This window comes from Amblyomma mixtum, chromosome 7 (genome assembly GCF_055824585.1).
Source record: "Amblyomma mixtum isolate Tamu chromosome 7, ASM5582458v1, whole genome shotgun sequence".
Classification (NCBI taxonomy): domain Eukaryota; kingdom Metazoa; phylum Arthropoda; class Arachnida; order Ixodida; family Ixodidae; genus Amblyomma; species Amblyomma mixtum.
Window position 1 is genome coordinate 103665039 of NC_143018.1, and position 71269 is coordinate 103736307.

Here is a 71269-nt window from a genome sequence, read left to right on the forward strand (position 1 = left end):
ACAGAGCGTTTTGTATAAATAAAGCATAACACTTTGCAAACGCAAAACAAATGTGCAAGAAAGCCTTCATATAGAACTGTAAACTGCAGTTTAACGTCCGCAAGTGGCACATGGGTTATCAGGGACGCCGTAGTTAAGAGCTCCAGGTTAATTTAGACCACCTGGCGTTCTTTTAACGTCCGCTGACATTGTGAAGCACATGAGCATCTCGTGTTTTGCCTCTGCCAAAACGCTGACACAGCAAGTGGGGTCGAACCCGGGTCCTCAGGCTCGGTAACTGAGTGCTTCAACTACTAAGCCAACAAGACGGGTCCTTCGTTTAGAATTGCACAGAAGGAATGAAATGGGGGACACTGTTCAATGGTTCGTCCCTCAAAAGAACTCGTCATGCTGGTTTTCTATTCCAATGGTACTTCTCGTCAAAACAGCATTGCACATGAAAGTGATGAGCCAATTGTGGCCCGTGAAGAATTTATTTGACGAGGTGCAGCAATAGGAAATCTTGAGGCCTCGCTACAGACTTTCGCTATCGTGGAACTTTCTCTGTTCACCAAAAAAAATGACAGTTTATATATTCTTGAGACACCAAACTTTTCACCTAGCTAGACTTAGTTTTGCCCTTTAGTGTCCCTTTTAATACAAAGCAGACATTATGCCAGACTGACGGTGTGCTAATCACAGCTAAGCAACTGGATAAAAGTGCAACCATCCATGAAGTCTCTGATGTAGGTTTTCTCCACTGAAGCGAATTCGAAGTGAGTAGCAATTTTCTTGGAATGATTTCAAAGCAGATATTTCGAATACCTCTGGCACAGTTTTGAAAAAGGTTGAACGGCACTACAGACATTTTCAAAATCACATTTTTTAACATGCAAGACCGTTACATGAAAAAGAAAAGAAAGTGCATTGAAGCTCTGTCACACTCGTTGAAGATTACAGGCGGTCACAGACGGGTATCCAGGCCTGTTTCACATAAAAAACTTGAGCACAGCACGGTAGTGCACACCTGTGCACTACCTACATGGTTTACACAGTTTTACATGGTTTACATTTGTCTTCATGGAGCCCTTACTCCAGTATGTGTCAATGACATATGTCGGTGTGTGTGTGTTCAAGACACGAGTTTTACGTGCGTCTACTCACCGCGATGAGAGTTCCAGCCAGTGCATGTGTGTGTGTCGACATCACCCGTGAAACTCATTGTATTAAGGCGAAAGCCTTTAATACCTCATACTGTCGTTAGCAGACGCGTCGGCAGCCGTGTCAACAGACGTGTCGACAGATTTGTCCGCCTTTCGGCGTCACTGCTTAAAAGGCTCAAGGTTCCAGCATGAATAAAGGCGCATCTAGTGAATGCATGGGCTTCATAAATAAAATAAAAGGAGTAACATCAAGAAAAGGGAAATAAAAATAAAAATAAGAAAATAAACAGAAATAAAAAAAAAATATAAAAATAAGATGTGAAAATAAAAATAAACAATAAAACTAAGAAAAGGAGCAAAAAAAACAAAATATGAAAATAAAAAGTAAATAAAAACAAACAGTGCGCCAGGAAACGCTTTCGCCTTGCAGCACTTTAGAGAGCCAAAGTGCCCCCTGAATTTTTATGATTTCATCAGCCTTCATTCGCACTTCCCTTTTCCTCCTCTTCCCTTTCCCCTCTGTGGAGTAGCAGGCCAGGGCCATGTTGCCACCGGCCGACCTCTCCACCTTTTCCTCATTAAAATTCCTTTCTTTCTCTCGTTGAAGATTAGTCAATGTTCTGCAAAAATGGCCACTGGAGATTCTGGGAGTCGACCTACGTGCAGAGCTGACAATTTGCAGGGCGCGAGACCTATTTGCGGGTTCTTCGACTGCCGGTCTTAATTGCGATTGCGTGGTTGTGTAGATGTCATCCCGGCGGAGGTACATTGAGCCGAAACAGTGTGAAGCAAGCTTCTCAGAAACATTCACTAGAAACGAATACTTAAGAGATTTTGAATGCCAAACATTCGGATAGAATCGAATATGGAATAATTTAATATTCGATCAAATATTCAAAATTATCAAATATTTGCACCTTTCTTGCTTGGGCAAGACTTTACCCAGCATACATGCACTTGAGGCTAAAACAAGTACAAGCACTGCTACAACACGAACAGTGCGTCAGGTGTAAAAGTTGGCACGAGTCAGGTAGAATGCAATACAGTTGACTCTTATAATTCGAACTGGAAGAGGGTGAAAATTTGTTCTAAATATGCAGACAGTTTGAAATAAGATGAGTATTTTTATTATATATGTTGATGCGACTGAAGTGCCAGTTGAAATAAACCAGCAGTTCGAATTAAGCAAGTTTTAATCAGTGAAACTGCACTGAGCAAGCAAGATGCACACCACTGTGGTGCGAGTTAATGTTAAAAAATTCTTAAACAGCTTTAAAATGTATACATTACAATGGTATAAAAATTATGAAAATTTACACAAGGTGCATCCGAGAGAGAGAATAAAGTCAACTCTAATCCCACAAAAACACAGTGGGCTAACAGATAAAACAAAAAGGCACCTAACACTGGCACCCAAATACAAAAACGAATGTGATGTGACATTAGCGCCCATAGGAACCCAAGAAGTTCCTGGCACCATGATGTTTATAAATTAATCACCTCTGCTTTTCCATTCTCAACTAGTATCTGCTTCCTTTTATGTACTAATGATGAGCATCACCTTTAAATGGTCTCCTTAGAAGGCCTCAGCAAAAAGAAGCCAAGTTAATAATGACTGTCCTACAACCGAACCATCACTGTCACCCAGGCAGTTCAGGCACTAGGAGTTCTGTAAACCACTTGCCCATCACCGTCAGGCAGTCCATGTCACAAGAAGGGATCTAACGAGTTCAGCTCATACTTGGTCCCGCAGGAAGCATTCTTTCAAGAGCAGTATTTGTTCACAGCTGCGTTAATTCGTCGCATTGCTCGACGCTTCCAAAACGTGCGGCTATCTCGCGAACGATGAACTAGGCCCATCCGCAAGCTCCGTGAAAGAGGGCTGCTCATTACCGCCGTCCTCCGTCATCAGACTATCCTCGCTGTCTGGCGTGCGATCCGGCGAGTCCAGCTCGTAGTGGAGCACCTCGTCATCGGAAAGGTGCGATTGTCCCTGCACAAACTTGGCGAACCGCACGGGGTCCTTGAGGCGTGTCACCACCTGCCACGTCCTGCAGTCGGGGCTGCTGCAGTACTCGCGCAGGGCATTCAGCGCCCTGCGCGTCTCGATGTCGCCCTGCAGGATGTACTCCTCCTCCGTCAGCAGCGCCACCTTGGGTCGGCACACCCGAGTCCGCCACCAGGTCCGCAGCTTGGCCTTCCACGGAGAGGGAAAGTTGTAGGTTGTCAACATGATGAGCACGGCGGCACCCATCGCTTCGCGCACTTCGGAGGACGTGACCACTCCGGCCAGTGCCACGAGCTGCAGGGACCACTGAATCAGGTTTAGCGTCCGCGGGTGTGTCGGCGGACCGACGCGATAGCAGATGCCGAAGCTCAAGAGCGCCGTGAACGCAATGTAGCCGGCTATAACGCTCTTGTATTCAGCCAGCACCTGCATTAGCGGCAACAGAGAACAGGTTTAATGGTACGCTCCGTCCTAAAGGCACAGAGCGAACAATGGCAAATATCACAGCAGATAACCACAAGCTGAATCCCCTAGTTCTCAACAGCAAGCTCTAACATCTGGGCACAACGAAATTTCTTTATTGTTTTGCCATCAAAATGTGTATGCCGCAGATGGGTACAAAAGCATGCAATTTCATGTTTCGTAGTACTATTCCATAGCTAATGAAACTCCCCCTAGAGTAACAGGTTCAGCGGGCAAGGTTATGGAAATGAGGGACTCATTACAAAATATATATATATATATATGGGGGGGGGGGGGCAGCAGTAACAGATATGGACAGGTGAAGGGAATCCTATGCTAGATTCAAGTTCCATCTAACTGAACAGCAGTTGAGCCTCCTAACTGCCCATGAGCTGAATGACTGCATGAAACTCAGTACAACCTATTAAAGGACACCTAACTTCTGGGTGCTACATGTTTTGTTCTTTGTAATGATGCGTAAGGTATTGTTATACATGGATTACCATATGATGTTTTCCTACAACTGGTAAAAAATTTATAATTAAAATTCTTTCTCATGTTGTTTCAGTTTCAGCAATCGAACGATGACTGAATAAGTGTGCTTACAGGTCACGCGAGACATGAAAACTGCAATATAATTAATGCCTCGTCGTTTTAAATCACTACAATGCTAAATCCAGCCTGCCTCGAGAGCTGGAATGACAACGAATGTGGAAGCTGCGATTATACTGCAGTTTCTTCATGTCTCACATGACCTATAAGCACAATTTCATGTCACAGTCATTGTTTCACTGTTGAAACCGAAGCAGCATGACAGAAAAATTCGATTAAAAATTATGTAGCAGTCGTCGGTGAATACCACGTGGTGATCAAGGCATAGTAGTGTCTTCTGCATCGTTGCAGAGAAGAAAACAAGCCACCAAATTTAGGTGTCAAGCCATTCCTAGCACATTAATAAATAAGAATGTAGTACCTGTATAGTGTAATGTTTAATTTATATCAATAATTCCATATCGTTGCCAACACTAAGAATGGCAATGAGGATGAAATTGGTTAGTCTATTGGGGTTTAACGTCCCAAAGCGACTCAGAATGCTAAAATTAGTTGGTAAATTGGTTTTTTGGGGAAAGGAAACGGCGCAGTATCTGTCTCACATATCTCGGCGGACACCTGAACCGCGCTGTAAGGAAAGGGAGGAAGGTAGGAGTGAAAGAAGAGGTGCCGTAGTGGAGGTCTCCGGAATAATTTCGACTACCTGGGGATCTTTAACGTGCACTGACATCGCACAGCACACGGGCGCCTCTAGCGTTTCGCCTCCATCGAAACGCGGCCGCCACGGTCGGGTTCGCACCCGGGTACTTCGGCTCGATAGACGAGCGCCTTACCACTGAGCCACCGCGGCGGGTACAGGATGCTCCCACCCGCCCATACGCACCTGGTAGACATTGTACCAGAGCAGCTGAAGCAGATAGAGCACCAGGGACCATCCGAAGACGATGACGGAGTAGCCGGCGACGCGCCGGGGTAGCAGGCGGCCCGCGACGAACACGCCGATAAGCAGGAAGGCGAGCACGCCCACAGCGACGCCGCACGTGTAGAAGACGAGTACGTTGCGGCACAGCGCCGGCACGCCGAAAAAGAGCAGCACCGACGCGGCGAACTGCAGGACGCGCCAGTAGTTGGCCTGGCGCACCACCAGCTCGAAGCGGTAGTCGTCCTCCGACACGAGCCCGAAGCAGTGCGGTCGGAAGGCCGACAGCGAGATGGTCGACTGCCTCCACGGCAGCAACGGCACCCAACTGGCCAGATGAGCGTTGAACTGCGCGCGCACCGACGCCTCGTCGGGCCCCTCGAAGAGCTTGAAGCGCTCGGGCACGTGCCTGAACTCGACGTAGATGGACTTGAAGATCCCCAGGTAGCGGACGGGATCGCCGGGGTAGCAGTAGACGACCATCTCGCTCATTCGGCCGCGGGGCCTGGCGTAGAGGAGGCCCTCGCGTAGCGTCGTCAAGCCGCTGTCGTATAACGTGTCCTGTGTACTGGACGCGTCGTCTCCGAGGGAAACTTCGGCGAACAGGACGAGCAGTACGGCGGCTAGCGGCTGGAGAGAGGTCGACATGGCGGTTTCCGTGCCTGGTAGTCAGGGGTAGGATCGTTCCGCCCACGACCTACAGTAGGTCGTGGTTCCGCCGTTCCAGTGCCGAAGGAAGAGTTCTTATCGCCTGCCTATCGGTCCCCGTAAAAGCGCGTGCCGTAATCCTGCTTCCAGCCCGTAAGCATCGCAACGCCGGCACGCCGGTTTGTTGACACACGCATTGCGAAAGAACTGAGGCTGTTGTTGCTGTTGTGGCTAGGTCAACTACGAATGAACCAGCGAACGTTACAACACATTTGGATTGGATTGGACTATTTATAGCATAGTCACAACCTTTCACCACCAATTGCTATTGTGACGTCAGGTGACGACGAGAAGCTTTCAGCAGTTTCGGTTTTGGTTCCGGTTTTGGTAAGGCAACAGTGCGATTTTGAAGAACATAAGCGCGTGACAGATTTTCAGCGAATAATATGCGCGGGAAGGGACCTGAATCACCTTAAAACGAGTGATATTTTCCTTCGACATTAATATCGCATGCAGATGGTTTTTAAAGTATTGACGGTGACGTTTTACGAGATGTTCGCCGTAAATAGCTGTGCATACTTTCTCTATGGCTGTAAGGGGTAACTCGTAAAAAGGAAAGTTGAAGCGACCCTATCTACTCGCGCTCGCCCGAAACAGATACCCGGATCAAATAAATTATTTCCTTCTTTTAGGGCACTCGTCCACTGAGCCGTAGTACCCGGGCTCTATCCGACCGCGGCGGCCGCGTTTCGATGGAGACGACCACGACCGGAGACGACCACGACGCCTCTTTCTTCCTTCTTTCGCTCCCTCCTTTATCCATTCGCTTACGGCACGGTTCGGGCGTCATTTCTTTTCCCCCAAAACCAATTTTCAATTTTCTTCCTAATACATCGATGTTAAACGGTCCACCACTAGGTCTGTCATCACGTCTACAAACGTGGTCAGTCATCGCGCGCATGGTATACTGTCTTGATCGGCTGACGCTTTTGACAGGGGTATGATGGCTAACAGGGATTCTTTATGGTGCGCACAACTACGAGAAAGCTACGTACGCTAGCATTGTTCGGTGCATTTTCCTCCATGGTTCAGTACAAACTAGGTGTGCGCATGGTGGCACTGACCGACGGTGGGCGTAGTGGGCGTTAAAGTGGGCGTTCCTTGCGTGCTAGTGGCAAGAGTCTGAAGAACACCCATTCCGTATATCTAAGTCCTTTGCGGATGCTGCATCGGAGCTCGTGCACGTAAGTTTGCCGATTTCATAATACTGCTTGCCAAAATTCATAGTCCCACTTCGTGGCAGCTAGCTAGAGTACAAGGAGCGGCGAAGCAGGTACCAGCTCAGAGCTCTGGTTGCTATGACGGATTGACGTGAACTTGGAGGAAGGAAAATTTAGCCTTCCTCCATGGACGTGAACATTAGAGCAAATAAAGATGCGAAAGTTTCGTGCAGTTTTTCATGATTTGCGCGCGAGCTTATTTTTGCAAACAACAACCGAAACTGAGACAGGCGACTCATGACGTTGTCGCACAAAGTCAAGTCGGGGTCAGTCGATAGCCCGCTAAGTGGAGAAAGTGATCTCAATCCGTGTTCCGCGAATGCTTCTTTGCAAAATGCGTAAGCCGTGAAATGTGAGATGCCGCACTTTTTCCCGCCAAAGGCACAAACGGTTCACAAGTGTCAACCATTCGCTTGCGGCTCTCTTCGATAAAGTACTACTTCGCCTAGCCTTCAGTGGGCGCGGTACGGCGGTGCCGCCTTGCGTTGTAAACAAACAGCCAGCTGATTGAAGATCTCTCAGCCAAGCGCACCGCACTGCTGGTAGGCGTTGAAAAGTTGGAAGGAAAAAAGCCCACACATTTTTGTACTTTCCGGAACCTTTCTCGTATCCGCACGAACGTGCGGCCGATCGGCTGCAGTTCCTCAGACCATCGCTGGGCGACGATTTCCATTCCTAGTCAGTGTGCAGTGACACAACACGAAAGAAGATTCACCGTCGGCTCTGTGTTTCCATTGCCGCCCACGGTTTGAGTGATATGCGTGCTCTCTGAACCCCCGGACCTCTGTACGTCACGCCCGTTCCGGGCGAGCCGATCAGCCATGAGCGTGGAGAACCGACCGCCCAACCTCGAGAACCTCGACAACTGCGCGTCCAAGCTGCGTCGCGACGCGGCGGACGTCGCCGAAGAGGAGGAAGCCGACGCCAACGGAGTCGTTCGTGTGGCGGCGTCGGAGGCGTCCGAAGACGCGGCCAGCGCGTCCGTGTCGCCGTTGGCGTCTATCGACGGCGGCGACTCGGACGACGCGGACGACATGCCCGACGCGATGACGGCCTCGTACAGCGAGATCTACCAGGAGGGAGACGACGACGACGACCTGCTGCCGGGCGAGATCTCGGACCTGGCCGAGGTGCAGGACGCCACGCAGGGCATCAACGAACTCGTCGACCAGATCAACCGCGAGGAACGGGAGGGGCCCGTGGCCGGCTTCGCTGCATCTGCGCGCGGCAACTCCAGGTGCGGATGCCGAAGTAGCGGATCACCGCTCGACGTTGTCCGCATGACACGTGCCCGTGCGTGGAAGACCGTTTATTGAAGCTGCCATTTCATTGTTTCTGAGGCCTTCTGCCCTTTCGAGCATCGAAAACTTGCTAGAATGTTGGTTTTGGTTGGTTTATGGGGTTAGCGACTCAGGCTATGAGAGACGCCGTAGTGAAGGGCTCCGGAAATTTCGACCACCTGGGGTTCTTTAACGTGCACTGACATCGCACAGTACACGGGCCTCTTACAATTTCGCCTCCATAGAAATTCAACCGCCGCGGCCGGGATCGAACCCGCGTCTTTCGGGTCAGCAGCCGAGCACCATAACCACTGAGCCACCGCGGCGGCCTTGCTCGAATGTATACAAGCAGGTTCGCTGAGCTGTAAATTGTAGTATTTCGATGGAGGCGAAATTCTAGAGGCCCATTTACTGTGCAATGTCAGTGCACGTTAAAGAACTCCAGGTGGTGGAAATTTCCGGAGCCCTTCACTACGGCGTCTCTCACAGCTTTGGGACGTTAACGCACCCATCAACTCTGTATTTTGTAGTATCTCATTTTGTTTTTCCTCACTTCGTGTCCTATGTCACCATGAAGTTGTCACCAATAGCAAAAGTTGAAAAGGGAACAAAAAAATTGCCGACAGTTGCGTTACTTCCTAATGTGAAATTTGAGCGCAGCTCATCAGCTGTTTCAGCTTTTCGATAGACTGAGGCAAAGAATTCGAGCAAGACATGTATGTACAATTACAGACAACTTGTTATTTTTCACTCATATTCCTTCTTCAAGAAACACTCCACTAACAGTTCTTGATTGTCACAAGGGAAGCTTTGTGGTCGGAGAAGTAGATGGATGTATGCTCAACTTGCTGCACCAATGCCTGATACTCAAAGACGAGGTCTATGCAAGTATTTCGCGAGGCTGTCACAGCCGTGGGAGGCGTTACGAGTGAGAAGAACGGGATGTTCTCCCGTATAAGTTGTTAGAAATTCCTCTTTCTCTTTATATCTGCATTAATGTCCCCACACTGCCACACTGGCAGGTGGCGGTTAACAGTTGATCACGAGAGTTCGCTCACCGTTATCAGGGCTAACACATGCAGCCCACATCTCTCTCTCTCATCACCCCACGTACCTATAACCAGGATTCAGGCGTCTGCTGACCCAGGGAGCCATTATGCTCACTTCCTTTCTTTAGAATGATCGGAGTGTAAAACGTTGTCAATGCCAATAAACACAACGAACGCCGACTGCCTATGGTTTCAGCGCCACGTTTCTGGCACAACGTTGTCAATGCCTGTAGCCCACATCTCTCTCTCATCACCCCACGTACCTATAAGCGCGATTCAGGTGTCCGCTGACCCAGGGAGCCATTATGCTCACTTCCTTTCGTTAGAATGATTGGAGTGTAAAGCGTTGTCAACGCCAACGCCAATGAACACAACGAACGTTGACAGCTTATGGCTTCAGCGCCGCGTTTCTGGCACAACGTTGTCAATGCCTGTAGCCCACATCTCTCTCTCATCACCCCACGTACCTATAAGCGCGATTCAGGTGTCCGCTGACCCAGGGAGCCATTATGCTCACTTCCTTTCGTTAGAATGATTGGAGTGTAAAGCGTTGTCAACGCCAACGCCAATGAACACAACGAACGTTGACAGCTTATGGCTTCAGCGCCGCGTTTCTGGCACAACGTTGTCAATGCCTGTAGCCCACATCTCTCTCTCATCACCCCACGTACCTATAAGCGCGATTCAGGTGTCCGCTGACCCAGGGAGCCATTATGCTCACTTCCTTTCGTTAGAATGATTGGAGTGTAAAGCGTTGTCAACGCCAACGCCAATGAACACAACGAACGTTGACAGCTTATGGCTTCAGCGCCGCGTTTCTGGCACAACGTTGTCAATGCCTGTAGCCCACATCTCTCTCTCATCACCCCACGTACCTATAAGCGCGATTCAGGTGTCCGCTGACCCAGGGAGCCATTATGCTCACTTCCTTTCGTTAGAATGATTGGAGTGTAAAGCGTTGTCAACGCCAACGCCAATGAACACAACGAACGTTGACAGCTTATGGCTTCAGCGCCGCGTTTCTGGCACAACGTTGTCAATGCCAAAGCATGCAGCGCACATCTGTCACTACTGCCACATAGTTTAAAGCACGACTGAGGTGTTCACTGTTTCAAGAGGGCAGTTGTGCACCTTCCCTCTGCTTTCCAAGCTCCCGCTTCATTGGTTTCGCAGCTTAAAGCCCGACTAAGCTGTCCACTGCTGGGACGGCGACGCCACGAAATGTAGAAACGGGTGCCAAAGAGCTACGCTCTTAAAGTTGCAGGCTATGCCTATTGGTGATGCTTGGCATTTTGTGCATTGTAGTAATCTTTACGATTGCATTCATTGGACATACCTCTAACCCCTCTACTATTCTACAAAGAAACTGCCCAGTGGGGGCATTTTAGTTTTCAGAAATGCTGCAGCTAATACTGCCCTTGCCAGGCAGAAGCCACCAGTTATGATGGGGTTTGGAAATAAACAAAAAAGGGCAAAAAGGGTGCCACAAGGCCTCTCTATGTGCTTTTATGTGCACGCTTTTAAAAAAAGTGGTAGGGCTTTAATGCAGTTGAACAGGGTAGACGTGTGAAAGCATGTGTTTAGCCTGGTTGGCTCATGGTTTTGCTTTGCTGGGCCGTCGGCACGTCGGGTGACGATGTTAGTTCAATAGTAGTATTAGTTGATGGAGACGACGAAGTGCAATGCACAGCACAAGGGTGCGTTGCAGTTTAACACGAGGCGAAGCGTGCATGGCTGAGGCGATAGCATAGTGCTCTCGTGCTCAGGCCAGAGAAGCTTATCTGTTCGCACTGCCACACGTTCGAAACCCAGTCGCAGCAACATTTATTTTGTTTATTTATTTATTCAAGGTCAGGCTTCAGCGATGAAACAGCGTTTGCAGCTTTGGTCGAGCAGCAGAACTTTCGCTCTAAAGAAAGTTAACCGTAACAGGCAAAGGAAGGATTTAAGATGGTGGTCAAGCTATTTGTTTTTATTTTATTTTATTAACATGATACTGCAGACCTTTTTGGTCCAAGCAGGGTAGACAAAAGCAATATTCAAAGAAGCAATCGAAACGCAAGAGGCGGCCGTGTGCTGTGCGATGTCAGTGCACATTAAAGATCCCCAGGTGGTTGAAATTATTCCGAAGACCTCCACTACTCTTTCTCTCTTTGTTCTTTCACTTCTTCCTTTATCCCTTCCCTTATGGCGTGGTTCAGGTGTCCACTCCCCAAAAACCAATTTACCAATTTACCAAGAAGCAATGGTTACATTACTTTGTACAAATAACACTTCATGCAAATATTTTTAAAAATTTCATCCATGAGAACATATAGATATAAAATATTTTGAACACATCTTCAAAGCCCCTAAAAAGGTCGCATAATCTAAGTACAGCCTTACAGCTTCAAAGAAACGCTATGTGTCCTTGTCAAACTTTCATAGTCTAACAAAAATCTGTTATAATTCAGAGCCCAAAGCTGGGAGCACCACATTATAGTTATAGTTGTTTGAAATTATTCCTTTCTTAGAAACCAGCTCCATCTAAAGGGATTCTTCTAAGCACATTGGCCTGAACAAAGTAATTAGCCACACAGATTTGTTAACATTTACCGTGCTGCCTGGACAGCACATCTAAGCTAGTTAACAGGACATGGCCAAGGGTTATCTCGGGATCTTAATGGTAGGTCAACAGCTCGACATGCAGTTTCATTCATCATATCTTAAAGAGTTGGCACAATTTGCCCAAAGTTAAAGAGAAAAGACAATTACATTTGGGAAACAGGTGCAGAGGCAATACTTAAAGGTCTTGCCTCTGCTTGTGCTTGTGCTCCGCAGTTTTCTTCCCGCATCTTGCATGAACTAGCCGAAATCGAAGCTGTTGAAAATGGCAGCACCATTAAAAAGTTGCATACTTAGTGAACCTTTTGGAAGAGTTTGCTTCTTTCCAATGTGATGTACTTTGCCTGGCACCTTTGTACATAAGAAAGGTGCATGTTGAGCAGATAAAACTTCACGCTGACAGCCATTTGAGAGAGCACGACGACAGACGGAAAAGCAACACCACACAATGCCGAGCTTTATATTGCAAGAAATACTCGTGTGTTGACATTATGGTGACCAGTCAGCCCTGGGAGCATTAAAGACAAAAAGACTGTATCAGTTTTCTGCCATTTTTTTCAGGCCAGAAAGTGTTTATTTCATGTAACCATTGATATTGCACGCATCTGTTGTCGATACTGCTTGCTCATGCTTGTTTTCTTTTTTCTTAAAAAACTTTGAAAGTTTTCCATGTATGTGCGAAATTGAGATTTGGTTTATGGTTTGGCTGTCTGTTAAACTAGTATATTTGTTAAATGCGAACATTTGAGTTTATTGGCTCTTCCTATTGAGATCAGTAGTGCAAACACACAGGACCATTAAGAGATGTTGTCGGGCTAGTTGGCTTGATACTTGTAATGCCATGAAAGGTTAAGCGCAAAAAAAGATGACACAAAGACAGAAGACGCGACAGGACGAGCGCAGACACAACAGGATTGCGCTCGCCCTGTCGCGTCTTCTGTCTTTGTGTCATCTTTTTTTGCGCTTAACCTTTCACGACACAGGACCATGATGAGGCGGCAGACATGCAGCATTAACTTATGACAATCTTAATTTGGAAATGTGTATTCAACAAATCATCGTGATAGCCTGACTACGCCCGCTGCATGTCAATGGCCTCTCCCATGGCCTTCCGGTTAATCCTATCCTATGCCAGCTGTGGCCACCTTATCCCTGCAAACTTCTTAATCTCATCCGCCCACCTGACTTCCTGCTGCCCCCTGCTATGTTTTGCTGCTCTTGGAATGCACTCCTTTATGCTTAAAGGACCATAGACAGCTAAATTTTGTTGTATGGTTTCTTCTTTCAAGTGATGTTTTAGACATTACAATACATGGTTCATCACATGGCATTCATCTATGACCTCTAAATAATATACAATTGAATTTCTTATCTCAATCTCATACTGTTTCGGTTTTGCTTTCATCATCTGAACTATGACTGTGACATGTAGTTAGTGTTTAGGTCACGTGAGGCACTAAAAACTGATACATTATCGTTGATACATAGTTTTAATTAAATGCTGTACTTAAGCCAGTCTGCTTCAAGATTTGGAATGACAAAGAACGACGTATTAGCAGTTATATTGCAGTTTTTTTTCATGCGTCACTTGACCCAAGTGTGAACTGCACGTCACAGCCATTGTTCGCCTGATGAAACCGGAACCGAAACAGCATCAAGAAGAAATTCAGTTATAATTTGTTTAGCGGTCGTAGGCGAATACCACGGGGTGATCTTTGTGTACTAATGCCTAAAGCATGTTTGAAAGAAGAAAACACACAAGGAAGATATTTGGTGTCTATACTCCTTTAATGACTATTGGTTATCTTGCAGATAGTTAAAGTGGCATTCAACATACACATAGTTACAGCCATCATGAGTGCAAGTGTTTTTTTTTCTTCTTGCATGACATTTGCACTCTAGGCAGTTGTTGCTACATTCTTATAGGACATTCATGTACAAATAAGACTATTGGAAGTGAGCAGTGCATGTTTTTCGTCTCCCTGCTGTTTTGTGAGTTTATGGTGCTTGTCTCAAGGTGTATGTACGAGCACTCCTGCTTTTCTTGAGAGTAAGCCAAGAGTCATGGCTCATGTCATGCTGTCTTTGTGTCATATGCTGTCTAGGTATAGCACTGCTGTTTCCCATGATGCATTTTCCTTGCGGAGTTATGTGTCATGTTGCTGCTTGATTGGTGCTCTTAGCTGACACCGTTTGAAGTGGTGGCCCTAGGATTTTCTGTGTATATAGTGTAGTGAACCGAAACACAGTCGCTGTTGGTATTTAATCGTGTAAAGCAGATGTCCAAGAAGTGTTCATGGTGTTCACCCATCTGCATGATTGGTGCAGGTAAATAGTGCAGATTGTGTACTTTCAGTGATAGTGCAATTTTTAAGCACTGCCGTTTATTCTTTGAACTCGGAGGTCATTAAGAATGGGCATAAAAGGCCGAGTTTTTCTGGAAGTTCACTGAATATTATCCTTGTTTTTCTTTTTTTGTTTGTGATTTGTAAAAAAAATTATTCCGGCTAGAGATATTTATGACACTGTGATATTCTTCTAGATGGAATTAATTAAATATGGTTGTAGTAAAGTAATGGTAAGGAAGTATGGTGATGCTTGCGTCACCTTAAAAGTGGAATGCGTTAGCTTTAGAAGCAACTTTGCTGCTACATGTTTACACATCTGTATCATTTCTTGCACTGCATGCACAACGTTGTCACTGTCAGTATGTCTTTATTTGCACACACAACCATGCGCTGAGTGAGTCCACCAAGAACTTGTTCCAGCCTGCTTGTTGCGCTCTTTCCTGGTTGCGCGCTCCCCCTTGTTTTTCAGTTTTCAATTTTTGCGCCGTGGTCGTGCGACTTTGTGAAGTCAGCCCCCTCATGACCAGTCAGCAAATTTTGTGACTAACACAAGATGCAAAATCACATGATAAGAAGTGCAATGGGGGCAGGTTATGACCTCATCATTGTCTCAGCCAGTCAGCGACTTTCGTGACTGATAACGTGAAATTGCGTGATGTGAAGCCCAATGCTGTTGTGTTGAAAACCTCTGCCCCTACTGTGCATGACCAGTTAGGGCCTGCTTTGTGCTGCATTCGCAGACCCCAGAGCTTGGGTGTGAGGGCCTCTTCCAAGGCGCACAGCCGCCTCCCATCTGCCATGACGGACAGCCAGGTGACGAGTCCCGGCTCCTCCATGATGAGTGCGGAGGAGGCGTTGGAGGAGTCGCCCCTCCAGCGACAGGCAGGCAGCAGTGGGCTGTCCGAGCTGCAGGGCACACTCACTTACGAGGGCGACATGGTCACCTTTGTGGCAGAGGACCTCCAGGAGAAGATCAAGCTCAGCAGTCCTGTCACCAAGGTGGCAGGTGCGTGTGCGCACAGTGCACTCGGGGGAGGGCCGGTTTTCCGGGATGCCAGGTTGGAATCTTGAGTTTGGGTGCATTTCTGAGTATGCCTGTAGAGTATGCCTGTAGAGCATTCCTGTAGAGTATTCCTGTAGAGTATGCCTGTAGAGTATGCCTGTAGAGTATGCCTGTAGAGTACGCCTGTAGAGTACGCCTGTAGAGTATGCCTGTAGAGTATGCCTGTAGAGTACACCTGTAGAGTATGCCTGTAGAGTATGCCTGTAGAGTAGTCCTGTAGAGTATGCCTGTAGAGTACGCCTGTAGAGTACGCCTGTAGAGTACGCCTGTAGAGTATGCCTGTAGAGTATGCCTGTAGAGTAGTCCTGTAGAGTATGCCTGTAGAGTATGCCTGTAGAGTATTCCTGTAGAGTATTCCTGTAGAGTATTCCTGTAGAGTATGACTAGAGCATGCCTGTAGAGTATGCCTGTAGAGCATGCCTGTAGAGTAGTCCTGTAGAGTACGCCTGTAGAGTACGCCTGTAAAGTAGTCCTGTAGAGTATGCCTGTAGAGTACGCCTGTAGAGTATGCCTGTAGAGTAGTCCTGTAGAGTATGCCTGTAGAGTACGCCTGTAGAGTATGCCTGTAGAGTATTCCTGTAGAGTATTCCTGTAGAGTATTCCTGTAGAGTATGACTGTAGAGCATGCCTGTAGAGTATGCCTGTAGAGCATGCCTGTAGAGCATGCCTGTAGAGTAGTCCTGTAGAGTATGCCTGTAGAGTACGCCTGTAGAGTATGCCTGTAGAGTATTCCTGTAGAGTATTCCTGTAGAGTATGACTGTAGAGCATGCCTGTAGAGTATGCTTGCAGAGTATGCTTGTAGAGTATGCCTGTAGAGTATGCCTGTAGAGTATGCCTGTAGAGTATTCCTGTAGAGTATTCCTGTAGAGTATGCCTGTAGAGTATGCCTGTAGAGCATTAGTGTAGAGCATGCCTGTAGAGTATGCCTCTAGAGTATGCCTGTAGAGTATTCCTGTAGAGTATGCCTGTAAAGTATGCTTGTAGAGTGTGGTGCAATGTCTGGTCACAGTCCTGTGCCGTGTCCTAAGAGGAGAAACTGTAGTGAGCAAAACCGAAAATCTTTCTGCCTCAGTGAAGATCTCAGGCTAATGGTGGAGAAGCTTCCAAGTGATGGAATGAAACTTGTAACCTGTGAAAAATGGACCATATTTGAATATAACTCGTACCACAGCTGCAGATGCCCCTCAAAGGAGGCCGTCCTGCTGATAGCATCGACTGGCTGTCATGATGTTGTGGTTAATTGCTTTGCACTGCACTCAGGTAGGTGCAAGATTAAGCATGGATTAATCAGATTCTCTCGCGTTGTTAATCTTATCCGAGCGTTCTTCTTAAACCGGTTCGTCGTGACGGGAGTCTAATGTGTCTGTGTTGAAAGTTTCACCTCCCTACACAGCGCTCTTCCCTGCCCACCCTGGCTGTATAGAAAGGTTGTTTATATTTTAACTTTTATCTCCACAGAGGTTACCCCAGGGTGTGTGTATGCTGGTTGGCTGAAGTGGAAGAAGTGGTTTTGGGAGTTAATATGCTGTGCGAAGTGTTGGTGCATGTGCAGACAGCAGTGCGATGCACATGTTGCTACGAGTACATGCTAGATGCGACAGTGCTATTCTTGTGGTTGGGGTCCTTTGCGAGGAGAAACAACAGTTACCTAGATTCCGTGGGCTGTGTGACAAACTGAGGAGTTGATAGCAGTCAGTGTAATTGGAAACAGCAGACTTGTTTGATTCTGCAGTAATATCTTGCTCATACGAATCTTACTGGGTTCCGTGTCATCCGAAAATTCGTATCATCAAAACACGACCAAAATTCATGTGCTGAAGCATGGTAAAAGCCTTTGCGGAAATTGTTTACTGACAGCATCCATTTATGGCCGCTCGCCATTACTCACTCATGTGCAATGCGCGACTGGTGATTGTGGTGCTGACGATGTGTGGCATGCGTGCCGCCGCATAATGCTTGTGGCGAGTATTGCACGACTGGTGATCGTGGCTTCAGTGATGGGGTGGCTTCATAACTCAAGGGTGCCATCATGGCTGCTGTGTTTGCATCATCTTTAGGGGTGCGTAATATTGTTTGGAACGCCCAAAATTTTGCACATTATATGCATTGCACTTGCCGGGAAATTTTTAAAATTCTTATCATTCCAAAACTTGTATCAACTGGGTTCATATCACTGAGATTCTGCTGTGCAGTGCTGTGCATCCTTATCATGAAGACTTCTAAAAATCCTCCCGCCTCAACCGCTGGCTTCTCTATGGTGAAAATACGCACTGAGCTTGCGTATTCTGTTAACTTTTGTCTTGTAGCAAGTTTGACAATGGCACTTAGATCAGCCGCGCATGATGCAGACCTTAATTGTCTGCACCGAGACCGACGAACTGAAAGCCATCAGCACCGGGTTGCTGCCGAAGGGCAGTGATGGCGCCATCAAAGGATCCGTGCACCTTGTAAAGCTCACCTCTGCGTCTTTCATGTTGTGCCGCTTTCCTCTTCAGAGAACAGATGATACCCCTGCGGCGTTTTGGCGATGAAATGGCCTTGGCGGCTTTCAGTTCGTCAGTCTCGGCACGTACGATTATGTGTTTGCATCATGTGTGGTTGAACCAGGTAGGTACCGTTGCCAAACTTACTACCAGACAAAAGTTACCACAAGACGCAAGCTCTACGTGCAGTTTCACGGAAAAGGTGCAAGCGGTCGAGAAGGGAGAAGTTTTAAAGGTCTTCATGATGAAGATGCACAATACTGTATGTGCAGATGTTAACCCTTTTTGAAACTCATTTCAGTGAGATGTTACTCCAGTTGACCCTTATTCTGGGTCCAAAGAAATGGTGATTGATTGATGGGAGGAGCTACTGCAGACGTTATGCCTACAAATTCTGTTGCAACTAAACAGCCATGTTTGCTTGTCCTGCGTCAACATCACATCGGGGGTTTGACTCCTGGAACGTGGGTCATGTGCTATGCACCTAAAGTAACAAGGTGTGGTCCGTCCTGTGCAGAGCCGTTCCCGTCGTCGTGCTCGTCCACCCCGAGCCTGTGTCGGCAGCTGTTCGCCCCACACATGGCCCCCGTGGATCCCAACGCCCTGGCCGACCTGGAAGACGAGGCACGCACGGTGGCTGCCTCCGTCGAGACGCTCCTGGAGAGCCTCACCACTGCCATGCACGGGGTGAGACTTTTCTGACCTTGCAGAGGCCGGTTGTTACATCTGCCAGTGGTGCACCGTGATCTGCAGCGGCTGTTCCTGTCCAAGTATTGGGGTGTTTTAATGTCTGCCTATTGTGCCAGGAGCATGGCTGAGTTTAGAGAGCGAGAGCTCACTTTATTAGAGAACACTGATAGCACACTCAACACGTCCACACTTGTGATCACCAAACCCAGCTAGTCCTATGTGAGCAGCACGTTGAGGCTTGTTGCAAGGTGGTGTTCCCCAGATGCAAGCTGTTGGCCTCGTCTTAGTTAATTATATTTAACTGAGGTAGGTTCTGAGGCAGGTCTTCTGTCTGCTGAACGGGACCCTTAAAACTTTCACATTAATGTGGGTGAAGGACAGGGTGGGGTTGATGCATGCATGGACTCGGGTGCTCTGGGTACCAAAAAAGCATAAGGGTACCAAGACTTCCCCAGGACGCACTTTGAGACCCCTTGCTATATACTAGTGTAAACTGTTGTGCCCTCTCCTCTGTGTCCCAGATCTCATCCATGACGGTGGACTGTATGCGCCTATACGAGAGGGGCATCTCCAAGACCTGCGATGTGGCAGACTCCAACATCAAGGTGAGTGCATTGCAATTCTTTTTTCTTTTTGTGGGTGGATGTAGCGAGGCCCACAGTGGCTTCTGAAAGTAGGCTTTGTGTTCAGGCTCGCACGAGTTGCGGCGTTTTTACTCTTGCTCTTCGGCGAACCAGCTGGTGTGTGGGAGACATGACTCCGATCTCCCCATTGTTTCATGCCCTGATAAAAGTTCATTGTATTGAGAGTTGTACTCCTTGCTTATCATGACATTGTTGCCGAGGCTGCGTGTGTGTTGACTGATGTCCACAGATGCGGCATCAGACAAACGTGGGATTTGCTTGGAGTTTTTCAAAAGGGGCGTAGATGTTGCTCGGTGAAGCAAGATAGCCTAAAAGTTTAAAGGATGGTTCATGTGGCCCAGGACATTGAAAGGGAAGAGGGGTGAATCAGGTTGGAATAGCTCTCTGGATCACCTTGTAATGCAGTTGATCCCTCGTACTAAATGACAACTTGCTCCATACCCCTCATGGCTGCAGCACACACTAGCTGAAGGAGATTTAGAAGCTGCACATTGATGGCCAGCCTGCTTTGCTTTATTGCACGCAAATGCTGCACAGGACGGCTCTTGTAAGGACGTGCAGATGGAACTGAAAATCGGTGTTCCACAGTGCAAAGCACGAGAGACGGCACGAACAGAGACACACCGCAAGTGCTTCTGGTGTCTTTGTTGCTCGCATCGTCCCTTGTGTTTCGAGCTGTAGAGTGTCATGGATCACCAAATAGCTTGCACATCTACCCTGGTGAATATAGGCCACTATACTCCGTTTCATACATAGCAGGCAACTCTGCCAAAACTAGTGCGCCTGTTCGCGCAGGCTAAGTTCGCTCGCAAAAAAGTAGTTCACCACACAACCAAAGCAAACACAAACATATTTCGTAGTGACAAATCTTAAGTGCCGTGACTGGCACCCCCTGGACTTCGTTTTGCCTCTTGCCACATTTTCGTTCTGCAACTCGTCGAGATTTCGAGAAGCAAAAAGTACACGTGGCAGTATGATACGCAGTTGGTAGGGCGAATTGCTTCTACTAAATCCGTGCCCAAAAAGTAGTTCACGTTCCGTGAAAATTATGGCTGGAGAGCCTGAACACTGAGCGCCTTATAGCTTCGACCGTGATTTTCAATGCTACTACATCGTTTGATACCGCTCTTTGTATTCGTCCGAACAGTGACCAGAGTTTCGAGAAGAACGAATGATATGTGGCGGAGTAATATAGTTTCGCGGACGCACAACTTCAGCAACCTCCGCAGCGTTGCCTGCCATGTATGAAACATAGTATAGCTGACTGATTTTGAAGAAGTAAGGACTTCTGGAAACTGAATTCGCTAACTTTGGCTGCTCTGTTTGGCGTGCAGCTAGTGGAAGCTAACTTCAGGTGTTGCCGTCAACTGAGCTGCTTTTCAGTTTGTGCAATTCAGTAATGGCGCTTGGGAGAAGTTAAAGGTGCACTGAAGAGGAATATGAACTTGTCTTTTTGCGGTGGAAACTCAATCTAAACGTTCCCAGCATTCCTACAAACTTCGATTTACTGCCCTGTGTGGCCGATTTCCCTAATTAAGTTGGATTAACGTCTGACTCCCGCCTTTCTTTTTTTGAATTCCCCGCATACGGTGGGAGGAGTCGACCAACGCATGGAGTGCCTTTCAGGCAGTCACATGGCGACTTTGCTTTCGCTTTTAGTTTGTTTCTTTTAGGTTTCCGTGAATAAATAGGTCTAATCAGAGACTACATAGCTGCAAATTAGGCCCACGAAAATAAAAATGCGCGTGGACTCTGCTTTCGCCGATCACTACGTATCGCTCCGCCGATGGCAGAGCGGCAGGCTGCCACGGGACTGGCTGAAAGGTTGGTTGACTTCTCTCACCGTTGTGGGGAATTAAAAAAAAAAAGGCGGGAGCCGGGACGTTTAATTCGATTTACATTAGGGAAATCGGCCGCACGGGGCAATAATTTGAAGCTTCCAAGAACGCTTGGAACGTGTGGATCGAGTTCCAGCGATAAAAATACGAGTTCAGATTCCTCTTCTGTGCACCTTTAAGATTATATGTTGTTGCACATGGAACTTATTGCACATGTCAGTCATATGAGATGCGGGACTTGCCTCGACGCCATTTACTCGCATGACTTTGGAGCCTCTTTAACTGCAGCTGGTAGACATTACATGCTGCCGGAACTTCTCCAGTGACTCTCAGCATTCGAGACGACAGCGTGCTGAATGTTGCTGCTCAAAACCCCATCGCAGGCGATGTACCAGCTGATGGCCAAGTTTGAAGAACTGAGCAACTCCATGCGACCGCTGGACGGCCTCGTGGCGGAGGTGTATCCTTTTGCACACCGGGATCTGCGTGCTGTGTCTAGATGGAAGTGAAGTGGCCATTTCGGTCAGGTCACGTGTCAACTTCTTTTGCTGAGGCGGCTCGTGAGCGGAGACTCAAAACCATCCAAGGAGTCAAACTTTTTTGCATCTGTGTCAAATTACAAAGCGTGAGGTTATGCACAAGTAGGTTTTCAAGAGCGGTTCGATGTCGTTAGCAGCAAAGCACCTGCTTTCATGAGGAGATGAGCTCTTGCTAAATTTGACCCTCCTCTGTGAGAAAAAGCTGCATTGGTATTCGAGGATTTCCTGCAATTAACCCAGGGAAGGTTAGGCTGCGCAAACATTCCTGATAAGACACCTGAAACACCAAGAACAATCTCGCACATAGTAGGGACTGGCTCATAGCACACAGTCATGATTGTTCTAAAGCGATCTGGTCATATCTTGCGTAGCAGGCAGAAAGCGATAAGGCCTCATCCCAGTAGTGATAAACAAAGAACTTTGAAAAACAAATATAAAAAGCTTCCAGGCAGCATTGACTAAAGATAATCCAACTTGCAAGGATTACCAGTGTGTAGTAATGCTATAATTTAATTGCCTCATGGTGTTGTATGTCTAATCAATGTAGATTATTTGTGGCCACTGAGATAAGGTACTATGCCGGTTACCATGTACAGTCGCGGACAGAATAAAATGGACCACGGCTCCGGTTAAAAAACGCGGGTCAGCGCCATCTAGTGGAAATGCTGCCTGGTGTCGTCGAGACCTTTTCCTGAGCATGCGTGCCCTATCTAACTCGCAGCCTCTCCACATTGCTCGCTTTAGCTCGATGAGCGCCAGTCGTAGTGAGTAGCGCGAGATGGCGCCACTGTAGGCACCGCGGATGATGTGCTGCCGGAGTGGCGCCATCTCGCGCGATTGTTCGCCGCGTCCCGCTCCATACAGCTGCGTAAGTGCTGTTGCCGGCCGGATGAATTTTTTCTACCGCGCATTTTTTCTACCGTCGTCTTGCACGGTGCGCATCCCTGAATCTGGCTTCGTCTCGGAACGTTTGAGTAATGCGACTTACTGTGGTTCACGGTGTAAGAAATATTTCAGGTGTAGTAACAGCGCCTCCGCGGCCGCGGAAATCTCGTACCAACTTCGACGCTTCACCGTGAGATGGCGCTACTGTACAGGAGGCTTTCCAATGTGCGCCGTGACGCGTGCTATGAACAACTCAAGCGTTGTCGGTGATGCGTCACCTGTGCGAAATGAACTTAATTTTAATCGTACTTTTCACGACATTGGTCAGCTAGATTTCCAGGTTATGACCTGATGTTACTTTAAAGATGCGATGGCGTCTGACACCGCGATAATTTTTGGCGTGTCGTCCGCTTTTCCTCAGGGAACGAACGCCTAACATGGCCTGTTATTGCGCAGATAAAAAAGCACAATCGAGTTGCAACAATTATACCACGACAAGCCATGTCTACCAACGTCCGCTATAGCGCATCGCCACTTTTGCTTTCCATGTGTGTGTATAACAGCTAGACACTGATGCAAATAGCTCGGTAACAGGTCAGCATTCTTACGGAATTTAGAACCAGAGGTATCGGATGTAATACTGACACCCACGAAAGTACTGACAAGGAGTATGTGTGCATATTTTTTTCTCGTAGCACACAAACGACTTTTTACTACAGGTAGGTGTTTGTTGAGCTCGGGTTAAAAAGAGGGAAGCAGCTGCAAGAATTTCAAAGGCATATAGAATGCACTTCAATTTATTCTCTGAAAACACAAGCAATGAAATGCACCAATTCATTACGTAGTTATGACAACAAACAGGCCCCCCGGGCGATACTTCACTCTGTGACAATGCAACGAAAAGAGAGTACTTCAAAATTTCAACGAGGATGAAGCAGTTTTAAACTAGCTTCGATAGCTTGCGCAGCTTTTGTGTTTTGTTTTCAGCATTCTTTTTCAGCTGCTTGCAATACTGACGCATGCGTAGCGCTACGTAATAATGCACGACTTGTGCCATTATGTCGACTTTATGCTCACTGCATGGAAATGACATCTTATGGTTGTCTAGAATGTAGTCGACAGTTATGTCGTAGACATTCTTATCAGAAGCATGCTTCTGAAACTGTTCTTCTATTTCGCTTAAGAGAGAAAATATGGCCACATTTGCATGTAGCAGCCCGCCTCGCGTTTTCTGCAAAACTAAGGCTGCTTCGGGCCTGGTCACGTTTGCAGAAGCCGTTAGCCCAGTTTTGCACGCTGAGCAATCGGTGCATTTCAGCAGTTTCCTGCATAGAAATCCGGTAACATAATAGATTATACAATCGGTTACACTACCTGAGTCGGGTTCGTTGTGAATCAAGTCCTCACATTCACTCTCACTCTCTACAAGACCATCAAGTTTAGCCTTCAGCTCGTTGATTCGTGGCTCGTAAGGTTCTTTGAAGGCTAGAATCATGTCGGACAGGTTTATCAGACGCGAGTCTTCATTGTCATGTACCTGGCAGTTACCATATCGGAGGTTTCAACATGCTGTACACAGAAAGCATGCTGTACAGCTGCAAGAAAGTTGGTAGACACGGGTGCTCATTTTGCCCACCTGCTTGGCGGATAATACCGAAGAATTTTTCGAGCACATCTTGGTTAAACTTCGCAGTTAAAACATACTTAAAATTACATTTCTCCAACAGGTACTTGGAAAGTTGCATGCTTGAGAGAATAGTCACTCTTAAGCCCTCGGCAGTTGAATTTGACAGGAAATTTTTGTGGTCAATACGTCCTGCCTTCACGTTTTTTTCCCATTCATTGAGCCAATTCAGAAAAGATTCCAGAACAACAAAATCTTGACTGCGCAGTTTTAACCCTTCCTTTGGATGTTTCCGATTCAATGCATCGAACAAATTGTTCATTTTCACAGTAAAATCAACAGTGCCCTTGACATTCTCTAGACCTGGCGTACCTCTTTTGGAATAGAACTCTAGCCCATTGGCAACGCTGAGGCTGAACAGCTGTGTTGCTAGCTTCACCCGCATCTTTTCAGTGTTTGTTGGGTTTAGATGTGAGTATGAGAGTTTAGGACAAACCCTCAATTTGCCTTCATGCTTAGTGTCTGCAACGTATAGCTTGTCATAGTGTGACCAGAAAACACGGGTACTGTTAACACAAAGCACTTTTTGCTGCAAAAGTCGATTTCGCACGCACTTGACAAGATGTGGTACATCTGAAAAAACATAAACATTCCACGTCTCGCAAGCTGGATTGAGGAAGAAGTTCTTTGTTGCCTCTAGTTCTCCGCTAACACCAAACTGTTTCCACATGGAGCGGTTTGTCGCGGCACCATCGCAAACAATTCCATCAACAAACGCGCCTGCGTCCTCGAGGAGGAGAATAGCCTTTATGACGAGCTCTGCCAACACAGTTCCTTTTGTTGGACCAGAGCTGGCGAAAACTGCAACGGGTTGGGAGTAGTTTTCCCCGAAGGAACGAAATAAAAACACCAGTCCGTGGTCCGATAGCTTCTCTGGGGCTGCCACACCATCCCCAAAGTCTGCAAATCCAGTGTAGGTCATCGTTCTTGCGTTTACTCGCATCTCTTTCCAGACGTGAATCTCATCGAAAATAAGAATACCATGCCGCTGGAAAGTGTCTTTTTTTGCGAGCTTTTTCTTAAAAGCAGCAAAAAAGCGTGGATCAAAACCGCAGTTCACACGTACCATTGACAAGTACTTCTTTATAGTTGAAACACACGGCAGCGGCAATATGTCGTTATCCCTCAAGAATGAGTACGCTGATGGGCTGCGAATGTGAAGAAGCAGGCAGAGTAGTAGCCAATGTTCTGTGTAACGTCGGCCACTTTTGTTCTTGCATTTTGCAGCTGCAATGCACTCTTTTATGGCAGTTGCTTGTCCTTCAGGAATATTTAAGCCACTTAGCTTCTCACTCAGGGTTTCATCAGAAATTGAGGAGAGTTTATTCTTCGCCTGCTTTAGCTGCATCGTGATTGTTCGGAGCCTTTTTCGTAGAGAGTCAACTGACCTTTTCAGAGCATATCGGGCTCTCCTGAAAGCAGCTATGTTACTGGCTCCGGGGACAGTCATGCGGAAATAGCGAGGACGTTTTTTCTCTTTGTTTTTCTCGACCATTCGTTTCTCGTGAATTCGAAGTTTCGTTGGAACACGCTCACAGTATAAGCACACGCTTCCACTGTGTTTGAGAATCAACGCACATTTTTTGTGCCGCCACTGGCCTGTGACGTCAACAAACGCACTTTCAGGCCGGACTTTAGGATAGGCTCTAACGTTCGGTCCACCAGAACACAAACGTGTTTCGTTGACGCGGACGATCAAGGACTCAATATCTTGAACACAGCTCACCTCGGAAGGAAACCCACAGGAGCGAGGGGCTTCTTTTCCCAGCAGCGCAATAGTAACTTTCAGCTCGCTGTCAATAGAAACTGCTTTTCTTGTAACAACATGGCTTGGAGGAGCAGTGAAGTACTCGCTGTCATCGTTACCTGACGTAGTGTTTGAAAGCAGAGTTGCTGACTTAAGTAAATGCAATTCTGCATACACTACTGTTCGCACGCCGTCCAGGTCAATTTTATGACAGGCCCACGTAGTGTTCGGGAGTGCTAGGCTATCTGCCGCTTCGAAAATCGCAGGGAACGCATTTGAAGAAAGCATCGTTGGAAGTGCTACAGGTACAACAGCCACACTCAATGGATCTGGCGGTTCCGACGGCATGTCACCGGCAGCGTCAGTAGCAGTTGCAGATACAGGGCAGTCAGATGTTACACGGAGTTTTTTCCTAGCTACAGGCGGTTGGCGGTTCGCGGGTTCTTTCCTTTTTCTCTCCTCCTTCGACATGTAGCTAGGACAGCCGGGGAATATCGTAGGGACTGCGTCCTTCGCCAGGCTAGCTCTTCGCGGTGCACTAACCAGCACATGCCCTTTGTAAACAGCATCCCAAGTCCTTGTAATATATTTTGCGTCAAAATGTTTTTCGCAGACGTAGTCCGTTGCCTGCAACATACGGTCTTTACGCGGAATAGCGTGGCGCCATACCTTCAAGCGTTCCTCTTCTTTCGGAGCCGCAAAGAGCGATACTTTGTCAGCACAGCTCTGGTACCCGGAGTTGCACCGGGGCACAAAGCATTTTTTCCCCATTTCTCTTGCCTTCAAAGAGATGACTTGACTACACGCATGAAGAAGATAATCCTTGGCAACCAAAACGCCACCACACAAGTGAAATCATCACGACCAAAGCGAGACACAAACGTGAAAAGCAAGCGCAAAAGCAGCACGCTACGAACACAGCGCAAGGCGCCAGGCCCCCTCGGCCCTAGCGCCATCTGGTGGCGTGGGAGGGAAATGGGTACTGAATTTCCTCTCCGGCCGCCGTGTGGACGGCGCGGTGAGCTCTATCACCTGAACTATTTCTTACACCGTGCTGTGGTTCTTCTTCTTCTTGTACGCCTAAAGATTTCCCGCTAGCTTACACCGTCGATGTAAAGTCACATGGTGAACCTTCGTTCCTCACAAGGCACTCGAGCCAGCATCTTGACAAAAGACGACACGAGTCAGCTGCTACCTGCTATTATAGCTTGCGTTGAACAGTGATGGACAGTGAGAAAAAGAACATTAATCTTTCTTCGCTATCAGACTTGAATGTCAGGTCAAGCTGAAAATCGCTGTTCTAGTTTTTCGTTTCTCGCAGGCCAACAGGCAGCCTGCGATGGGGTGCACGCGTTATGTGAAAAGTATCTTATCACATCTGAAATAAACGCGGCCCTGAACGTTGGTCGTTCCGACTGCCGGCGAAAGCCAAGTGAGCAGTCTGTATCGCTGCCATCATGCTCGTTTCCTTATAAGGATGCGACAAATTGGTATGTGCCGTGTCTGCTGCCGTCTGCTCTTTGCTGACCGCCACAAGCCACCGGTCACGATGAAGTGACCGGATTCGAGCACCAGGCCCGTGGCGCGTGGGACTGCCAGCATTCTTTTCTGTTTACTGTCCTCGCATTTCTTTTTCCTCGTTCGTCTGAACACTGCCGGTGAAACCAGGGCGATAGTCCTGAGCGCCAGAGCAGAATGCGGAACACTATCAGGGGCCATTGCGACAGCGCATTATCAGCGGCGGCTACAGCAGCGTCATCTCGCGATAGTCGCTACGAATAAAGAGCGCACAAAGCGAAGGTGAACGATTTGGAGAGGCTGCGAGGTAAGAGGGCGCACATGGTCACGCATACGTCTTGACACCAGGCAGAGTTTCCACTAGATGGCGTTGACCCACTTATTTTAACTGGAGCCGTGGTCCATTTTATTCTGTCCGCGACTGTACATTTCAGATGTAATTGCAAAGTAACTTCATGCATAGTTTTAGAGAAAAGCTGAAACATACCTTGCGAAGCAAATCTGATGCATTCCATTCGACGTGCTGAGAGCCTATGAACAGTGTGTGAGTGAGCTACCGTATTTACACGATTGTAAGTCGACCTATTTTTTAAAATTTGAAAATCCGAAGTGGGGGGGGGGGGGGGTCGACTTACTCACAATCGAAACCAAAGCATGGCACCATAAATACAGACGAGATGAACGAGATATCAGGTATGCTACAGCGTGGCTTTGTCGCATGGCTTTGGTGCTGGCCTTGAGCAGTTTTTTTTTCTGACGTGATATGGGGGGTCGACCTACAATTGTGTGTACACAGTACTGGTTGGTTGTTTTACATTTTTGAAATGAGAAATTTGTCAGCCTTGACTGTTGCCCTGCCAGGAAGAGCATCAAGAAGCTGCTGGACCACTTTGAGAATGCTGTGGAGGGCAAGATTTGATGAAGAGGAGGCAGCAGTGTGATGCCACAGTGTACCATAGGATTCGTTATTTATACTTATCCCACAGAATGTGAAAATAAATGGCCCTTACAGCCGTATGTATTTGTTCACGTGTTGTACTTACTGTGTGCACAAGTTCCCGACAGTTGAAAATGGAACTTGATGCAAGGGAATAATCAAGATGGTACGATAGCGCCACATTCTAGGAAAATAAATTCGCTGAAGGTGACCATGCATTCTGTGTAGCGTGACATTACGTAACAGCAGTGTGCGGTGGTGAATGCATTTTTCTTCACTATTTCTGTCTTTGCTTCGGGTTGCTTGCAGTGCATGATCCTGACGCCGTTTCCATTGTGCCTCAGCTCTGGTGTGCTGCGTTTGGCTGCATCATTGAGAGCTCTTGAAGGGCACGAGCCATCCATGGCACACAGCTAGAGTAGAATTGATGGAGCGTTGATCGGGCTGCCTTATGGCGAACACCGCTGCGCTTATCATAACCTACAAATAAGAACATGTTGCACTCACGGCAGTGACGTAGTTCTTGCAGCAACGCTTGCTAGGCATTGGTAGGCTCAACCTGCTTTGCATTGCAGCCCCAGCGGATGGTTTTTTGAAACTATACACTGCCTATCATTAGATGTCCAAACCTGTTTCTCGCCCCGCCGCGGTGGCTCAGTGGTTACGGCACTCGGCTGCTGGCCCGAAAGACGCGGGTTCGATCCCGGCTGTGGCGACTGAATTTCGATGGAGGCGAAATTCTAGAGGCCCGCGTACAGTGCGATGTCAGCGCACATTAAAGAACCCCAGGTGGTCGAAATTTCCGGAGCCCTCCACTACGCCGTCCCTCATAGCCTGAGTCGCCTTGGGACGTTAAACTCACATAAGCCAAACCAAACCAAACCTGTTTCTGGCACATACACTGTAAATAGAGTAATCGCTCATTAAAGTTGAGGTACAGTTGGTTTTCATAACGCCTTCGGCAGCTGGGCGAGTGAAGCACACCACGCGAGAGCTGCCGCTCAGCTTTAGCTAGGTTGGCTTCACTGCACCACAGCAGTGCAGCGTGCAAAAAATTAGTACCAGAGATGAGAGGCCACCCACAAGCACACTCCATCTCCCCCTCTTTACACGGTCTCGCTGTGCTAGCACTTTCACCTGGTGCCCAAGGATACCCAGCCGCCCTGTCTCCGCACGCGAAGAGTTATCGAAGAGCATCGTTAGGAGAAGGGCCACTGGCGGGGGCGCGGCCTGCACTTCGTACCAAATGAGCGGCAAAATTGTAGTTTGATATATTGTGTGACTTCTCATACTTTAATGCAGGATTTTCAAAGGGATAATCTCTGAGCTCGATATAGCCAGTACTTCGAAATATCCGGGTTCGCTGTAACCCGGCTTGACTATGTAATGCAAGGGGGGAGTTTGAGACCTCATGGAAAAACAAAAATATTATGATTATAACATCATTACAGGTTCAAGGCAACTATACAGCTGTGGTGTCGAGGGCTCGGAAATATACGGAGGCAATTTCTGCGCCGATATTATTTCTGAGAGGCAACACTTGTCCTTTCTACTATTCCCTCACCTCTTTCTTTTCACTTCTACACACTGCCTGCTATCCTTCATTTTCGCTGCCCCAGCTCAGGTGCTTCCAGCAGCGATGGCAGACTCCGGGGCTAGCAACAATCTTCTTCCTTCCATTTACCATGTATAATAAAAACCACTTACTACCTTACTTCAGAAATGCACACAACATGAAAGACCGGAGTAAAGCCTCCGACGCGTCTTCCACGCAGCAGCGGCCACAGTTGTCGCCGTGCTGGCTTCTTTCCACGTTCATCCTCTACTTACCACTTTCCTCGTGCGCGCCGCGCGGTCCCGCTGTCATCCAAAAGTTGGTTTCTCCTAGCAGCTGGTGAGTCTGGAGGTGAAGGCCATTATAGATATCTCGAGGAGCACCGAGAAAAGAAGTTCGCATTACATTCATACTTTGGTAGTGAATATAATGGGAGGTGCGTTCTGAAACCGATGAAGTGAGGAAAGAAAACCTCTCATTATATTCATGCAAATATGGTACTACTCCTGTATAAAGATGTTCAACTTACCAATGTCAATTGAGAGAAAGTAGATTTGCTTTGCTCTGCAGTCAAATGTTGGCATTGGTGGTATTGGGTCAGGAAATAGAGCCCATTGATTATTGGTGATATTGGGTCAGGAAATAGAGCCCACTGGTGGGCCGTTAAACAGCGCATGGTTGTTAAGAACAGGCAGAATAACTGAGTGACACGAGCTAGGAAAGTTCTTTGCAATTTTAAAGCCAAAAATTTACTCTGACTGAGCTTGAAAATTGGACCTGCATTTTTGCAGCACACTGATGTAGCCATTGGAAGCTTATTACTAGCAAGGCTGTGAAAAGCTTGCAAGATTGAAGGCAGAACCCCTGTCAATGAACAAAAATTCGCAAATTACCAGCAGTGATGAGAAGAGTGAAGAAAAATCTCAAAACAAAGAAAAGCCAACTTTCGTGAGAGGTCATTCAGGGGCCATTTGAGGCCTGCTTTCTGAATAACAGAGAGGCGCTTTATTTTGCCCATAACATCACTGAGGAGCCACAGTGAGGATGACAAAGTCTGTGCTCGTGAATCCGGCTTCTGACCAGCTGTTCTTGTCCCGAGGCGGATGTAAGCACAGTGTGAATCCTGTACAGCCGTCGTCACCCCACGTTGCTTTTTGGCATTCGTGACAGTCAAGTTTGTAGCAGTTAAAAAGAAAGTTCTTGACTCCCACAGACTGACACAAAGCACTGTCTTCGAGCTGAGCTCTGCCTTTGCTTCCAGCCGATGATCCCACTGTCCTGGCACAGCCTTGTTCACGCGTTGTACTCAACAGACCGCGAGGGATCTGTAGGGAAGAGCCGCTGGCACTGGGTCATCAGGCGCTTGAGAGCCTGTCAACAGAGAGAGAGAGAATAGATGGGAAGACTAGGAGGTAGTGACCATACTGGGCAAGTAATACACTGAACCCTGTATATGTTGCCGAAAAATTTTGTAATGTTTATTAGCGTATGCTGAAGGCCACTGGCACGCGGCTATATCAAGACTTTGCTTGTGATGAGAGATGTGACTAGATTATCTCGAATGATCACACCCAGGTGGAACTGATTCTATGTTGTTCGAGACTGTTGTGGTTAGTTTACACGTGTACCTCAAAAGTTTGTTGTCAACTTCAAATTGACTACGCCCTAGAGCAGCAGGCATTTTGTTCTTCAATGACCGTTGAGCGCATTTGCTGCTATCGCTGACGCCGAGTTGTTCAGTTCTTTGTGTGTGCAGATCAGCCCAATAAAGAATTTCTTTTGGGAAGCCTTTAAATCCACTACATCACAATATAAATGACATTTGACCCCCCCTCACCTTCTCCGAGGAGGGGGGGGGGGGTTCCGGTTCCGCGTGTTCACGGAGCAGCTACGCAAGGCCTCCGCCACTGGCGCTCTGTCAAAGGTTGAGGCTTACTACACATATGTCGGGTCTTTCAGCTTTGCTAGAGAAGTAATGCTTTTGCACTACGACAAACAAACAAACAAACAAACAAACAAACAAAAACACTTACCTGAATGAACTTGCGTTGCGTTTCATCGTTCAGGACATCTGAGGTGTTGGTCAGGGGAAGAATACTTGTCCGCTGAGATGATGAAACCTTCAGAGACCCTAGCATTAATTTTAATGAGGAACTACTCACTAGCTGCTGCCAACAACATGCTAATCCGACCAGGGTTATGTGTAGATGACCAACACTGACATAAAGGCCAAGAAACTACAAGTTGAACGCAGTAACAAAATCAGTAGGAAATGCAAATTTCTGTAGAATGCAAAAATGTACTAGCAGGAGGTGACAACACTGTGATGCAGCCAAGTGAATAAGCACGTGTCGTAATTATTACTTCTTGATTAAAATGAACCTTCCGCAGACTGGGTAGGTCATATTCATGCACTGTGCAGTGCAAAGCCATCTATGACACCATTTACTGAAACCACCATATGAACACCGATAAAAAGTGAGCCTAGAATGAAATATACCTTTCAGGGGTGTCAGATGTGCAAATTATACGAATTTAAAATTGAAATATGCAATACTATTTCGCACACAACAGGGCTATGTTGATCCGTAGAAAAACAAAACCATCAAGTAAGTGCCTTGACTCCCCATATGTTTCTCTGCACTAGAATTTATGATTCCAAGACAACTGCATTTCCTCTTCCTAGGAATAGCCTCTGAAAAAATGATAACACTCGAAGTAATAAACCTTGTGAGTTGGGGTGCTCTTCTTTGTGATGTGCCAACATCAGAGTGCAAAGCACACGGTGTGTTAAAACAACAACAACAAAAAAACGCGACTGTCATGATGTCACACAGCTGGCCCAATCATGGTGTCTGAATTTGTAACATAATGACTGACGTGACTGAGCCGTACCACTCTGGCATGAGGTGCCAATTCTACTGCTCAATTTTGTCACCTGAATGACAGCTCTGCATTCCATACAAATGGGGAAATGATTTCAAGAGGCCAAATTATATGTGGCTAGGCTGAAGTAATGGGGTGCTCAGGAGTTGAGCTAACAACAGTTCCTTTAACTTGAACTTGAAATCAAGCTTGGATCCTCTGTAGCTGCACAAGCACTGATCTGACAATTTTTTCTCTTTCCTAAGACAAAACAAACGCACTGGTCTCAATGACAGCTTGTTACTGTAAAATGTGCAAATGAAGACCGGCCATGAAAGCCAAGATTGGATCAGAGTCACTAGCCTAAGTAAGCAGACCACCTCGGCCACTGGGCAGGCATTCCACGGATATGGAAATCAGGAACAAAATTAAACCGAAAAGCCTGCTACACGCCAAATGAAGTGAGGGCCCTACAATCCTAGACCAAACACAGCCATGCAGAAAACAGAAGGCAGGGTGCTAAAAGAAATTTACAGTTGGAAGTCTGCACCTGCCATAGGAGAAATAATGGTCACATTAACTGTTGCCGCCCCCCACCGCCTTTCTTTTTAACACCTCCCAATACCACTGATGCAGTGGATTAAAATAGATTATTTGGAAGGCCACAGGACACAGGACAAAATGCTTCAGAGCCAAGGATACGGGCGATGTTCTGGGAGAAGATCTTCTCACGGCCCGTTCGGGCATGAATGCCCACCATGGTGACACCGATGGGCCACGGGGCATTGCCAATGGCCATCTGCAGGTAGGCATCGTTGGCCTGCAACAGTCACCATCACCACAAACATGCTCACAACAACAATCAATGAGCATGGCCTGGAGGGGAGAAAACACAAGCAAAGAGCGGTGTTTGTGTACCAAATCATGGCTAAAGAGAAGCAAGGAACAAACTTTGCTTACTATTTGATGTATTTGGTGCTATGCCTGCCAAATTTATAAGCAATTTTGAAACAGCAAACATATAAACTTACACAAAACAACACTTTTAATACATATTCGTGATTACTGAAATGAACACAGCAAAATTATCTGAAGTATAAGAAGTATGAGAATTTCCTGCGCACTATCTATGCTGTTGTGCTGAAGCTACACTGCAACATGTTCGGAGATGCACTCCTTGCTATGCATCTGATAGGGCACTGCCAGCTTGCATTGCATCCATTTCGCGGCACACTTCATGGCTGAGAATATACTAGCAGCGCTGCTCAACGCTAATCAAACAAGCACTCCCTATGAACGTGAGAGCGTTAAAGGTACCGTTCACAGAAAAGCCACCATCGTCATCGGTATCCCGCGAGTGCAAAATCCATGAAAAATCAAATGTTGCCACCTGCCAGGATGGGCAGATGGCAACTTAGGGTCAATGGCAGGTTGTCAGCACTTTGACTATAAGGGAGCCTTCACGCGAGTGCGTGCAGCATAGAGTTTCTTACTATTACCTAGAGGGAAAGCTGGCGGCGCTGCACTTCAGCCACCATGGACGCTCAAAGCATCATGGGGCGGTGAGCTACTCGTTGCAAGACAGTCGTAGTTTTTCAGGAACACGGAGTGGCACTACTAATATGCTTCATTCCGAAAACGCTGTTCGTGTGTGCGCAGACGACTTTCGTGCGAACGCAGTGTGCAAAACCCATAGTAGTGAAAACGCGACGACACACGACGCCAATAAAAGGTTTTATCTTTCTGAAATGCCATTAAAAACCTCTTATAGTATCTAAGCAACAACATTTTTTTTTAAACATATTTACTTTTAAAAGTGCGCCTGTTAATTCCGAAATATTAGTTTTTATAGTGTTCTTTACTTGGCCAATAGGAGAGCGAGTCGTCTCTTATTTTGGGCAAACTTTGCACTTAAATGCTTTTCTGCTCGTTTGTTGCAATCATTAGACTAGATATTGAATGTTAGGACGTTTGTAGTTATCAAACAGCTTTATTTTTCTATTATTTTTTGACCAAAAAGTTGCAGTTCCGCAACAAGTAGCTCACCGCCCCATGATGCTTTGAGCGCCCATGGTGGCTGAAGTGGTCTCGAGGGGTCGCCATGCATAGACGCCCATAGACGGCCTGCCAGCTTTCCCTCTAGGTAATAGTAAGAAACTCTATGGCGTGCAGAGCAACCTGGGTCACAGAAGCCCCAGGGGTGGCTGGGCCAGGAGTGGTGTGATGTCTCCCCATGATCTATGAATCTGTGCAAGTGTTGAGTCGTCGATTATGAACAGGACTCAATAACACTATCACACTCTACTCTTAAAGCCAAAGCTTAAACGTCCCCCCCCTTCCCCCCCTACCATAACCTTGCTGTCCCGGTTAGCTCAATTGGTAGAGCGACTGCTCCGGTGAAGTGGTGGTCCCGGGTTCGAACCCCAGACCAGGATGGATTTTTCTTTAACTACGAAGTTTCTGAGAAAGCTGTATAGCTTTCCTTTGTAGCCATATGGCTGTGCTTGGGTGGATGCCAGTGAGTAATTACTCCCTTATTATAAATCTACTCCACCTTGGGGGATTCCCCTAAACATTTGACCAACCCTGTTTTTCTTTACAGAAATGCTGTGAGTTCAGAGCACGGGAGCAATGATGCTGCTGCAGCCACTCTCAGGGTAATTTACGAGTATCTAATACTGGCAAGCCTTAAAGGTGCACTGAAGAGGAATCTGAACTCGGTTTTTTGCCATGGGAACTCAATCTATACGTTCTGAGCATTCCTAGAAACTTCCGATTTATGGCCCTGTGTGGCCAATTTCCCTAATTAAATCGAATTAATGTCCGGCTCCCGCCTTTTTTTCGAATTCTTCCCCGTATGGTGGGTAGAGTCAACCAACACATGGAGTGCCTTTCAGCCAGCTCCGTGGAGGCTTTGCTTTCGCTTTATTTTGTTTTTTACGTTTCCGTGAATAAATAGTTTCATTCGCAGATAATACAGCAGCAAAATAAGCCGCAGAAATAAAAATACGCGCGGACTATTTGCTTCTACGGACTACTATGTATTACTCCGCCGATGGCAGAACGACAAGCCGCCATGGGACTGGGTGAAAGGCACTCCACTCGTTGGTCGAGTCCGCCCACCGTACGGGGGAGAATTAAAAAAAAAAGGCGGGAGCCAGACGTTAATTCGATTTAATTAGGGAAATCAGCCACACAGGGCAATAAATTGAGGTTTCTAAGAATGCTCGGAACGTGCAGATCGAGTTCCCGCGGCAAAAAGACAAGTTCAGATTCCTCTTCACTGCACCTTTAAATTAATCTGTCATTGAAATACGTCCCACTGTGATACATATTCGGACTATATGTGAAATACAGACAAGGTCAGTGCGACAGGCATAAGATCAGACCAAGAGCACAAAAGATGAAGCTTTGTGGGAGTGAGCACCACTTCATCTGCATGTGATCTTATTTAGCTGGCTCTGCCAGCTAAACCAACAAGCTATACTTCTGCAAAGTGGTCTCACTTTCTAATAACTTCAACTGGTGCTCCCTTGAAGCCAGCCGCATGCTGCTGGGACGATGGTGTCCCTTTCGACACAGCACAGTGCACACAGGTGAGGCGTACCTTGACGTACTCGCGGAGCAGCATGTTCTTGACGATGCGCACCAGGTGCTCGAGGATGTCCTCGGGGATGGTGTTCTTGCGCAGGCGCTTGAACAGGGGCCGCAGGTACGACTGGGTCTGGCCGTAGGTGGCCGAGGCCAGCTTGCCCCGCATGGACGTCTTGTCCGCCTCGGGCCGCCCATTCAGCCGCTCGCCCCACATCTGCAGGATGAACTGTTGGGGCCACCCAACCACAGGACGGGGAAAGGTGAGAAGAAGGGGAGGGCTACCACTCCCGCTGTCTACCCAGCAATGCTCGCCCAACAAGCAGTCTGACTTGGCTTATGGAAACCCTGAATCAGGGAAACCGTACAACAGCATCACAATTCCACACCCATCACAACATTACTGTGCCTGATGAAGTTGTGAGCCCCCTTTACGTACTCCTTTACGTTGATGAGTGCGTTGTAGCTTTCATTTTCTTCTGACCACTTTAATGGAGATTAATAAAATTGAACTACTTGAACATCGGCGAAGAGAGCTTAGGTCAGAATTTATTTCTCTCTTATTACATAACAAACTTGGTTTGGATCCCTCATCACACTTAACGCCGGCACCAACCAGACAAACTCGTCAACGCCATCCCAGTTCTCTAACCCCTATATTCAACGCACAATAACAGATTGGAATCAGCCAGTTAAATCATTGCCCCATGAGTTTTAACCAATTTTTGCTATATTGTGTTGTTCTTTTTTGAAATGTCGCGTTTTTTTGTCTTGATTGACTTGTTCGCCCACCCTGCTTGGACTCAGTGTCCGCATTATTTTGTAAATAAATAAATAAATAGACTAACACTGCTGTGCATGGCTCACAATTCCCCGTTGCTTTCAGTAAAGACCTGAGAAGAAACCCTCCAAAGTGAGTGAGGATGTCGCATTCAGGTGAAGAAGCTTCCTCAATAACGAGGCAGCGTACAAGCTCTTCATCATCCTGAAAATCCACAGGCAGCTTCTGAAGAGTGTGACCAAGAAGGTCGGGCGGGGTGCAGGCTGTCATCAGTGTTGTAGCTTGTTGACGTCAATGTGTGTAGAAAAACTGCTCTACACAAACCAGCTTTAAAGCACATTTGACATCGTATGCCCCTTGGGCATACGATGTCATTGAACTATTGAGAAGATGTTCTCCAGGCAGTCCTTGCTTAATTGACTGGTCAGGACATACATGCACCCACGGTGGCGTACAAGTTCTTTTGCGAGGCAAAATAATGAACAAGAGTGTCAAGGTAGAATTTAACCCAATGGTGGCCAAGCTGGCACGTTTTCGTGATTTCCCAAGCACCACAGATATCACGACTGAGAGCACATTAGACGTGCATAGCCTTGTCAATATGAGTCCTATGTCTTGGTCTGTGCGGTATTTCACAAATCGTGGATGCTGAGGTACAGAGTTCAGGACAATGATAATGCTGGGACAGCTTCAGTGGAATGTGAATGCGGCTTCCTTGCATATAAACCACAAGGTTTGGTAGATCAATTTCTTAACAAATCAATATTATCCCCTTCAGGCGCTTAATACACAATTGTGTAAGCGGCAAACTTACAGCTTTTCCTGAGAAACTGGAGCACTTAACAGTGATTTCATGATTTCAGTCAAATTGAGGACCCTTCTTGTTGCAAATAAGTTGCTTTTTTGGTACCATGTAGCGAACGGAGTAAGTAATATTTCACATAACAATGAGCTAGGTAGCACTTTGTCTGCCGTTTCTGTGGCGTCAGATTTTGCCGTGAGTGAAAACATCGATTGTTTTTGTTCAATTACGAGCGCAATGTGAATCGTCGAAACACAAAGCGATTCCACGATCCCTAGGGTGTTTATCTGACACACGAGAACATTTCGATGGTACTATTTCTAACAAATCTGACACTTTGTACGGAATTCTCCACATCATTGTAAAAACTTACCTGCTGGTCTTTCACACTCAAAAACTAACAAATTCCCTTTCTTGAGGCCTGAATATACTACTTATGTGAAAAAATAATTGATTTCAGTCAAAACAAGAAATGGCGCCTGAAAGGGTTACATAAACTTGCTCTTTTTGAAATTGCAGAGCGATGCTTGTACACACTTGGTGTATCAGCTGCTGTTCACACTCGACCAGCCACAGTGAGCGTCGTAGGCAGTTTTGATCCTCTCTGTCTTCACTGCTGCTGGTGCAACTGCTCATATACAATGAGTGAACCCTTTGCAAAGCACACTTGCAGCCTGAGCATTCATGGTTTGCTGGCACTCCAGCAGATGTCGACATCCTTTTTTTTTATTCAGGTGAAACACTTGTCTTGAGCCATCTGATACTGTAACATCCTATGCTGCTCATTTTCTCTCAAGATATGAAAAAATTAGATAAAACAATGAACTCCGTTTCTCTGAGACTGACAGGCGTGAATGCTCATTGTCACAAACTCTTGGCAAACCGGCAATCAGTGAAGGTATTCGTCAACAACACGGCTTTTCCGTATATGATAATTCAGAAGGTGATCTATAAGGGCGTGCACAATGTAAGCAACTTTTTTTTTTCTTTTTTGCTGCGAATCAGGTCTCATTCATCTGGCAACAATTTCTGCAAAGTGAGAAACAACAAAGTGCTGAGCACTGGCCAGCAGTCACACACACACACAAGCACACCCTCTTTTGCTCCACACAACCTCCCCCACACTGGTGCCAGGCAGAAATCTATACGATTGCAAAAGTGCTCAAAAGAAACAAAGAGAACAAAGGATAGAAACACTGTGCACTTGCACAAACAACTAGCCTAAACCTCGCCGCCTTCATGTACAAAAGTCATTCACACAAATCAGGTTCACCCATAAATACAGCACATGGTGGGACTTCAGTTGTTCCAGTCATAACATTAAAGGTGCACTGAAGAGGAATCTGAACTTGTCTTTTTGCCGCGTGAACTCGATCTACACGTTCCGAGCTTTCTTAGAAGCTGCGATTTACTGCCCTGTGTGGCCGATTTCCCCAATTAAATAGAATTAACGTCCGGCTCCCGCCTTTTTTTAAAAATTCTGCCTCGTACGGTGGGTGGAGTCGACCAACGGGTGGAGTGCCTTTCACCCAGTCCCGTGGCGGCTTGCCGCTCTGCCATCGGCGGAGTAATACGTAGTAGTCCGTAGTAGCAAATAGTCCGCGCGTATTTTTATTTCTTCGGGCTTATTTTGCGGCTATATTATCTGCGAATGAAACTATTTATTCATGGAAACCTAAAAAACAAAATAAAGCGAAAGCAAAACCTCCACGGGACTGAGTGAAAGGCACTCCACGCGTTGGTCGACTCCGCCCACCGTACGAGGCAGAATTAAAAAAAAAAAGGCGGGAGCCGGACGTTAATTCGATTTAATTGGGGAAATCGGCCACACAGGGCAATAAGTCACTGTTTCTAAGAATGCTAGGAACGTGTAGATCGAGTTCCCACGGCAAAAAGACGAGTTCAGAATCCTCTTCAGTGCACCTTTAAGTTCACCTCAGGTAGGAACCTCTTGAGTCATTACTGAAATAAGGAAATACTATAGTTGGACTGAAAAAGTATTGCAAAACGGCTTGAAGCACTCTGTATCGTGTCCACTCTATAAAGATGCTGTGATGTTCATCAAAACACAAAGCCTTCTTTCAAAGCAGACACAGACGAAGAAAGAAATACTACACAGACGGGTGTAGTTTTGCACAGTTTCTAGTTAGGGCAGGTACGAACCAACTAACCTGATAGTACATCTAAAAGATGAGATTCTGAGATGTGTCGCATACTCTATCTCTGCTTGGTACAGACCTGACACTCACTACTCCGTGCACTTTCTGACACAAGGTGCTACATTAGCAACAATGCATCTGAATACAGACAGCAAGGTTCTTCACAAATTTTGGAAAAAACGAGCCTCACAAAACTGTATACTGCTGTGCATCAAGCCACCCATGAGAACCAACCACGTTTCAAGGCAAGGTACAGTGTGCTCAGTTGAGGCCTACAATATGTAAGACGTATTTGAAGCTTCTGTCAAGTGAGAGCACTGTGGTAGTGTGAAGTTATGCACCTACACTGGCTATCAGTTGAAATGGCAGGGTTTTCTGCAGCGTTTATCAATGTGCAAACCCTGCAACTCGCACTGAGCATGGCTGTACAACATCTCCAGCAATGCCAGCTTAGCGTGGACAGAGAGGTTTCAAAGGACCTCTTGACACAGAGCTCCAAGGAGAATCCTGAGAGCGAGAGCTCAAGGCACTGTGTCCTTAAAAGTGGAAGCCCGAAGAGCAGACCTGCTGCCGTCTCACCTTGAGTGCGGTGAGGATCATCTCCGCATCTTTCCCCTTGTTTCTGCGTTCACCCAGTTCCTGTGCTATGGTCTGTGAGGACAAAAAAAAAAGAGATATTAAGAGAGAGGCAAAGGAAGTGCTGATGGCAAGTGCAGACATCAGTGGCTGGTGAATGATATAGATGATCACAGTTATAGTTGCTTAATAGTTATGTAACTAAACGACCACAGTACGGATTTGAAAACAAGGCATTTACACCATGCAACAATACTAGTTTGCAAGAAGCCATGCTAGAAATAAATTGTCCACCTGTTGCTGTCAATCCCATCAAAACCTGTATCTAAAACAGTAACAGCTTGGTAGGATACGGCATGCTTGCTTGCTTACTGTACTGAAAGCACTCAGAATGACTTGAAGGAATGTGGAAAACTGAAAACTGGCTTTGTCTGCAATTACAAAAACTAGCAAGGCAAGAGTAAACTGCACGAATCTCGCTAAAGACGCAGCCAATAAGAGTTGTAAGTCACGCAAAAGACGTAGGCACTGCTACCATCTGACAACAAGCTAGAGGCGGTCTACCAATTACATACCTTGGAACACATAACCACCACTTTCCGAAAGCACTGATAATATATTCAGCAATAAGTGGTGTACTGGTTGGTCCACTTATTTTAAGCAGCGCTTAATGAGACGGCAGGAGGAGAAATACACACCACACGGGACAAACATTGGACTCAACTTAGTTCGCAAGCGACTGCCCAAACAGCACACGTAATCGGCTCAATATTGGAAATGTATTGGCGAAGGTCGGTTCTACAGAGGACCAGAGTGAGACCATCTATTTGCACTCAACTTAGTTCGCATGCGACTGAGCAGATGTTATGCCACCTATTTATGTGCAAGTGCACATGCAATGTTCGCTAAAGGGGAGGTACAAGAGGAGGTACAAAGAGGAGGTACAAAGAGGAGGTACAAAGAGGAGGTACAAAGAGGAGGTACAAGCGCAAAGCTATACAGAGGTGCCACAGCCCTGCGAACTGTGCGGCTTAGTAACACACCTGGATGTCCTCGAGGGTGGTGCCCTCGACCTCAACCTTGACGTCGTGCACCGACTTGCCGTCCTCGGTCTTGCCCTGCGACTTGAGGATCTCGTCCAGGTAGATCTGGTCCACCTTCTCCATCGCTTCCTGCACGCGCAAAATGTACCGCAATGTGTTTTCTTCTTTGTAATGAGGCATAAGGCATTATTATGCACAGATTACCATGTGGTATCCTCCTACAACAGCTAAATAGTATATAAGCGGATTTCTTGCTTGTGCTGTTTCGGTTTCAGTTTCAACAGCCGAACGATGACTGTGACATCAAAGAGAGGTTATAGGTCACGTGAGGCACGAAAAACTGCAATATAATCTGTGCTTCTACATTCGTCGTCATTCTGGCTCTTCAGGAAGGCTGGCTTCAGCACTGTAGTGAATTAAAACGGTGAAGTAGCAATTATATCGCAGTTTTTTTTCATGCTTTACGTGATCTTTAACCTCTCTGTGACATCAAAGACATTGTTCGGCTGTTGAAACCGAAACCGAAACAACATGACAGGAAAATTCGATTATAAACTATTTAGTGGTCATAGGCGAGTACCACTTGGTGATTCATGCGTAGATGTGTCTTCCGCGTCATTGTAGAGTAGAAAACATGCCACCGAAATTATGTGTCTATGCTCCTTTCAGTCATTATTACTGGCTCATTTTATTCTCAGTGGCTGGCACATTCATGTTCATTGGTGCATGCTCTGTGAACAGAGGATCAAAGGATGTCAGCCACAGGTAGTAGTAGAAGGCGAGGGTATACATGAACTGGGCATTGATAGCTCTTTGCAAGCTTGTTTGGAAAACAGCAGACATAAGACGCAGCTGGATGACAGTGCTAACTAGGGCAGTGCTAATCACAAGTTTCACTTCATAACCTGTGGCAGCACACCATCAACCAATCATGTTCTAGTGAGCCAAATGCAAACAGCGCTGTGCATTATTATCTGACTGTGTAATGTGACAAGAGTGTGCAACTGATTCGTGAAAAAATATGCTGCAGGACCCTAAGAGCAGGAACATGAATTCTGGTTGCTGTTTGTTATAGCATAGTGGGGAAGGGAGAAGAAACATTGCGTTTCGTTAGGAGGCAATGCTCATAGCTGATTCCAGCCAGATAGTGCGACTGTCAAGATGACAAACACCAGTGGGCTCACTGGAGGTGCCTAGTCCAAGGGTTCTCAAACTAGGTTTCGCAAAACTCTTGGGTTCCTTGGGCTCCCCAAGCACCTGAATCCACGTGTGCCTCAACCCCCCACCTTTCATTCCCCATTTTATTTTGGGCCCAATTGTACTGTAAAGGCTTATAGCAGATCGTCCGCTGTAATGACTATAAAATTCCTCCACCAAACTAATGACTGGCAGTACAGCCAGTCATTATTAGCAGAATCTTGCAATCTTTTTCTACAGACTTTGCATGTGCATGCTCTTATCTTTAACACAACAGCGTTAAAGGCCCCATTACGCACAAAATCCAGTGTCGATGTTGTTGGCACTGTCAGCGAAAAAGAGGGTGGCCCAGGCAGCCAACCCCAGAGAAGCAACCTAGGTCACGTGACTTTGTGGGGTCCTCACAACCTGCCCACCGGATTGTGAGCAAGCTAACCACCCTGGCAGGAGGCAGTGAAATTATCTGTTGATCGTGAGAGGTTGCTCGAGAAGAGCAGCAAGGGTCACACAAGGCTCACTGGTGGCAGCACCTGCCATCGCAGGTACCTATATGGACGCCCAGGGACGTATGAATGTAAAGTTGAGAATGACCAATTCTGCATATGTGGGCACTAACTCATAAACGCTATCACAGCATACCGTAGATGTGGAGCTTAAGTGTCCCCTCCAATTTTTTGCACACGAGTTAGCTAAAAAGGCAGGAAAACCAAGACATGCGGCGTTCCTCAACATCTTTGATCCTCAAGGCTGAAACAATTGCTGTCTGATGTGCATCCATCACGACCCCTTTGTTGGAAAGGCAGAAGTGGTTAGTAACATTACATGCGCTATGTTTTCTGCTCTGTTCTGTTCAGTTCTTTTTTTTTTATAGGAGTTTAACATCCCAAAGTGACTCAGGCTATGAGGGACGCCGTAGTGAAGGACTCCGGAAATTTCGACCACCTGGGGTTCTTTAACGTGCACTGGCATCACACAGCACACGGGCCTCTAGAATTTCACCTACATCGAAGTTCGACTGCCATGGCCGGGATCGAGCCCGCGTCTTTCAGGTCAGCAGCCGAGCACCATAACCACTGAGCCACCGCAGCAGCTTCTGTTCAGTTCTGATGACCTAGTGAAGCATCTGCAGAGCTGGATGCACTTAAATGTTATCCTATGCAATTTTAACACTGCCGAGACCAGGTCCACTTCTCAGTTCGTGCCATTCAGAGCTACTGGCACAAAATGCATATGAGAAAGCACTGGGCACTTACTTTACTTCAGATACAGTGGGTTCCAATTTATATGATTTGCCAATAAGAAAAATAAAAAAGGAAAACATGCTGTTCTCTTGCTGGTTTAATGAAACAACTTTTTTTGTAAAAGATCGCCTTAAAAGTAGTATGACACACAACTGGTTTATTGCGATTAAGATTTAAACTGGTTTATTCACATGCTGAAAATGTCTGCAGCTCAACACTGCCTTTTTCACAAATCTGTTTAAGCCAAATACGAGCGAGAACAATGCTTGCTAGGTTAAAGTCACTGTACACACTGATTAAATGAACACGCCTCCAGCAGAAAGGCTTCATCAAATAAAATATGCTCCCAACCATGTCTAATACATGTCACAAAATTTGTGTTTTTGCACTAACCTGGAAGTCATTTCGGAGACCTCGATCGACTTCTGGTTCCAAGATCTCCAGGCGCCGAAGCCGATGAAAGGCTTCCGTCTCAGTCTCACCGAAGAGCAGTATTGGCTCCGCACGGTCTCGAAGGCGCCTGATCACCTGTTGAGGGTGCAGGGCATCACTAGACTTAAGCCAGCTTTAAGGAATTCGCTAGGAAAAACACTAAGCAAGGGCTAGTAGGGGCAGGGTAAGAGGGACGCAAGGGTTGGTCAGTACTGCTTGGAACAGTTTATTTTCATAACAAATATAAAGGATGACTTTTACTGATCACAAGACAAGATATAATATGAGAATGTAGCTCTAAGTTATCATCTCAAATATACATAGCCTGCCTTTGCACTACATTGGACCAGTTGAAAGAGAAAGTGGACAGCATATATACCTCTTTCCTGGGTAGCACACGCTCATCTTCCTGTTTTTTCTTGAGGAGGCTGGCCACCGAAGGCGACGTCGATGACTGCAACAGTAGACAAGGGTAAGACCAAGAATGGCGCTAGTTTGCGAGAGCTTTTGCAGAACACTGGAGAAAGTATGCAAAGAGGCAAATTAAAAGCCAGCGTTTATCTTCTTTTGTTAGAAGAAAGGTGGGAGAAGGTACTTTCGAGGTAGGTTTGTACTGCAACTGGAATGATTTTATTCTGTAATACTGTATTCCTAAACGTACATACGTTGCATAAAACTACATTTGACCAGGGCTGGGCAATAGAGGACAACTGAGTGACAGACTGCTTATTAAAACGGTGGTCTGCCATTGGATCTATTAAAGAGTTCTTTCGCTTTTAATTCTTTCCTCCAATTCTTCAACTATACCAACCCTGCAGGGAGACCCTGTGCAACTCTAAGAGACACCTCACATGAAGATGCCCACTAATCATCATCAGCAGCAGCCTCACTATGCCCACTGCAGGGTAAACGCCTCTCGTATTGTATCGAAGTTACAGCACATGCTTTGGCCCCCAGTGTGAAGGTTTCATAGCTGATCTTGGAAGCTGCAAAATGGTGCTTGAAATCTGGGAGAAATCAGCACAAAACTGTGGGCAAAGGAACAACTTTTCGTACTCACACTAACTACAAATTTAAAACCAATGCTGATGTTTAAACAACAGGCAGTGAGAGGAAACAAGCTATGCGAAAATGCATGTAACAACAAATCCCAGCTGATGTTCCTTAGCACACTACGTTCTGCTCAGTCCAGAAACTTGTGGATCCCAATGTCCATCAAGTGGTGACTTCTGAGTGCAAATGTCCGGCCCCTCTGTGGTGCCGTCAAGGTACAGAAAAGTTCTCGATGATTGTGGCTAAGCGTGAATTGCAGAGACAAGTCACAGCTGCGCGCTCACCTCGTCATCACTTTCATCCTGATGCTTGGCTCTGCGCCGCTGCTCGTACTCTTCATTGGTCTGCTTGATGAGTTCCTCCCGCTTGAAGTACTTCCTCTGCGGCCCCTGCAAGGGCAACAGAGCACATGCTACAGATCTCTGCCTCGCTAACAGCACTGTTCATGGATTGATTATTCTAGAATTCACTCAGCAGTTCACATGTTCGGCGCCTGCATTACACTTGTACCATTTGCGCTCCAATACGCTTCTTTATTATTATGTCCTAAAAATTCAAACAAAGTATAGAAGGCATAATCCAGAGTTGACAAACAAGAAAACAGCGCAATACTAGAACTCGAAAGAACAACTCAGGAACGCCGCTGCAAAGTCCATGAAATAAACGCGTAACCAATATTTAGTTCGCATAATAGTAAAGGTCTTGGTATGGACAGCTGCGAAACAGTTGTGAAAACTTAGCAGCAAACAACTGTCACTTGTCTGGTGTTAAATGCAAATACACTCGTATCACTGCAAATTGCTTCAAGACCGTGACACTGTAACTGCATTGCTGCCGGCTGTACATCAACGATCGTTGCGTTTGAAACTCAACGACGTCATTAGTCAACGCGATCAAGCACCCGGACAGCTGAATTTGAATTCTTGGTTTTGCAGTATCGGGCTTCTCTCTTGGAACCGAGCCCTCTATGCCTTACCGATAAATACTGGCCTGCCTGTGGACATATATACTGTCACGATGCTAACTTGAGACTACAGTGACAGCAATCAGGAGCTCGACTGCCCGTTGTTCGTACACGCACCCACGATCACATTTACAACTGGCTCACCACCTTTACATCTAATTGAAAACGAAATATCGAGGAGAATATAAAATGTGAAATATGTACACGAATGCGCCAAACGTGAGCGAACTTCTGTGGAGTACGGCGGCTATCCGTAATCGCGATGGTTGCGACCAGTTGAATACTCACGACGAGCTTCCTGTTTTCCAGCTCTTTACGCTTGCGCTCGATTTCTGCTTTAAGGACATCCATTCCTGACTTACGCTATAGATAATCGAGCTAATGCCGCCGATACAGAACACCTGTAACCACAAATACGCTCATTTTAACATCGTCGACACAACTAGGAGCATAACGCGCTGGGCGCGGCCATGAGAGTTGCCAGGCGCAAAATATGACTGCACTGATCACGGCCGTACTTGGCCATGAGACGTAAATAAAATTGGTAAAATGGTTTTTGAGGAAAGGAAATGGCGCAGTATCTGTCTCTCACACCTCGGCGGACACCTGAACCGCGCCGTAAGGGAAGGGAGGAAGGTGGGAGTGAAAGAAGAGAGAAAGAGGTGCCGTAGTGGAGGTCTCCAGAATTCGTCTTCATCAAAACACGGCCGCCGCGGTCGGGTTCGAACCCACGTACTCCGGCTCGGTAGACGAGAGCCTTACCACTGAGCCACCGCGGCTTTTTTTTTTTTATTATCTGAGCAACCGCGGCGGGTCAACGTAAATAGAAGCAGATTCCGCGATGAATGACCGAGAGAGAGAGAGAGAGAAAACTTTATTGTACAAGGAATTCGGGACACGCCCCAGGGTCCCCGCACGACCCCACTGCACTCAAGTGTTTATGTTCCTAAGGTCCATAACACTGGCAGCCCGGCCGGTTGCGATGGTCTGCACGGCCGGGTCCTCCGAGCGCAGCAGGGTCTCCCAGTCCTCCCAGGTCTTGAGGTTCTCTAGGTCCCGCGGGGGAGGGTCCGCCGGGCAGAGGGAAAGGATGTGGAGGGAAGAGGCGAAGGGTTCTGGGCATAGGGCGCATGCTGGAGTGGGGAAGGAGGGATGATAGTGGGCTAGGGTAAGGGGTGAGGGAAGAGAGTGTGTCTGTAGTCTGCGCCAGAGCGTTGCGTGTTTGTTATCTAGGGAGGGGTGGGGCGGGGGGTAGAGCTGGCGTGAGGCTCTGTAGGCCTGCGTCAGCTCGCTGAATGAGTGCATGCGCTCCTTCTTGAATCCCCGATCCGAGGGCACCTGAGCCCGGTTTAAAGAACCTCGGGCTAAAAGGTTGGCGGCCTCGTTTCCGGGATTCCCGGAGTGCGCGGGCACCCATATCAGCTCCACTTGGCGGGGCGGGGGTGCATCGGGCGAGTCTAGTATGCCAAAAGCTGGGACATGGACTCGGCCTCGAGCAAAATTTAGAATCGCAGTTTTAGAATCACTTAAAATGTACCGGGCTTCCGTGCGGGTGATAGCGGGTGTTTCTGTAGACTGGAACGACCTCTCCAATGACATCGCTACCATCTCATGCCCATCCACATTCGCCGAAGCTGTTACCAACCATTTTTCAACATAACACTTGTTCATTTGACTGTTTGTACCCACCCCTTATGTGATACCCCCAGTGGGTCTTTAAGGTATTAAAATGAAATGAAATGAAATGAAAGTGCAATGGCGGCTTCCTCTGCAGCTTCTGGGGAGGTGTCTGGAGGGAGAGGTAGTGTGAGAAGGGCGGATTAAGAGGAGTCCACCACAGCTGCTGTCGCTTCATCACCCGTGCAGGCAGCGTCCACCCATACGGCGTCCGGCTCGGGGCCGTACGCTCGATGGAGTGCCTTCGCACGGGCTCTGCGGCGCTGCTCATGGTGGGACGGGTGCATATTCCTCGGGAGCGGTCTGATGAGGAGCTCCTGGTGAAGGGGTCGTGGGATGGCGAGGAGGGTTGGGTCGTTGGCCGGTATTCTGATTCCGAGGGAGTCCAGGATATACCGACCTGTGGAGGTTTGTGTGAGCCTGATGTATTGGGCCTGTCGGTGGGCCTCCACCAGCTCCCCGATCGTGTTGTGGAGGCCCAGGCCTAGTAATCTGTCTGTGGGTGTGTTGAGGGGAAGATGAATTGCTGAATGCCTTGCGAATCAAAGCATCCAAAGCATTTATGTCATGTTTGGATAGTTGTAAGTATGGGGTAGTGTACAGCACACGGCTGAGGACAAAGGCATGAATGAGGCGACATAGGTCGCGCTCCTTCATGCCTCTGTGATGTCCCGAAACCCTTCGGATGAGGTGCGATATCGCGCCTACAACCTGCTTGAGTTTCTTGAGGGTGGTGGTGTTTTTGCCATCGTTCTGGATGTGCAGGCCCAATACACGGAGGGTGCCAACCTCAGGTACCGGGTCACCATTCAGTTCAATGACAATGGGGGAGCGGGGACAGCGGTGGTTCTTAGGACGGATGACGAGCAGTTCGGACTTCTCTGAAAATTCGTTTATCGGGTCGTCAGGCGCCTCGCCGATACCGGAGTGAGCGTCTGTTTACATTGCACTGCTTGGCATATATAGCTGGAGTGTGCATGGCCTCTGACATGTGAAATGTGGGATTTATTTGCGGTTCCGAAAGCATTTTCGGGTGAGCAGGAGCGTGTGACCAGTGTTGTGGTTTACGGGTGCACGCATTTTCTGAAAGTAATGGCTCTTCTGATTTTGTATGCACTGGCATCTTTTTGCCCCTCCACAGTCATCCACAGTGGCGGTTTCTTTCGAATTATGTAGTAGGATATATGGCCTCCATCATTTTGTTTCAAACAAGGCAGTTTTATCGTTTATACACGTAATCATTAGCAACGACGAAAAGAAAGCGGCCAAAAAGGAAAACGCTTTTATATTCTTCAAGAGCGGAAAATGTCGTTATTGGGCTATTTTCACTGCTGATGTTAAGATAGCGCAGAAAGGCAAAATAAATGTAATAAATAGCACGCGCAAAATGTCAAACGATGATGATGATCATATAGCAGAGGAACAGGGCAACCGAGCGTCCTCAACGGCGAAAAAGCTAACGAAAGTTGGCGCACGCTCGTCTAAGCGTCCTCGATCACCTCGCACCAGGTGCGCCCCGAAACCAGCGCGGTTCCCTGCGCACCGCGGCGGTGGCGCACCGGCGAGGGTCAACATCGGGGACAAGCTGCAGTGTTGCACCCCGCAGGGGCTCGTGCATGCAGCGCCGCCTTTAGGGTGCCTTTCTGCTGGCGCGTGCATTTGATTGTAAACCACAACACCGGTCACACGCTCCTGCTCACCCGAAAATGCTTTCGGAACCGCAAATAAATCACACATTTCACATGTCAAAGGCCATGCACACTCCAGCTATATATGCCAAGCAGTGCAATGTAAACAGACGCTCACTCCGGTATCGGCGAGGCGCCTGACGACCCGATAAACGAATTTTCGGTCATTCATCGCCGTGTTTAACTTATCAAGTCGATTATCATGTCATCTTCGCTATCAGACGAACTTGACAGCAGTTCATCAATAGCGGCAACCATCCGTATTCTCTGCTCCATCGCGTGAGTCTGCGCAGACACGAGCAGGATAGTATGGGCCACCGTGCACGGCTAAAGGCGGCTTGTCCGCAGCACGCGTCCCGCAATGACTGCCGGGATTGCACCCTTGCGAACCGCCGATTTTCCGGGTGCGAGTCGGGGCAACGAAAAACTGACCCGGTAGGGTACGCTTCCGGTGATCGAGGACTGCGGGTGCGCCCGGTGCAGTTGATCGAGGATGGAAGGTGCGCACCAAGGCGCCCGGGCCCGGTGCGCACCGGTGCGGGCGATCGAGGATGCTATAAGGCAGCGTTGCAATACGCTGTCGCATTTCACTGAGAGGCGAAGCCTAACGTCTTAACAAAGCATCAGTAACAAGCGCCTCACCGCTCTTTAGGTCAACAAAGTGCCCCCCCCCCCCCCCCCCCCTGAATTTTTGAGCGAGGCATGATACATATCGTTCGGCAATATCAAGCACTGGACGGCTATGCCGGTCTATCTGACCTTACGCTCGTCCATAGGACTCCGCCATCTGTGTAGGTCTGTAGTTCAGTAGGCCTTGCGTGTATTACTCCACTGGTCAATAAAAACAATCAACGAAATCGGCTTTTGAATGCCTGACTACATCAAACAAGTCAGACATCAAAATTCTAGAGCTAATTTTGTTTCCTCTGATTAGCTTTTTGTTTAAGTAACAAGAAAAGTTCTTGCAACGGACCACTTTATTTTCTGTCGTGGAGGAATTCTCTGCGGCTGTCCTGAATATAGCCGGAAATCGCAGCGGGGGGCAGAAAAAAAAACACTGACGCTCCTTCAGTGAGCAATGAGCACTCAGTGGAGTGACTGTCTGGTAAACGTGTCGAAATTGCCTGCAGACGGCAACGGTAGGAAGGGCAAAGAGGGCAGGGCACTGTACAGTGGGGACTGCTACGCCCTCCCCACAGAAAACCAACGGCCAATGACAAACTTTCATGGACACCATGACAAATGCGGAAACTCTCAGCATGACGCAGCCGACTTAATTGTACGCAAGGGAGAAAGCTTGCATATGGCCCGCCGATGGCCCGTGTCCGGCAGCCAAGCAGGCCGTCCATGGTCCGAGCTCGGCAAATCAGCTCGGCAGACAGGGTTCGGCAAAAAGCTAACGGGAAGGTCGAAAAATGCAATCGCATGATAAACCCGGCATTGGCAATCTTGACCGAAGATGCAAACTGTACTGACTGGGATTCTGCGTTGCCTCAGGTGATGTGGGGCACAAACAATATGCTTCATGAGCTACTGAAACTACACCGTTCGGACTGCTCTTCAACTTCAGGCCATAGGGCATTAAAGGCGACACCGTGGAAGACGCCCTTGCCGAAGAGTTTGACCATGAACTCGAAGCCAAGCGAGCCGCAGCGGCGGAGAATATCCCAGAAGGCCAACGCAAGCAACAGAAGCGGTACAAAATGAAACGGGTGAAAGCGCCGAAGTACAACCCCGGAGATGTGCTAGTAAAGCGAGAACCGGCAGTAAGCGAGGAGTCAAGGAAACAAAGAAAAGTACAAAGGACCGTACATCGTGAGAGAAAGGCTTCCCAATGACCGCTACCGCATTGAGAACGTGCCTCAGGCGCGGCAAAAGCGAAGGGAATACAGCAGCATTGCACCGTTTGACAAGCCGAAGCTTTGGAAGCGGGAATTCAACGAGAAAAGTTCTGAAGAATGTGAACACGAGGAAGATTCCGACCAGGACTGGATGGCCGAATGTGAACGCCATCTCTTTCCTTCCGATGGAGATCATTCGCCAGATGGGGAGTCAGCGCAATCCGATCCCCAGCATGAAGAGAGAGTGATGTGAGGAGAGGTTGAGGAGGACGTCCGCTCGTGCGGTGCGGGACGTAAGACAACAGAGTGAGGTGTTGGACACTATAGAAGTAAGACCACCCTTTACTAACCATCCGCCTTTTGTAATGAAAAGTGAAATAAACAACTTTGAATTGTTTTGCTAACACAAGATCGACACTGACAGCAGAAGGAGCAGCGCTTTTATGGTGAAAGCGGTGCCTAAGAACATGGACCCGAAGAACCGCGAGGGAATAAGGGTGGCAAGAGAGTCGGAGCTAGACAGGTTCCTCAAGAAGAAACAAATGGTTCTGCATGTGAACGCGTCCAAGTACAGAACGGAGGAAAACGCGAGGGCGATATCATTACCGAACGCCAAAGAAAAGGCAATCACTGGTGCGTCAGTACGGATAAGATCACACAGGCAGCGGAAGAGAGCGCCATAGCCCTGGCTCTGATGAAGGCCTACCGGCAAAGACTGAGCTACACTGACGGATTCTCAGCCTACGAAGGGGCACACAGAGACGGATCCTCGCCGCAAAGCCGCGAGGATCCTCTCCGAAAAAAAACAAAAACAAGAGCATAGACACGGTAGTAATCAATACACCATAGTTTCGGTCCTCGACACTGGGGTTGAGAGAAATATCACGGTAGGCGCCGTTGTCCGAGGGTTCACGACGGTAGGGCGGGTTTGCTGGTCGAACCCTTAAGCTCACCGAATCTTACGGGGAGACAATGAAGACGTTGTTGGGAGCGCGAAAAATGAGAGAGAATGCTGAAAACAGTGTGAAAGCACGTCATATTCATATATACAGAATTGATATTTCTCAACTTAATGTTCGCCCCGCCGCGGTGGCTCAGTGGTTACGGCGCTCGGCTGCGGACCGCAAAGACGCGGGTTCGATCCCGGCCGCGGCGGCCGAATTTCGATGGAGGCGAAACTCTAGAGGCCCGTGTACTGTGCGATGCAGATGGTCGAAATTATTCGGAGCTCTTCACTATGGCGTCCCTCATAGCCTGAGTCGCTTTGGGACGTTAAACCCCAATAAACCAAGCCAATCTACTTAATGTTCATATATCCCCGGGAGTCCTCATGCCACTCCTGGATCACTGGTGCAGCGGTTAAGCGTTGCGCCACTGCCCTGAGATGGCAGGTGCTGCCACAGGTGGAATTTTTGCTTTCCAGGCTGCTTTCGGACAGGCAAACGCTAGACGATTTTGCTAGGCTCTGAATCTCCGGATTAGTGCTTTCGTACCAAAAGTACGCGGCTCCGGCGGGCAACCTTAATGCAGGGCAGGCCACCAGGCTCCGGTGATTGCAAACAAACACATATCCAATCAGAGTAGTGTATCATAAAATGTAGCTCACTAGATACACGAAAGAGTGCGTGTAGTGTGGGGCTACCCCACGACATATCTGAGCCTGCGAAAACAGTCCTTGATTTCTCAAGACTAATAGCCATAGGCTAGAGCAGCTAGAGGATCTCCTGACCGACTCCGACCCGTGCATGCAGGTCATCCTGGTGACGAGGGCCGAGGTGGCGGCTGAGGCTAGTGGGATCCTGGACTAAGGAATTAGACAGACACACGAAGCCCTACATCTACGAGGGTAATCCCAAAAGTAAGGTCTCCAAAGGGCTGCGGCCGCAGGGAAACTATTTGCGTGGCTGCTCACCATACGTCTGTGTTCATTGTTCCCCGTCTCCTAAACAAGCCTCGACTCAGCGTGAAAGGGTCTGTCATTCTCGCCAGGCCAATTGGCCTTTTGCCCCGGCTCCCTCTTTCTGTAGAAAGAAAGAAAATAAATTTCAATTCAATTCTTGGCACGGCAGCCATTTGAAATGGAGCTCCCGTTTGTCGCTAACGCCAGGTGCGAAGTTCGCGCAGTTATTCGATTTTTGAACGCAAAAGGCGTTCAATCAATCGAAATTCATCGCCAGTTGATTGGAGTGTACGGAGAGTCGTGCATGAATGTCAAAAATGCCCACAAGTGGTGTAGAGAGTTCGCATCTGGCCGCAGTGAAATTCACGACGAAGAAAGAAGACGGAGACCATCAATTTCTGATGAGACAGTCGACGGAATGATGCGGCAAGATCCGAGGATCACACTCGATGAACTCTGCATTTTGGTTCCTGGCGTTTCGAGAAGCACCATTCATAGGATTTTGACAGCAAAGTCTGAATATCGGAAGTTGTGCGCAAGATGGGTGCCGCGAATTCTCACAGACGACCATCAACGGCAACGCGTTGACTCCTCCCGCGATTTTCTTCGGCGTTATGGAGACGAAAAGGAGACCTTTTTGGATTAAATTGTTACGAGTGACGAAACCTGGCCATTCCACTTCATACCTGATACCAAACAAGAGTCACGTGAGTGGCGGCACTCCTCTTCGCCCAAACCGCGAAACTTCAAGCGAACACAGTCTGCCGGCAAAGTCATGGCAACCGTGTTTTGGGATCGAAAAGGGGTATTGTTGATAGACTACATGGTTCCTGGCACCACAGTAAACGCGGACAGGTATTGTGAGACCCTGAAGAAACTCAGACGGGCGATTCAAAATCGCAGAAGGCGAATGCTGATCAAGGGCGTGAGTCTTCTCCACAACAACGATCGCCCCCCCCGTTGCCTGCCAAACCGTCGTTCTCCTGCAACAGTTTGGATGGGACGTCATCAGCCACCCACCCTACAGTCCGGACTTGGCATCAAGTGACTATCACTTGTTTTCGAAGCTAAAAGAACATCCCGCTGGAAGGCGCTTCAGCGATGATGGCGAAGTGAAAGATGCGGTCAAACGCTTCCTCAACCAACGTTTTTAGATCCCTTTCAGTTTGCAAGCTCCCCCGCGCCGCGCCCGAGAAAGCGGCCCCCGTCCGCTTCCACTCACCACGCGGCGCTGCTGTCGCTGTCGGCCCGGAGGCGCCGGAGCGCTCGCGCTTGGCAGTTGCTGTGACAGCCTGTTCTCATCCGCGATAGCATTGGGAGCGAACACGTCGAACTCAAATTTGCTGTACTTTTGGAGCTGTCACGTTGAAACTTCAGCCTCATGGTTAAAGAAATGTTTCACCTGGCTAGTAAGGGTGAGATAAAGAGCAGGCTGATGCCAGTTCGCAAAAAACCAATCGTTTGCATTGCGCTTTATCGCATCACGTTTGCGACGTTTAGCGCTGATGATATGCGTATGTTGGAGTAGAGCTATCAATATTTCTTCGGGAGAATGCACGAAACATTAATGAAAGGATAAAACTAGCGATGTTCCGCTTCTAGATCAGTCACGAAATTCCGCGCTATATTATCAACGAAGCACCGCACATGCGGGCAGCATTTTGCACGTTCTTTAGAATTCCAATTTCAGAGAACACAAGTATAAATGCAGACACACTTAGCTGGATGCAGGGAGGGAATAACTATAGAAGAGCTTTTTATTTGCAATGATAGCACAGACAGGAGCAGCGTACTGCACTTTCATTTTTAGAATGTTAATTTCATTGAACACAGACAAGCATTAAATGCAGACACACTAAGTCGGAAGCACGGAGGGAATCGCTACTTGAAGGCGAGCTTTTTTATTTGCAATGACAATATTTCTCTGTTCTCTAGCCGACGGTTCACGTGTCTCGCCTAGAAGTGGATGCGTGTCACTATGACAAAATGCAGCACTTGGCATGTAAAAGTGGCCATATGCTCTGCACATCCAAGCCGAACAAGGTTTTGCAATTCAAGCTCGTCTAGCAGCTCCCAAAAAACGTCCCTTTCAAAAACGGGACCTTCCTTCAAAGAAATCGGGATTGCTTTGTTTACAATGTTGGTAAACTCTAGCATCTTTTTGGTGGGATGCTTTAAGCACCCTTGCTTGAAGCTTTTTTATACTGTAAGATAAGCGTCACTGCCAACAACTGGCACAGGACAGCTGATATCTTCCATGCTGATATCTGCTGGCTGCTCCAAATCAGGCGGCGGTGACCATGGCGTAGACGCGAAGGGCCACGCTGGTCGAGCAAACAGCGTGGCGAGCGCCACCGCACGGAAGGAAATGGAAAGGCGACAATCCGCGCACCGCAGCTTTCAAACTGAAAGGGATCTAAAAACGTTGTCCTCAACGGCATGGCGGCGAGCTGGTATGGCATGAGCATACAAAAACTGCCCCAGCGTCTGCAAAAATGCATAGACCGCAACGGCGATTATGTGGAAAAGTAGCAGAATGGTCTGCCTTTTAATTGATTTGTAAATTTCTTAAAATAAACATCTTTCGATTTATAAACGAACTGGAGACCTTAATATTGGGATGAACCTCGTATCTCTCTCCACTGCCTATTTCCGAATTTTTCCTTACTGAACTGTTTTGCTGCTACTACTTAGATGTAAGTGTCCCAGCATGAATGCGGGTTCTGGTCTTTAAGTGCCGCATCCAGCCGCACAGTGACGAAGAAATGATAGTCATGATGGTGAAAGAGAAGAAAAAACTCAGGAGACCACGCTTCGCCTTGCGGCACCCGCGCCCGTGCCACGCGTTCATCGCTGTCACGAGAGCACGCAGCTGGTTCAGCCACGTCACAAGACGGCAGCCATGGGCGACAGCAGCAGGCCTAACGCGTCCCAGCTGATGCAAAACCAGGGCGACGCCGTGCAGCGGGGTCTCTCGCCACCGCGGTGGCGGAGGGAATACCAGCCTCCCTCGGAGTGCTCAGCGTCGGCAGAGGACCGCCTCGCGATCAGCCGACCGCCGGAGCCCAACGCGGTTGAAGAGTACAGCGAGGGCCAGTGGATGAAGCTGGACGCGGCCGAACTGCGGCGCCGTCGGGAGATGGCCTCGAAGGCGCCCGCGCAGCCACCACCTGGAAAGCAGGGAACGCCTCCCTGGTTCTACGAGCGAGCCTCGGTGCTGGAGTTCCTCGTCTCCTCGCTGAGCAGCAGCACCGAGGACAAGCCGAGCGTGCGGTCGGCCGACGACCCTTCGCCGCCGAAGGCGATAAAGAAGCAGAATATCGTACCTGTGGCTCCGCCTCAGAAGGAGCCGCGACATTCAAAACATAGCGTGGGCATCGCGGACGAGCGGACTCCGGGCGTCACGCAACACGGCACCGAGGATTCGCACCTACCCTACTGGACCTTCGCGAAGATCGCCCAGACGCTGGACGAATGCCCGGCGGAGCCACAGCACGACTCGATGCCCGCGGTGCTGCAGGTCTACGACACGGAGACTACGCATGAGCAGACCAGCTCCGGTGCCAGCAGCACCGGAGCCAGCGGAACCGGTCCGGAAGCCAGCGTCACGAAGGGAGCCGCCGGTGAGTACAATTTCAACGAGGGTGCTCATCCCGAAGACAGCGAATCGGGGAAAACGCGGAGCAGCGCCTGCCAGTCCCGGAAGAAGATCTCGGGTGAATTTCTGAAGGCAGAGCCCGCCTCCAAACTACCGACTGAGATGGCATTACCAGCGACAGACCTACTGGAGGCGAAACTACTAGCAGGACCTGTGCCACAAAATGTTCCCTCGCCCTCGACATATCATCCCGAAGCCAAACTTACAGCGATAGAGCCTTCACCTGAAACACCTTTCGGCGCCAAATTTACTTCGACATCGCGTCCTTTGGCGGGAGAACCGGATATGAACCTCACTGTTGCCAGGATGGCGGATTTAAGTGGAACTCAGGCGGCCGCTCAAACTGTCGCCGAGCGACCGAAAGAGCCCACAGAACAGACAGCTGGAAGCACGCAATCGGCAAAGTTGCAGCCCTTAGTCATGGCGGCGCATTCCGAACAAGGTACACACCGCGCTCCTGTACGACTGCAGAGAGCCAGACTACCACCGCCACCACCATCTCAGGAGAAGCCACCAGACAGCGGCATTCCGAGCGAGAAAGGAAACGCGTTTCCTAAGAGTGAAGGTCAGCCGCGTTCGACTCACACAAACGAGCCGGAGAGGCACCATCAAGTGACCGCGATGCTGCACAGGATACCAATGAGATTACTACTCTTGGACCTGTTTCTCGCCTTCCTGTTCGTCATCTTATCGCACATGAGGCTGCTTAGCATGCACGGCTACGCGACGTCAACGAACACCCCGTCCGAGTCCCCGCTTTTCGTCTACGAACGACCTGTGTGCCAGGATCCCGCGTGCATCTCTGCGGGGTTCAATCTTTTCTACACACTGAACCACTCCGCGGACGCCTGTCGCAGCATCTTCGACATGGTCTGCCGGCCCTGGATACGCGAGCTGCCGTCCAAGTACCACGAAGTACTCGTAGGAAGCGAGCGACTCGTCACGGCCGATGTCCTGCGTGAAGTCAGCAAGTTCTTGGAAAGCCAGCTGAAACAAGCATGGCCCTCTACGAGCCAGGGTAAACTGGCGTTGCTGTACGCGAGCTGCCAAGATCTCGAAGGCCGCGACCGCGCCGGACTGGCGTACTTTCGAGGCCTGCTTAGACGATACCAGCTTGACCGGTGGCCATTTCTCGAAGGACAGCGGGCATTGGGACAACCGCAAAGAGCGCTCGAGCTCTTCACGCGCGATACGGGAGCAGAGCCCTACTTCACCTTGCGGTTACGCAGGTCGGGAGGCGCGTTCATCGTCATCGTGGGCTGCCCTCTACTCGGCCTGCCACCACTGAGCTTTATCGAGAGGACGGCAGACATCGATCGGTATGCGGACTACATCGGCGCGGTCCTGAGAGAAGTCACGGGCTCCTTTCAAAACCGAAGCGATGTTCCAGCCAGCGTAGTCGAGTTCGAAACGACCATGGCAAGATCACACTTGGCGTCTTGTAACGAGAATCAAGTGTATCAGCAGAAGACGCTGAAGGAGCTCGGCGGCGCTCAGTGGAACTGGGAGCGGTTCCTGGACGATGTCACCCAAGGAGCCGCCAAGAAAGACTACCTTCACTCGGCGTCCTGGGGGTACGTCTCCAACGTGACAGACGTCGTCGTCAGCGACAGCGTCCAGGCCGCCAACTTCTTCGGCTGGAAAGTCGTGAGCCGTCTCGCTCCGTACACTACCACCTCCATGGCGAACGCGTACAAGCAATTTCTCGAGGCGACCGGTCTCGAGACGCACCAGCCGTTCAGGCACTGCCTCACGCAAGTCAACCAGGTGCTGCCGTTCGCCATGGGACGCGTGTACGCGCTCAAAAGCCCCGAGACAACGACCAACTACGAGGCTTACAGAGTGGCCTATCACGTCGCCAGGAGCCTGGACATCTACATCATCAAAGACCGCCGGCCGCTGCCTCCCGAAATCGACAGCGTGTACCGCAAGCTGCGCTCCACGATGGAGATGACCCTGGGCTACCCCGACTGGGCAGCGGACGAAGCTCGCGTGGACGCTTATTACGAACCCGTAAGGATCGGCAACTCGTACCTCGAGTCCCACATCAGCGCCGCAGGGATAACCTTCTTCCGCAGCTTCGACGCAGCCTACAGCATGTGGGGTCGCGAGCGACTCATGTTCCCCGAAGACCCCGAACGTTGGACGCTCGACCGGGCCTGGCTAAACATCTACGACGTCCAGGAGAACCGCTTCTACGTCCTGCCGGCCACTCTTCAACCGCCCTACTACGTCGAAGGAACGGCTGCTTCTCTCAACTACGGAGGCTTCGGTTTCCTGCTGGCCACAGCTCTACTGGCCGAGCTGTTGTCGCCCAACGCAGAGCAGGCAGCAGCATCGTCCGGTAGCAACTTTCTGGAGCGGTCTCTGCAGCTTGTTCGTGACCGACTCGTCGAGAGTGCGCCGCGTTCGGGAGCCTCAAACAACAGCTGGACCGAAGCCGCTGCCGCGAGAATAGCCTACCTGTCGTACCACATGCACGGCGACTTCCACGACGACCAGGCGTTGCGGGGACTGGAGAGCATGTCTCCTGACCAGATTTTCTTCATTAACGTGGCCCGCACGCTGTGTACGCTGGCGCGCAGTCGTCACTACACGCGTGTGGTGCGCCAGAGAAAATTGGTCGACGCGCTGAGCTCAGTTGACGATGCGCTATTATTTCTTCCGGAGTACCGGGACGCGTTTAATTGCACCGCCAGTTAATGCGTGCTGCGCAGTTACCGGAAAGCGCCCCGCCCTGTGCAGCGATGGCAAATAGACATTGAGAATTAATGGTCCATCAAGGAACTTCAGTTGTACACTACCCCCTTTTCTATTGTATACTAGACACATTACATATCAGATACTGGTAAGGTGCATCACCTTACAGTGATGAATTTGACGATAATATGGCGGTGAATGAAATAACCCCTAACGAGACTTTCAGTATTCACCCCGTCAATGTTTTTTTAGCTCTTGACCTATGTGTTTGCATTGTAGCGTATATTGCTTCTCTCCCCTTTTCGCCGTCGCCCTTGAATCGAGTTGCGATCATATGATTAACGTGAAACTCGTATCCTGCTGCTTGCGTGGAACATTTTGTGCGCCAACGCCTGGGTGGCACTTTCATTGAGAAAGATTTGGAAAGCTTCGGACTGACAACGGGAGTCATCTCGCGCGCGATGTAAATGAATGTTTAGCTCACGGTTTCAGTTTACACCGTGCTTGCAGCGTTCATATAAAATACTACTCAGTGTTCATTCCATTATAAACCACCTCTGCATAAGAACTTGTTTAAAACCTTTCGTGAGCGTCTTTCTTCCTGGCAAAACATGAGCTGCGTGCACTGTTGCCAAAACTAGTTGAAGACATTGCGCCAAACCTTTCTTCCATCTAGGAGTCAGTAATGACCTTCAAAATCTAGTTAATACTGTTTAGTTGCAATTGGTAATGGCGAAACAAAAAAAAAACGGCGAAAAGGCGAAATAGATCGACTTTACGGCTCCAACAAGGAAACTTTGCTTACAGTGAAGGCAAAACTGTCCCATGTACAACGCGTGAGAAGACTGTCGTTTTGCCACCCCTACACGTTGGCAATAGACTTTTTTGCTTGCGATTCTCTGCGCTGTGGCCTGTGAGATGATGCTTTTAAAAGTATATTTTCCTAGCAAGTGTTGCGCACGTCTCCAGTAAATACTGCGCCCTGCAGTCACCTACCGATATTCCGTTAATGCGATTTTTGCGCCACGTTGCTTCCTCAAGTCATTCTGCTACGCTTGACATTTTCTTGCAAAATTTCTGGTTTCCTCGCAATACACAAAGGTGCAGTTACCATACGGGATTTAGTACGAAAAACCTAGGGTACTTTTGTTTTTCTTCCAGATATATACTAAATCCCTTCCGAACTTCTGGAATTCTGAATGTCGTAAGGGGGCTAGCTTTTCCCCCGACCACCGGAACGCGTGGCGTCGAAGCTTGCTTTTGGACACGTAGGGTCGGACGTTGTGCTGGACGTGGGGTAATTTGCTTTCCGCGAAACCAGCAAAAAGCGAGTACAGGCGGAAGCAGAGAAAAGAAGCATGGCTTCTAGGATCAGTTTTTGCATGCTTGGCAGAAGAGAACACAAGGATGACGTCAGTACGCAACTGCTTCGACTGCTTGAAAACATCGCCAAAAAACAGGGTTGATGTTACTTGTTGGAGACACTTGTGCGCATGCGCGTGGTAATTTAATTAGATAAGGGTTCTTTCTTTTCAGCAGAGCAGCGCAGCAGCCATGAAAAGTTTTTGGGGAACTAAGTGGAGGTAGTTGCAAAGTAGGCAGCAGCAGGTATAGGTTAGTTTTCTAGATATGTTTAATATTGGACATCGCCTTCTCTTTCGAGAGCAAACTGGACTCATGGTTTCATATGGCTCCCTTGCAAGGGAGCTTAATCAAAAAATTATTTTTTCGGAATGAAGAAATATTCCTTCACGTACTTGACAAGATCTTTGACAGCAAGCGTGAAAGATGCGAGTGCGCGATCGATCCTCAGGTGGTCCCGTTCTTAAATTTGGGACTGGGATGTAAATGCTCCTATTACTCTGTGGTTATGCTTAAAGAGATCTTGCTCAAAGCTGAAGTGCGTGCTTGACTGGCAGAAGCGGGGAGGCTAAGCAGTGCTCTGAGCATTGATTGGGTACCTTCGTCTCAGCGCGCACTCAGTATCAAAGGCGGTGGATAAGACGTCCAGGGCAGGTGCTACCGCTATACACTTGTAAAGTGCGACTGCAGGTAAAGCCAAACAATGACCTAAATATCATCGATGTTAATTGAAAACTGGTTTTTGAGTAAAGAAAATGGCGCAGTATCTGTCTCACGTATATCGGCGGACACCTGAACCGCGTCGTAAGGGAAGGGAGGAAGGTGGGAGTGAAAGAAGAAAGAGAGAAAGAAGTGCTGCGGTCGAGGTCTCCGTAATTATTTCGACCACCTGGGGATATTCAACGTGCACTGACATCGCACAGCACACGGGCGCCCGCGTTTCGCTTCCATCGAAACGCGGCCGCCGCGGCCACCCTCAATCGTTTTCAGTGAAGATTGAGGTGTTGCATGTGTGGATAGGACTTCCGTGGACGAGTGGCGAGATGACTCGGCAAGGAAGCTTGGATAAGTTTCTTTAAGGGGGAACGCATGAAATTCACACCAGAGTGCAATGCAACCTCAGACTTATGGATCTTTAGTATACACTTGTAGGACATCTGGCCAGCGTGCGCTTATCCAGCTGTACGTGTAACGTTCAGAAGCACGCCATGCGCTGAAGCGGCCGAAAGGGGTGTGACCTTGGCCTTATAAACAGACGAAAGGGAAGACACGGGGTTGGTTCTGTGGGGACGACTGAAGGAGCAATCTACTACCGGGATTTCTTGATATGTGAGCGTTTGCCCGGGTGGTGGCGCCAAACTTCTGTATGTTTTCCTTTGTTATTTCCGATTGCCGTGCTTGGCCCCTTTATTTTCGTTAAACTTGCTGAGGCGTGGGCGTTTGTATTGTTTCTTGTTTGTGCTGCAGCGAAGGCACTGTTCTCGTTCGACTCACCCTGTGTTGTTTGTCAGTTAAGCCGCGGTTCAAAGGACCAGAAGGCACTGCCTTCGCACCGTAAATTGCAGGGGCTGACTCCTGGTGGCATGATTTACGACATAGTATGAAGTATGAAGCAGTATGAAGTAGTATGACTTATGAGGGGGGGGGGGGGGTGATTCACAGTGAAGACATCGGCTAGGAGCTTCTGCATATTTGTTCATATCTTTGGCGTCGGTTCGCGCTCGACGCGAGCGCAGATGTCAGCGTCTTTTATACGACCACTATTTCTTCACGGTTCTCGCACTTCTTCAGCAAAGATGGCGTTACCATTATCGGTCGGTAGTTAATATGAAGACTGTTAATAGCTTCTCGGTCCTGGCTCGGCAGAGGAAAAGCTAAAGGTCTCATGAGCACTTGGAATGGACGCTGACCAAGCGTGCACGACCATAGGTCCCCTGGGGAACGGGTAAGGAGACCAGATTCACAGCCAGCTTCGCAGCACAGGCAGCCTTCCTTGCTTCGGGTTTCGGACCAATATTGAACTTCAAGCAAATCAGATTTATTCAACATCATTGACGCTAGAGGCCACAGTCAAAAAGCCAGTTAGTGGCTTGACAGGGACTTTGCCCCCTGTTGAGACAGAATTGAAAGTTGAGACAGAATTTTGCTTTTTACAGCAATAAAACTTTTGGTTGTCAGTAGAATAGGTGCTATCTCCTTCCTTGTTATTCTGTCCTGTGCTCTGTTTTCGATGCTTTGGAAAATTTCACCAGCCCTGCAAGGACTTCTAATAGTGGTACGCACAACTGGGCTATACCCCTTGCGACGGACTGGCGTATTAACGAACGCACTTGCGTTTAGACCGTTCAAATAGAGACAAGGCGGTTGAAGATAAACCGGAGCCCACCATTGTGCCACGGCTATGTGCCTGGAATCCTTTTTGTGTGACTTCGAAAATGTTTACACAGCTTACGCATCACGCAAAATGTGAACAAGTGCGCTCTCTTGTTTTCCTAACAGCGGATTAATTTCTCTGACCTACCAGTTTCAGCCAATTCTTCAAGTTCCGTCTTTAAGATGGGCGTTATTTATGACGTGAAGCTGAGCTTGACCCTTTTCCGTCCTTGCAGGGTGAGCCCCCAACACGCATAGGCACTAGCGATACGCGGGCCCCTTCACAGGACCTAACGCTTATCAAGGGACCGCTCCACGGATCACAGTGTAACATCCTCAAGGCAGTTGGCAGCCGGCGCTGTATCCTGCACACTGACACGAAGCCTGTCAGTCGACTATCATAGCGAGCAGTGCGAATCAGGAACTGGACCGCCATTCGCATGGCTTTGCACAGTACCGAACGGGACGGGGCCGTCTTTCGATGCCTGGATGGCGACTGCTGCTCGAATCCGCGCACCACATTACCAAAATATCTGGTCCTTTCTTAACCACATTACTAAAAAAAAATGTGATAGCATTTGGAAATTGGTCCATCCCCCCAAATTCCAAAAGACCCCCAAATTTTTGAAGTAGGCCCACCTTAGAAAATGAGTTAAAGTTGATCAGTGAGTGAATTAAGGTGGGCTAGTGGGTCGAGTTAGTATATTCCCGTATGATAATCCAATGGCAGGCACTCGAGCATTCTAGTCCTCAGATTTTCAAATTATCGTTTATGAGGGTTTAACGACCCAAAGCGGCTCGGGCTAGGAGGGACGCCGTATAGTGAAGGGCTCCGGAAATTTCGACCACCTGCTGTACTTTAACGTGCACTGACATCGCACAGTAAACGGACCTCTAGAATTTCGCCTCCATCGAAATTCGCGTCGCCAAATCTCATCATTGTTGATGAATTGGCTTATGTGTGAGTGAGTAAAGGAGCTTTTGGGCTAGTTGGTCGCATTCTTGTATAACTGCAACGAAGTAGTACGTTCATATACAGAGGAAACACACAACAGACGGACGAGCACTGCACTCGCAGTGGCTTTATTGGCAATAGGGCATGCCGAATATACAAACAAACACGTGCGAAAGTCCAGCTAGAAATATCTTTTTGCCAAGAAAAAGGCGATTTCCGATGCGTAAAGAAAAATTGAAGCATCGCTAATGCACTTACCGCCTCTTTTTCTTACGTGATAGACCTCCAGGAGTTCTCGTGCGATTGGGTGTTTGCTCTTGCGCTGTCGATAATTGCGCTGTCGAAAAAAAAATTTAAGAATAAAAAAAATGTGCACTTGGTTGCACTTGGAGTTCAAGCTCTGGCTATTTCATCATTTAACGATTCTCCTCAAGATGACGGCGCTGTCGTAACTAAAGCCATATCATCTACAGTGCTACATAATAGTCAAATATAAGACTTTCATAGGCCTCACAATGGAAGCACAAAATATATGTTGCTAAAGCCACTGCCGTCTAGATTGGTCGCGCCGAGCCGACGAAACTAAACCACAGCAATAAATTAATGATACTTTTCCCTCCCTTTGAGCCTAGTGCATCCATTGCTTAAAAAAAATGGTCAAAATTATGGATAGCAACAGACATATTTTATTCTGAGTGAGAACTAAATGGAATGTCGGCGTTTTCTTTTTAAATTGTCGGCTGCGGATCGGCTTGCATTTGAGCATTTACGAAGCCGGTGTTAAAATTGGTTTGTCCGGTACAACATCCATGGGCGCGTGCAAAGAAGGCCCACAGTTAAGAACTGCCAGAATGTGTTTTTTTTTATTTATTTTCTCTGCCTCTCTCCCACGTGCCTAAAGTGACTCTTTGATCCGAGAGTCAAAGCGAGACCTCGGGCGGCCGCCGTCGGGCCGTAGCTACGCTGACCTTGCCTCAATTGGTCAAAATGGTCGTGACGTCACAGTGCGCGAATTTCAAACGGGGCCAATTGTACTTTGGCTAGTAACCATGCAGGGACCAATTGTACTTCTGCTAGTAACCATGCAACCAATTAAAAAGATCGTATAGTGATGCTCCAAGTAAATGGGACTGAGTTTAGTTAATTGCTTAATTAAACAATTAGCCTAATTGACCTTTCTAGTCAGACCAGATAAATAAAACCTGGTCGAGTTTGGGAACCAAACCAGGGTCTCCGGAGTGCGAGACGAGCACGCTAACCACTCCGCCATGCCAGCTCGATGGTTTGGAATGAACAAAGGCGCGTCTAGTGAATACGGTGTCTTCGTTCACTCCCATCTTCCTCCCTTCTCGTTTACGGCGAGGCTCAGGTGTCCACCCAGATATGCGAGACAGATACATTTCCCCCCCCAAAAACCAGTTTACCGACGAGCAAGGCGTAGAGCCGAACGGGCGATGGCGTTCTATGGACTCCCCGGCAGCGTTGCAAGACGCTGTCACGTTCCACTCTTAGAGGCGAAGCTTAACATCTTAACCACACCTCAGTGACACAAGCAGCAACACCACTCTTAAGGCTTTCGCTTCACCGCACTTTAGGTCAACAAAGTGCCCCCCTGAATTTTTTCATGCAGCAGTTCATGAGGATTAACCGATCGTACCACAGTGGCTTGAAATTAATCCCCCGCGTTACCGCAAGGCCAGATTTAGAAGATGTAGGGGGTTTTAACGGAAGACATTATTGCCGGCGTTTTTACAAACAAAATGGTGAATCAAATATATTATGCTGATAAGACCACAGCCGCCTTCGAGGGCTGCTCACAAACCTGCTTCTGAGCCTATGGCGTCCCGCTTCTGACGAAACTGTTGCAAAGGAGGAGGAAACCATATAGCGGTGAGACCGCGCAACTTTCTTTCTCTTTTTCATTATGCCTAATGGCAAACAGCTCGAAAAAAAAAACGGTCGTGGGGCAGCAAAGACGGAACTAGGTCCATAGAGCTGCCCACTGCTGGTTATCTATTAGTTATCTGCGCGATGTCACTGAGAAGCGCAACACCCCTCTTGGCTTCGGGTTGTATCGTACGATAAAAGAAAGGTTGGCGGAGCACATGAGTGGAAATGGCTATCATGTTTGCGCAGTACTTCGACTGATGCGTTAGGCACCTCCTTAAAGTTGCAAGCAGCCACAGGATGTGTGGCCTGCAAAGAGAGAAGTGGCCGCAAAGTCGACAGCTTTTATCAATTTGTGCCGATGATTTATGTGAAAGCATATATATATATATATACCTTGCGAGAGCGCTTGACGGCTTGAAGAATCATATAGCGAAGTATAATCTTAGGAAAAACATTTTTATTTGACTCGACGTTTCGATGTTTTTTAAAAGTGATTTGTCTTCGCTGGTGGTTCCCTTTTACATGAGTAGGACACAGAACAGTTTAGCGAGAAACGATTAGAGAGTACAGAAATAATGAGATAGAAGTACAATAATACAAATAAATATAAAGGAAGAAGCATGGATAGAAAAGTACGCAGAACATTTATTTATTTATTTTATTTATTTATTACATACTGTTGGCCTCTCTTTGAGGCCGTAACAGGATTGGGTGCACATATGCATGAAAAAGTACACAATAAAAGACTGCAGAGAAGGAACTTTTCACTCTCATAGAAAGAAACATGGTAAATGACACATGGTGACAATGTTAACCGTTTTGAAAGTGGTTTGCTACCTTCGACACGAATGCTTCAGGAGTGAGCTGGCTTACAATTTCAGAAGGCAACATATTCCATTCACGGATTACATGCGGGAAGTATGAAAATTTGAATGCATCACTGTGGTATCTATATTCAGATAGATGTTTTTCATGTTTTGTTCGTGTGACACGTGTATTAGGCGTAAGCAGGTATCTAGTTTTATCAAGTTTTGTGTCGTTATTCAAGAGGAGGAATAAGAACTTAAGCCGTAACAGTCTAGCTCGTGTGTGAATTGTAGATAGGCCGGCTTTTTGTAAAAGCAGTGAGGGAGAGTCATGGCGACTGTATTTGTTATAAATGAAGCGGACAGCTTTTCGCTGAACACTTTCTAATCTATCAATATATTGTTTAGTGTAGGGCAACCAGGCAATAATACTGTATTCTATAACTGAGCGGACAAGTGAAATGTAGGCTAACAGTTTTGTTTCAGGTGAAGCAAGTCGAAGGGAACGTCTTACGGTATAAAGCGCGGAATGTGCCTTTGTGGCAATGTGTGTCACGTGCTTGTTCCAACGTAGATCGGAGCTAATAATCACACCAAGAGGAGAAGGGAAATGCATTATCTAGATGCGACCTTTGCTTTCTTAAGCACCGCATGCTTGCTTACTTACAGACGTGTCGAGCTGAGCTGAGATTGTCGGCCGGGTGCGTGGCCGTGCAGCAGCCTCCGTGGAAGCATGCGGGAACTGGTCGCTCCTTCTGGCCGCGAGGGTAGTGGGGAAAAGAATCTTGATCCAACAACAGCGGAAGAAAAAAAAAAAAAACCTAAGTACTGTTTTGCATTCGGCAATATTGCACCAACCGCTGGTTTACCAGCGGCGGCTGGATTATGAGAGAAAAAAGAAAAAAGAAAAAAAAAACGGGCCGTAGGGGAGGTACCCGAAGGAATGTTGCCAGTGTTTTTTTTCGCCCCGCTGTTTTTTTTTCTCATAGTTCAGCTTCAGCCGCTAAACCAGCGGCGGGTGCAATTTGCGGAATGCAAAGTAAAAACAGTACTTTAGGTTGTTTCTTTTTCCTTCCTCTCTTGTTGGGCCAAGATTCTTTTCCCCACTGCCCTCACGGGCAGGAGGAGCGACAAGTTCCCGTATTCCTCCACGAAGGTTGCTGCACGGCCACGCATCCTGTCGACAATCCCAGTTCAGGTCAACACGCCTGCAATAAGGAAGCATGCGGTGCTTAACAAAGCAGAGGTCGCATCTAAATAGTGTATTTCCCTTCTCCTTACATGTTCTGCGTACTCTACATTTCTTTTTCGTGCGGGTCCCAATCCGGAATTTCCTATCCATGCCTATTTTTTTACTTTATTTCTGTACTCTCTATTCGTTTCTCGCTAACCTGTTCTGTGCCCAACTCCTATAAAAGGGAAACACCAGCGAAGACAAATAACTCTTAAATAAGATCGAAAGATCCGATCGAATGTTTCCTCCAACGAAACTTATACTTCGCTATATACTTTTTCAAGCAGTCAAGCGCTCTCGCAACCTATATAGTATATGTACACACACACACACACACACACACACACACACACACACACACACACACACACACACACACACACACACACACACACACACACACACACACACACACACACACACACACACACACACACACACACACACACACACACACACACACACACACACACACACACACACACACACACACACACACACACACACACACACACACACACACACACACACACACACACACACACACACACACACACACACACACACACACAGACACACACACACACACACACACGCACACACACACACACACACGCGCGCACGCGCGCACACACACACACACACACACACGCACGCACGCACGCACGCACACACACACACACACACACACACACACACACACACACACACACACACACACGCACGCACACTGTCACGTAAATCTTCGGCACAAATTGATAAAAGCTGTCGACTTTGCGGCCGCTTCTCTCTTTGCAGGCCGCACATCCTGTGACTGTAATTTAGGCGTCGGTTGGCTGCTTGCAACTTTAAAGGGCAACTGACCACCCTCGGGTCGCAAACACTCTCTACCTCTCTTTGAGGGAGCCTCCTCTCCTTCCGTTCCCTCCTCGAAATATTTCTCTCCCGCTCCTCGTCGAGTAGGATCGGCAAGGCAAAATCACCCCTTCGTTCTCCGATGTAAGCCTGAGGCGTGGTGTCTGTGGAGTGCGTCACATCTCTACGTCATGGCCCCGCCTTCAATAGAATTCTTTTCTTGGTTTTTACTGCTGGGTCTCTTCGAGGGGAGGGTTAGCGAGTTAGCGAGCCACCTTTTCATTTTTTTAGGCCTCCCCACCGCTTCACGAGCGGAGGGGCGGAAGTCGGTTGTGTTCGAAACACACGGCGAAGTGCGGACCCGGCAACCGCCCGTTTGCTTTTCTTCATGTGTGCTTGTGTTCTGTGTGTTTGTGTTTTTTCTCCGCTCCGAAGCCCATGTCGTTCATTGGAGTCAAGGCGTACGCAAGATGCACCAAGGATAAGCGGTGTGTGTGCGGAGCGGTCAAGTGGGCGAGCGAGGGAAAGGCTCTGCTGCACTAGTAATTAAAACCTTGTTTTGGGGGGCTTGCATAGAAGAAAAAAAAACTGAGAATGGAGCGCGCACGCAGAGCGTCTGGTGACGTGATCACGGGGGGGGGGGGGGGGCGAACCAACTCACTCCGTTTTACTATTTATTACTTTTTATGGCTAGGGTTCAAGGCTGTCGCCGCATGCTCCCTCTGCAGTTTTTTTTTGTTCCTTCATGCGGGTTTGTAGGCATGTGCCAGAACAGAAGGCGCTGCTGAAAGCGCTGTGCAGACGACGCGACGCCAAGGCTACGCCCAACCTTCTCCCGTCAGTCAGAACGATGCACCAATGGAGTGCCTTTAGCGAAAGTAACCCCCCATGACGTCAACGGGGTTCAGAGTAGTGGGGCGGGGCCGTTTTTGTTGAAGGAAAGGACGAACTAGCTTTGATTTGAATTTTCGCACCTTTTCGGGGCGCGCATGGCTCTAGTATTTTGCAGAGGTTATCTTCGATGCCTCATCTATGGAGGGGGCTTGTTTTTCAAAAATGTCCGGACCCTGGTCAGTGGCCCTTTAAGGGGGTCCCTAACGCATCAGTCGAAGTACTGCGCAAACATACTGATAGCCATTTCCAGTCATGTGCTCCGCCAACTTTTCTTCTATCGTACGATACAGCCCGAAGCGAAGGGGGGTGTTGCACTTCTCAGTGACACCAGGAGTGGCCAGGAGTGGCTAGATAACCAGGAGTGGCCAGCTCCATGGACAGAGTTCTGTCTTTGCTGCCCCCACACACAGAACAGACTTGAGAACACGCTGTCAGCAGACAGAATAGACTTTATATATCACTTTAATCACATAGCAAGATCGTGAATAACAAATCATAATCACAATAAACAATGATAAACAATGACCACGCAGCGAGAGTCTTAAGCCTAATCGAGCACTTCCGCGTTCAACTGCTGGCCTGATAAAGTATTTTAGGTAAGTCATGACAACCTGAGTTGAACTGTGTGCTCTCTAGCGAATGCACCGTCTCGGGCCATGCCATTCATGCAAGCTCCCGATGTGGACATGGAAAGAATTCCTCGGGAGGAAAGTAAAGTGGGTGTGGGATTGGTGCTGTGAGCAGTAAGGTTGTGCATTCATGGTAATAACTACTCAATGAAGCCTACCGTGGAGAGAAACCTTTTTTATAAATACATGCTCTTGCAATGGAATTGGTGATCACATTGCTGAACAGC

The 71269-nt window shown here is 48.0% G+C and overlaps 3 protein-coding genes across 3 annotated transcripts; 1 reads left to right on the forward strand and 2 right to left on the reverse strand.

Annotated features, from left to right (window-relative positions):
- Window positions 1-2246: 2246 nt before the first annotated feature.
- LOC149337067 (nuclear envelope integral membrane protein-like) lies at window positions 2247-6003 on the reverse strand. Its single transcript, XM_089553299.1, has 2 exons — window positions 5048-6003; window positions 2247-3576 (listed from the first exon to the last, which is right to left on the reverse strand). Exons 1-2 carry the CDS (start codon window positions 5729-5731, stop codon window positions 2974-2976), a joined length of 1287 nt encoding a protein of 428 aa, XP_089409425.1. The 5' UTR covers window positions 5732-6003; the 3' UTR covers window positions 2247-2973.
- A 1250-nt stretch (window positions 6004-7253) lies between these two features.
- BORCS6 (BLOC-1 related complex subunit 6) lies at window positions 7254-28401 on the forward strand. Its single transcript, XM_089553300.1, has 6 exons — window positions 7254-8248; window positions 15033-15298; window positions 18357-18526; window positions 19051-19134; window positions 21395-21471; window positions 28246-28401. Exons 1-6 carry the CDS (start codon window positions 7833-7835, stop codon window positions 28301-28303), a joined length of 1071 nt encoding a protein of 356 aa, XP_089409426.1. The 5' UTR covers window positions 7254-7832; the 3' UTR covers window positions 28304-28401.
- Window positions 28402-30820: 2419 nt separating this feature from the next.
- Prp18 (pre-mRNA processing factor 18) lies at window positions 30821-47069 on the reverse strand. The gene is made up of 10 exons (XM_089553301.1): window positions 46869-47069; window positions 45901-46005; window positions 44943-45017; window positions 44525-44659; window positions 41694-41822; window positions 40654-40725; window positions 36349-36561; window positions 33444-33561; window positions 31910-31947; window positions 30821-31247 (listed from the first exon to the last, which is right to left on the reverse strand). The coding sequence occupies exons 1-10, from the start codon at window positions 46929-46931 to the stop codon at window positions 31170-31172; spliced, it is 1026 nt and encodes a 341-aa protein (XP_089409427.1). The 5' UTR covers window positions 46932-47069; the 3' UTR covers window positions 30821-31169.
- Between the last annotated feature and the right edge of the window lie 24200 nt (window positions 47070-71269).

Coding starts and splice junctions, on each gene's coding strand:
- LOC149337067 (XM_089553299.1), bottom strand. CDS start 5,731: ATGTCGACCTCTCTCCAGCCGCTAGCCGCCGTACTGCTCGTCCTGTTC. Junction 3,577..5,047: donor TCTGGTACAATGTCTACCAG/GTGCGTATGGGC, acceptor CCGCTAATGCAG/GTGCTGGCTGAATACAAGAG.
- Prp18 (XM_089553301.1), bottom strand. CDS start 46,931: ATGGATGTCCTTAAAGCAGAAATCGAGCGCAAGCGTAAAGAGCTGGAA. Junction 45,018..45,900: donor AGGATGAAAGTGATGACGAG/GTGAGCGCGCAG, acceptor CTACTGTTGCAG/TCATCGACGTCGCCTTCGGT. Junction 41,823..44,524: donor GTCTCCGAAATGACTTCCAG/GTTAGTGCAAAA, acceptor TTGCGCGTGCAG/GAAGCGATGGAGAAGGTGGA.
- BORCS6 (XM_089553300.1), top strand. CDS start 7,833: ATGAGCGTGGAGAACCGACCGCCCAACCTCGAGAACCTCGACAACTGC. Junction 19,135..21,394: donor TGGCAGACTCCAACATCAAG/GTGAGTGCATTG, acceptor ACCCCATCGCAG/GCGATGTACCAGCTGATGGC. Junction 21,472..28,245: donor GACGGCCTCGTGGCGGAGGT/GTATCCTTTTGC, acceptor TTGCCCTGCCAG/GAAGAGCATCAAGAAGCTGC.